The 72,089-nt window shown below is 37.4% G+C and overlaps 2 protein-coding genes and 1 pseudogene across 3 annotated transcripts; all 3 read right to left on the reverse strand.

Annotated features, from left to right (window-relative positions):
• Window positions 1–2,112: 2,112 nt before the first annotated feature.
• Window positions 2,113–29,451, reverse strand: LOC149846798 (B3 domain-containing protein At3g19184-like). Of its 2 annotated transcripts, none has more exons than XM_089996583.1 (7): window positions 29,348–29,451; window positions 29,111–29,212; window positions 26,587–26,615; window positions 26,341–26,503; window positions 25,549–25,755; window positions 3,881–3,966; window positions 2,113–2,397 (listed from the first exon to the last, which is right to left on the reverse strand). In XM_089996583.1, the coding sequence occupies exons 1-6, from the start codon at window positions 29,411–29,413 to the stop codon at window positions 3,886–3,888; spliced, it is 648 nt and encodes a 215-aa protein (XP_089852709.1). In that variant the 5' UTR covers window positions 29,414–29,451; the 3' UTR covers window positions 2,113–2,397; window positions 3,881–3,885. The 2 variants fall into 2 exon arrangements, with proteins under 2 accessions (XP_089852709.1, XP_089852708.1); XM_089996582.1 differs by having other exon boundaries at window positions 2,113–2,402.
• A 2,531-nt stretch (window positions 29,452–31,982) lies between these two features.
• Window positions 31,983–37,862, reverse strand: FLDH (NAD(P)-binding Rossmann-fold superfamily protein). Its single transcript, XM_089996577.1, has 5 exons — window positions 37,509–37,862; window positions 37,155–37,283; window positions 35,938–36,102; window positions 32,416–32,721; window positions 31,983–32,329 (listed from the first exon to the last, which is right to left on the reverse strand). Exons 1-5 carry the CDS (start codon window positions 37,782–37,784, stop codon window positions 32,189–32,191), a joined length of 1,017 nt encoding a protein of 338 aa, XP_089852703.1. The 5' UTR covers window positions 37,785–37,862; the 3' UTR covers window positions 31,983–32,188.
• Window positions 37,863–42,126: 4,264 nt separating this feature from the next.
• Window positions 42,127–43,818, reverse strand: LOC149846800 (pentatricopeptide repeat-containing protein At4g35130, chloroplastic pseudogene; annotated as a pseudogene).
• Window positions 43,819–72,089: the final 28,271 nt, after the last annotated feature.

Consider the following 72,089-nt stretch of genomic DNA (forward strand, 5'->3'; position numbering starts at 1 on the left):
GAAAATCATTTAAGTGTTGCGGAAGTTCATACCTTGTGAAATTTTAAACGAGTATCATAGGGGTATTGCGAAATTTTATTTTATATAAATAAGGCTTCATTTTTTAACCCCGTATTTGCATCTGGATGCCCTATTTTTGCAACCTTAGGGTTTTTTTGGTCTTCAATCCTTTCGGCAATTTTTCAATGACATTCATGAATTGCGAAAATCCCTCATCGGTGGTTCACCGGCAATGATAAAACCCAAAAGATGAGCAGTACAATACATATAAACAAAAATAAAATTTACAACTATAATTCATCCATAAACATAACTGAACAAGTACAAATTCTATCAACCTTACATGCAAAATTATAACGAAGTTTTTAAATACAATCATGATTGAACTTTACATTCAAATGACATTCAAGTTTTTATTTATTCTGTCAAAATTATATTCGCATAGGGCATTCGGATGTAAATAAAGAGGTTGATGACAAAAAAAATTAGAGTTGAGAAACAAAACGTCATTTATATATAATAGAATTTCGCAATACTCATATGATACTCGTTTGAAATTTCGCAATGTATGCACTTTTAAAAGTTTTTCATAATTTCACAAACTTTATGCGATATTCTCTTGAAATTTCTCAAGGTACGGACTTCCACAACACTTAAAGGATTTTCACAACCTGCCTTGCAATACTCGTCACGATTTTAACAAGTATTTTTAGAAATTTTTACTCTTTTGAACATTGCAATATATGCAATTTTGTTGACGATCTAATTTTAGCATTGTGACCTGCGAAAATAAAAAATTTGCAACTACAATGGATAAAAGCATCAAAAAAGTGAAAACTTACAAAATTGTTCATTTAGGGGATTTGGTAAATTGTGAGGCATTTTTTTTAAATGTGACATTTTTATCATACAGTAGTCATTTTCTGGATATTTTAACCGTTTATATCAAGGCCAAACTTCCTTCTTGCTACTGGCTCAAGTTGGGGTCCTAACTTAACAAACCAAGCACAACTTTCTCAGCATGCTTAATAGCCTTAGACAAGATGAACCGATTCTCAATTTTCTGTCCAATTCGTTAGCCGGTACAGCTAAGGATGAATTGGAATCGGGCCGAGTCCAGCCAACTCAACTAGACTTCAAAGATTGGTCAAAAAAAGTTAAAATTGCCATGCCAATAACTCTTATTTGTGTAGCTTTTTAGCTAAGGGTGTCAATGGGTTGGGCCTGATTTTGGCCCAAATCAGACTTTGAGGCATTAGTATCTAGTTCAGATCCAAATCCGATCAGACCCACCATAAGAAAAACCATATTTCAGTCTTATAAGGAAGGCCCTTGCTCTTTTACTGAAAATAGCCATTTTACTATTTACTTGACACATTTGCCCTTTTGCTGCCTGAAAATTCAAGTCCCTGATTTTGCAGAAAACTTATATGACCTGATTTTTTTCAAGCAGCAACTTAGACAAGTGGTTTAACTAAGGCATCTACTTTTTTAGGTGATAAAAAGGTAAAATTGTCAACAAAAACAATCAAGCGGGCATGTTTAACAAATTTTGAATAATGAATTGGCCATGTTTTGACATATTTCTCTAGTCTCAACCAAAACGAGGGATGGTGCCAGAAGTGAGGACCATCTATGTCATTGTCAGTAATATTTTTTATCTTTTTACATTTAAAAATTACGGTTTAATCAGAACTTGAGTCAAACCTGGGACTAATATGAAATTCTACAAACCACACCCTGACCCTATATAGGGTTGGGTTGACACCCCTACTTGGTCAGCTTGGGTCTTAATTGCAAGCCAAGAATTCTTACAGTTTTAGTATTTAGGCTCTGTTTGGGAGACAAAGATGGGAGGAAATATGGGGATTGGATTTGAGTGAATCCCACCTATTCAATCTACCCTGATGTTGTTTGAAATATGGGTATTTTGGGAGATGGGAGCAGAGATGACCTCTCATCTCTCTCCGTTTCAACTACATCTTCAATCAAAATGATGTATCAAGTCTCATAATAAATTCTCTCCATTCCCATCACCTTTCTTATCTTCTCTCCAACTCCATCTCCCAAACAAAGCCTTGATGTCATCCATTGCACAAAATACTTGTCTTACCAACTATCACTTTCAATATAGAATTTCAAATGTTTGACAAATTTGAGCATGTCCAGGGAGACACATCCTAAAATCCTAATTTGGTTAGATGGTGCCCTTTCTTGTGAGTACCATATATGGGTTGGTACCTATTGTGAAGTCTGAATAAGTAGGTGTCTGCATCGTTGGAAGTAAAAGCTGAAAGAGAGAAACCATGGGAGATGCCATCTTTTTGGATGATGAGTGTCCGCAAAGAACAAAACATGCAAACTGCTGCTCGCCGTTTGATGGTGCTCTTGCTGTAACTGCACTGCGCATAAACAAATAGCATAAACAGAAGCTATCCACAGGTTAAAATGATCACCGAAACACCATTAGGCGTGGTCAGGCCAAGTTTTTTTTTCCATGAGAAACAGGGAAACCATCAGAGACCTAGCCGCGTTGGCTATGCCTGCTGTACGTACGGTCACTATCTTGATGGTGTAAACCCATGGCGCACCCCTTGCCCCCCAGGGAGTCCACCTTGCTTCAGTATAAGCAAGGTGATACCTTACTCTTTGACAATGCAAGAGGCTGACGGGAACCCTAACCACCTTCCGTACAGCCAAGGTTCCTTGCCACTACGCCAAACCCCTTGGGAATGGTCAGGCCTAGTTTGAGTGTTAGTTTTTCTCGAGCCTAAGCATGGGTAAACTGGCTCAATGAACCATGCTGCTCATGGCTCACTTGGTCACAGCTTGGTTTGGCTCACATAAAACTCGATCAAGCTCATCAAGCAGGTTATATGCAATTCGAGTCACGAGCAGCTCTTGTAGCATAAATGGAGATGTAAATGGTTCGGATTTGTGTAGGATGTGGCCAATACCAGATCCAACTGATCAGATGTTAGCTAATTGGATTCCAACTTGGATTCAGATGTGGATGGTCAAAAAGCTCATACCATAGTTTGAAAACTCGCCGGGTCAACCTGGTGACTCGGTTGACTCAGCCTGAATTCGTCAAGTACTGGGTCAAAATCCAATATAACTCGATTGTATACAAAACTCGGCCCAATTTTAGCATGATTCAGCGAGTCTTGCATATATATACACATGATATACTTCATATATAATTACATATATTATATAAAATATAATATAAATATTATATATTATATATAAAAAATGGTTATACGTGCATTAATAATATTATATATTAAAATATTATAAAAAAATATCATATAATGCATATTATATATAATATATTGATAACATAGTATAAAATATGCATAGTATATATATATTTTTACATATTTTATATAAAATATAAACTTAACATGACCCGGCCACGAGTCACTCAAGGACGAGCCGGGTGACGAGTCACCGGATTTTAAAACCATGGCTCATACCAAACATATTTCCACATGGAATCAGATTCGGATATCCATTGGTCTGGATATCCATCGGATTCAGCATAAAAAAGTCAAAATCATATCTAAATCTGATTATAATGGACTATAGTTTGGACTTACCAAATCTGACTAAACGGATATTGGATAAAATCCGATCTGTTGGCACCCCTAAACATAAACAAGTCCAAGCATGAGATGGGATAAAGGAAACATGGGGTGGACATTCGGATAAAGGAATGTTGACTGAACTTTTATATAAGAAGCTATTTAAAATGAAATTATAGGACCAATTGCACTATAGCGTAGAAAATGGTCTTTTCACCAATGTGAACCACCAGCTTATCTTGACATTGTTTCCTATGAAAATTCTAATTAATGCCAAAATGGATATTATTTACCTGAGTCATTTAGCTCCAGATTCAGCATGAAGAATATCTGCACAATCAGTGCTACAATTTGGCTCTATTGCCCTCACTATGTAAACCTGTGAAATGAAAAATAAGAATTAGCAAGTTACTAAGATGTTAATGCTTGAGAAACACTTGGGAATTTGAAATTTCCAGGCTATGTTACCTGGACACTCCTAGAGATCCAATGTGTTTATGTTCAACAGTGTCTGACATCAACACTTCTTGACATGGTTTAGACATAGCTATTTTTCAAACTCATGTCAGTTGAACACCGCATGTCAAGTTATCCTACTTGGACACTGACACGGTTCAGGTATCGTACATGACTGGTATTGAAAAAGTACACTTGGACATGATATATATATATATATATATATATATATATATATATATATATATATATATATAATGAATTTGGATTGGATCAAAATCTGTATTCAATAACAAAAAAAGAAAATTTGGAACATTGAGCCCTTCTTTTCTCCGAGCAAGAGAGGATGCTTCTCTTGTCTCTTAGTAACGAGAGAGAAAAAGAAAGGGGTGGTGTAAAGCAGGCTCCTTTCTTCCTTCTCATTTTTCAAAAAAAATAAGAGGCCCTCCCCCTCCTTCTCATGCCCTCATTAACGAGTTATTAATAAAAAAGAAATGGAAAGTGATCTGAACAACTCTTTCCTCTTCACTTTTAAAAATAGGAGAGGGAATCTGATGCAGTGGACAGGAGGATCACTCCTGAACCCTGCACTAATCGGCATCCTAGCATAACTATGAAACTACGAAAAAAAGGAAATTAACATAAAATTGAAAGAAAATCACAAAAAAACACTCATAGTTCATTCATCTTCCCTTCTTTCTATCTCTACAATGAATATATATATAATAAAAGAGGAAAATCCTAGAAACTCTAATTCTAACTACAGATCTGAGATAGATTCAATATGAAACTATGATCCAAACATGACTCAAGAACCAATATGGATCTAAGATAGATCAAATATTAAATAAAATCTACAACAAGATCCAAACTAAATAAATACAAAAAATCAATAATGAAAAATGGATCCAAATGGACCCTTCTAGACCCAGTAGTGACTCTCTCCTGCTCCTGCATCATTCTTTCTGGGTTGGAAAAGACATGCCCTCAAGTCTAGATCTCGCTTGTGCTTTTTTCAATTATGTTCCACCTTGTGGGTTATTGGCCCACAATATAGAATCAGACCTCGATGATGCTCTACCAACTGAACGAACCAAGCAGGATCTACCAAAATATGTACACCAAAACCAGGAGTATTATTTTTAAACCATCCATAGTCACATGATATTCCCTCAAAGTGAAATGGGCCAAACGAATTTGGAGCTGATGATTGTATCAAAATATGGATCCACTCTGAAGGAACCTCAAGCATAGCTAACAGTGAAAACTCGTATTGATCCAATTTAAGCAAGTTGAAGGTTGGGAGTAGGCTTGGGTTAGGCATGATGAATATAAGATGATTTTGGGTTTGGTTACTACAATTTGGATCCAGAATAGCTTTTGGTATAGGTAGGCTATGGGGAAGTTCTGTTTGGATTGGATAAAGTAGCCTAAATTAGTGTTTTATTGGTGTCGGTTTTGGGGCTTACGGCATAAGAAGACTCTCTGTTATTTGGATCTAAGTGGTTTAAGTTCATGTCCAAATTCGGTTCACCTACAACTGGGTTAATGGATTTTATAATGGACTTGGATTCATTAAAAGATTTTGGATCCAAATTTTCTTTAATTGGATCTAGGACTTCGAATAGGTCTTGAATGGATTGTAATGATGACTCATTTGAGGTAGGCTCTAAAGGATATTTATCTGGATTGTAATCTAAATCAGTTTCACCTGATTGGGTTTGGGTAGAAGTTTTAGGAACGAGCCTAGTTTGCATCAAATGCTACATCTCCTCCCATGTCTGAATTTGTCTCAAACATTGGTTTTCATGATTTTTTCACAACTCATCCCACCATACTTGGGTTGATCCTCGAAGTCGTGTTGATGCCAACAAAATAGAACCCTATGATGTTTCGAAGTCGAGGTAGAACTAAACTGCATGGATCCAATAAAAGAATATCTTTACATTCAATTGATCATAAAACTCTAGAAACTCCACTTTGAGTGCGTAGGTGTTGACCTGTTGGTGTTGGATCTTGGAAGAGGTGGATCCTGGGACCTGTTTTGGGTAGTTGGAAGGAGTTTGGGTGTAGCTTAGGTTCAAATTTTGGGTTTCATTCAAGTATGGATCATTGTTTGGGTTAGGGTTCAGGTAGTTTGTTTATTGAGTGTTTTCTATAATTTTAAATTCTGAAATTCTGAAAATTTGGCTAAGTATTTTGTAAAGATGACTGAAAACTTTGATTTTAGGTGGAATTAGCTAAGTCTGGGCATGGCCCATGGCCCATGGCCCATGACCCATTGACAAGACCTAAACTAGGAAAACAAGATTTGGTAAAACTTTTTATTTTTGACCTTTAAAATTTAGCAAAATTCAGAGGCAAAAATCAAGTAATATATCACTAGATGCGTCTCAAAATTCTAAAAACATTGATATTTTGATTTTCTGAATTCGGGCTACAGTTGGCCCGAAAATTGCATTTTAAAAAATGACCTACCTCGATGTGACTAATTATGGATTGATATCGGATCTTATCTGATCCGATCCGTTTGATCCAAGTTGATATAGATCTGGACCCAATCAAAGACCCATATTAATTAGGATCTGGTTCAGGGTGAGACCCATATGGATATTAGATATGGATTTGGATCTTGGATCTTGATCCTAATCCTAATATGAAATTCAAGCCCAACTAATTTAAAGTTTTTATTCAATATAAAAGGTTAAATTAAGTAAATCAAATGTTAAAAAGACTCCCAGAGGGGAAAGATAGCCTCTAAACATTCTTGAAATTTATTATTTAATAAATAAATAATTAATAATTAATAATTAATAAAATAGTAATTATTAATAAATTGTGAATTTTTATTTTCTAGATAAGGGAAAAGTTTCATATTTGTAGGACTCCACCTATTTAGCAAATTCTAGAGGGGCATCACCCTCTAGAAAATCCCAAATGTGGTTGGGGATAATTAAGTGAAAAAAATACATAATAACAAATAGTAAAAAAAAGGAGAAGTGGTAGTAGAACTCTATCTCCTACCCAAATAGGGGACTCTAGAAGGGTGTCACCCTCTAGAGGAGCCCACCAACTATATAACACAAAAAAAAATAGAAGGGAGAATGAAAGAGAGAAAAAGAGAGAAAGAGGGAAACTCGTGGGAGAGGAGAGAGAAAGGAAAAAGAGAAGGAAAGAAGGAGGAGAAAATAGGATCTCCCATTCTGGGCATCCGACGAAGTTTTTTCGCTCTTTTTTCGTCTCTGATAGAAGCTACGGGTTCCTCTCTTAATTCAAACGGGGAAAATAGTCTAAATCAGGTTTATGTGAGATTTTTATTGGAAAAGAAAAAGAAAAAGCAGAGCTTGAATAAATAAATATATATATATATACATATACATATATATATAAATTGTGAATTTTTATTTTCTAGATAAGGGAAAAGTTTCATATTTGTAGGACTCCACCTAATTAGCAGATTCTAGAGGGGCGTCACCCTCTAGAAAATCCCAAATGTGGTTGGGGATAATTAAGTGAAAAAAATACATAATAACAAATAGTAAAAAAAAAGGAGAAGTAGTAGAACTCTATCTCCTACCCAAATGGGGGACTCTAGAAGGGTGTCACCCTCTAGAGGAGCCCACCAATTATATAACACAAAAAAAAATAGAAGGGAGAATGAAAGAGAGAGAAAGAGAGAAAGAGGGAAACTCGTGGCAGAGGAGAGAGAAAGGAAAAAGAGAAGGAAAGGAGGATAAAATAGGATCTCCCATTCTGGGCATCCGCTGAAGTTTTTTCGCTCTTTTTTTGTCTTTGGTAGAAGCTACGGGTTCCTCTCTTGATTCAAGCTACGGTTTATGTGAGATTTTTATTGGAAAAGAAAAAGAAAAAACAGAGCTTGAATAAATATATATATATACATATATATAGGTCAATTTTCTCCTTTTTCAGCCTATATATAAGTACTTGCATATATATATATATATATATATATATATATATATATATATATATATATATATATATGTGTGTGTGTGTGTGTGTGTGTGTGTGTGTGTGTGTGTGTGTGTTGTTGTTAGATCAGCCATTGATTTCTTTGGCATAAGCACGATTTCTGATTTACGTGTTTGCATGTTTTAAGATTGTAAACCAGACCCGTCACAGGTCCCATTATATTGTCAATAAACTCTTTTCTTTAATGAAAATTTGGAATGAAATTACTATGTTCTTAAGACCGTCATTAAGACGTGTTTTATATATGTGCTAAAAATCAATGAATGTCGAAAATATATTGTTTTTGGGTGACTGATCAAACCTGAATACATGTTGTATTGAGTGCTGACCAGATCCAAAAATATATTGTTTTCGTGTGCTGATCATACATGTTATATTGGGTGCTGACCAGACCCGAATACATGATGTGCATGTTGTCGATTTGAAATTGCATGTTTTTGCTCATAACTGCATGCTGTTGATTTTCATAATTGTGCATGTTGTTGATTTGTAACTACATGTTTTTGTTCATAACTGCTATTTTTTTGCACTTGATTTTAGCATTAATGTTGTTTGTTTTTGCACTTGATTTGCTGGTATAAATACGCATCAGCCATGTATTTTCAGCATGCTATTTTTTTGCATTTGATTGTTGGTATAAATATACATTTAGTCGTGCATTTCCAATACGTTGTTTTGTCCAATTGGCTATTGTCAAGGTTATGATTGAGTGACTGACATTCATAACCGTTATGCTAAAATTTTGTTGGTCATGCAAAAACTTTTTTTGAGAGCTGATGCTATATGTGTATATATATACATGGAGTAGTGTCGGCTATGTGCACTTGCGGATCTGGACCAATCTATCGATGCACATAGGGTCAGGCCACTTTAAGTGTGTTGGCCGACTGCTTGGGGGTCGGTCCTCCAAAATCAACTACTCAAATCAAGTTTTTGATTTTTGGCCATTAAGTTGACTTGTGTAAGGGTCTGCCCAGCATTATTATTCATGTGATCTATTAATTTCGGTGGGTTGTTGTAGGGCAGAACAATGTTGCCAATAGCATATTAATGTTGTCATGTGCATTGTGGCAGTATAGTTGTGATTCGGTGGGTATGTTCTGTATCCTGAGCCATGTAGTATGCCCAGATTTATTGCGTATGAATGGCAAAAGTATTCATTGGTTATGATATGCATTAGATTATTTTCTATGTCTTACTCATGGAAACTCATGAAATTTATTACATGCATGAATATGATCATGTACACATTTGAGAGTTTATGCATATGATGGATCATGAAAAATGCCTGTTGCAAGCATCTATTCATATGCAATTTGTTTTATATGTATATTCTTGTTGTATGTGAATGAATGTGCATTGTGAACATGTTTGAATAACTCTCTGTGTGTTCATGTTAACTAAGGATTTTGCTTAAGATACATTAGGTGGTCAGATGTGAACCATTGTAGGCCCATATGGGCTAAGAGCATGTGTTGCTCTAAGATTGTGTATGTATTGCAAAATTCACTGTAAAATTATTGATTTTCTAATTTCATTGCACTATTAAATTGTAACAGGCCAAGGTCCCGTGTTAGGTTTTGCATGTTGATTTGCAAAACGTTCTTATGTAAAGAACTTGACTTTTGTTAAAAAGATAAAAGAGAAACGGTGTAAAGAACTTGACTTTTCTTCCCGAATATCCCTTCCACAATGTGGGAATCCTGGATGGTGGTTTTGGGAAAACCGTGAATATACTAAAACTTTGTGTGTGTTTGTGCCCTAAACTCGATATGGTGGTTCGCCTCTCGGGTTTTAGAGAGTTTTTAGCCACTTTGCCTTGGATGGTGTTGTGACAATTGTTATTATTGGTATACCAAAAAAAAATGTCATCAGTTGTAACGACCCCAACTCATACCCAAGAAAAAAGTGCATACTTTTTTTAAACCATTACGATAATCTTCACAGAGACCTGGGGCCTTTACAGTTCCATCACAACTAGGAAATCCGAAGAAACCATAAGGGATCTTACACCCATCTTCCAAATCACAGCAAGCCAACTTTATTAATTTAAAAATAATAGAGTCATGCGATAAAGCAAAATATCAGAGTGCACAAAAAATAACTAAATGAAAAGAAAAGGGTCACGCTATCCAAGAGAGCATGTCAAACAGTCATGTAGTCCCCTCGTAACTCCTCTCATAAGCAAGTCACTTCACTGGACATCTGAGGCTATGAAAAACACAAAAATAGAAGTGTTAAAAATCCAAAGAAGTGTACAAATCTCTTTAATGAAACAAATAAATATAAAAAATACATATAAGATTCATGCAATAATTTAAAGGAAAACTACTAGAACAATTTTCATAATTTTATTTAAGTAGTAAAAATATTCAACATGCAATAGGATGCAATTGTTAAAATATGTGTATTATCGTCATTTGTAATCTCGTATATATTTATATTCATATATATATAGATACATATACATATATATATATATATATGTATATGTATATCTATATATATATATATGAATATAAATATATATTCTTTATTCACCCAAAAGGGTATTTCTGTAAATTCCTGTTTTGCGCATATTCCACTTTGGAATATTGCTTGTAATTTTCCATTTTTATTTTTTATTTTTCTCCTTTTTTTCCCTTTTTAATTTTCGGCTTTTGTGCCACATAGGGAGGCTCCCCAAAGAGTCGTTGGGGAGCCTCCAACGGTCACATATGTGACCGTTGGGGGCTCCCAACGACTCTCTTGGGAGCCCCCTTTGTGGCTCCTTTTCTTGCTTATAAATAGGGGCTCTCCCCTTTGTATTTTCTTAATTCTTGAGGGAGCTTATGCTCCATTGTAATGGGGTTTCCACCCCTTCTCCATTATTCTTCAATGATATGTAACTTATGACTTTAAGTCATATTTTTTCCTTTTTATGGGTTTTATGTATTGGCACATTATGTGCGTGTGTTGTTTCCCTTTAATGGGTATATTTGCACTTTACGTGCATAAGTATGGGTTCATTATTGAACCCAAGGTATTCCAAGTCACTTTCTAACATGGTATCAGAGCAAGGTCACGATGGGGTTGTCTCTTGGTGCAACGGAAAGCGTGTCGCTCAAGAAATGGTGAAGTATTCATTGCTCTTTCTAAAGTATTATGCTTTTGAAGTTATTCGGTATGTATCCTTTTTCTCAAAAAGTATTATGCATTTGAAAGTATGTTTCTTGCATATAGTTTGTTCGTTTTGATGGTCATGATAGTTGAATTATTTCTTTTCACATTTCGTGTGCTCATATATTTTGAAAATATCTCCTTCTAAATTTGGTGAAATCGTTTGTTGTCCAAATATAAAATTCGTGTCTATTTATCGAACTACTCATAGCATATAATAGTAATTTATTTTTTTAAAAATTACCTTCAATTATGTGAGATTTATAGTTCTTAAATAAGTATTTCATGATTGACCTAAAAGTTAACTTTTAAAATTATATATGATCTCTTGCTAAAATAATGATCTTTGCTTAAAATTTCTTAATTCTCATATGAACCCTAATTTGATTTGAGTTCCTCTCTTGATTATGGATTTTAGTGCATTTTTTGAAAAATTTGATATAATCATTATATGAGAATCTCTCACATCTAAAATCTTTGTTGAATCCTAAAGTAGTTCTTGTTAATGATAACTTATAAGAACTCCTAAAAAAGTTTTTCAATGTTTCTTTTTTTGAAAAATTATTTATGATAAACCATTAGGAAAGATTGTTTTTAAAAAAAAAAAGGAATTTCCCACATAGAATGCATAGTTCATCTATTGCATCCTTTTTTGGTATAAATGATTTCATTTTTTCATCCTTATAAACTTGTTGGTTTGTATTTTTCATAAGGTTTCGAAATCTCTTAATAATATCTTTAAAAATGCCTACATTGGCCATAATATAGTTTTAGTTGTCCTCAATTGCACTTGTCAAGCATGTAATTACATAATTAAAACTTGAGAATTTCAAGCATTGCTCTTTTTATAAAGTGCATACTTGCTCACTTTTGTGTTTTTTTGTATTTTGTGCACATTTGCTTCTCAAAATATTTGCGCTTGTATGCATTCCCTCTTTTTTTATGGTATACATGCCTTAGTGCATGTTTGTTTACACCTTGGTGTGTATTTGTTCAAGTATTGTATGAATGCTTTCGTGCACATCTTTTACAAAGCCTTGTGTGCTTACATGTGTATTGTCTCTTCGTAGACATTCTTGCATTATGGAGCCTTTATGCACATTTCTTATTGTGAAAAACATAATGAATTTAGATATTGAGTCCTTTTTAAATCATTGTAAGTGCTTATAGCACTTTGTACGTTTCCGCATATCTCATCTCAATCAAAGAATATTTAAAACTTGTTGTATGGGATTTAATCCCAAATCTATAAATTTTCAAGTACTTTTTCCTTGAGTATTGTGTTAAAGCCTTCTTTGTGAACCATTACGGTTCTTATGATTTCTTTGATTAAAAGCTTGATTGTCTTGATGAATTCTTTATGTTGTGGTCTTTTTGATACAAGACTTCTTTTAAAGATTAGGCATAATTCGTGTTTATGCGAAATTGTTTTTGATGGATTATATTGGACCTTTGATTCAATTTGTTAATCGGTCCTCTTTGTAAAAACTTTTTGGAAAATGATTCCTTATGTGTTTATTGCCCTTTTGTGGCATTTATATTTGTCCATCACATGTTATGCATCATTTATTTGGCCTTATTATTGTCATATTAGAGATATTTGTCGAGGTGAGTTATGGGCACCTCGTGTTGTATCATTTTAGATTGTCCATCTTCCATATTATAGATGGTTGTTAAGGTGAGTTATGGGCACCTTGGGACTCTAAAATGAGTTGTTATTTGATATCTAATTATGAGTGTGACACTCATTTTTTCTCTTGTGGCCATTGATATTATGGATGCTTCTATGTAAATGTGATGGACATATGGTGTTTGAAACCTTAAATGCTTTAAGGTATATTTAAAATCAAGGTGTTTTGGGATTATAGCCCAATCTTTTATTTATGAATCTTATGAGTGCATTTGCACATTTGTGATTCCGAATGTTGTGCCTATTGTGCACATGTGTTCTTGTATTTTTTCACAAGTGTTCTTGGTGTGTGTATGTTCACACATTTGTTCTAAAGAATATTATTTTATCATCTTGTTGAAGATACTTTTACATGCATTTATTCCAAAATGTTATTGTTATGAGTATTCATGTTTTAAAAGGAATATTGTTTCATTTGAGGTTTATTTTCATTACAAGTTTATTGCCTCAAAAGTCTTTTCCTTTTATGCCCATTATCTAAGTGTCATCATATGTAGACAAGAATTTTATTACACCTTCGTGTGTTTTTAGCCCTTTGTTGGCTTTTGCTCTCTTGGTCTAGTAGCTGAACACACTTGTCTTGAGTGTTTTTATATGTAGACAAGGCACGTTGATTCACACCATGGTGTGTGATTTTTAGCCTATGTTGGCGTTTGTGACCTTGTTCTAGTCGCTTAAGATGTATGCCCATGATTGGCTTATTTCACTCATTTCAAGTGCTATCATATGTAAACAAGAGATGTATTATGTTTTAGCCCATGGTTGACTTATTACTCTTGTTCTAGTAGCTGAACATACTTGGTTTTAAGTGTATTTTTTACGTAGACAAGAGATACTTTTTAGTTCATGTTGGCATGTATTCTCTTGTTCTTGTCGTAGATGCACTTATTTCAAGTATTATTATATGTAGACAAGAGGTTCTTTTACACACCTTTGTGTGTGTCTTTGGCCTTTAATGGCTTTATATTCTTGATCTAGTAGCTTATACACTTGATTTATGGGTTTTGGAGGACTAATGAGGAAGATGTTTGTAATGGATAAACTATTGTTGAAATTTGCAAAATTTCATTCATGACTTGTGTTTTTCAAGCAAATCATATTTTTGATATGCATATCAAGTTGATTTCTTAGCATTTAATCTATATATTAAGTGCTTATGGTTTTTGCCACCCTTATATGCAAAATGAGTATTATGTATGTCTTTCATAAATGATTTTAAAACCTTCTGAACTCTTGGGTTTATTTTGCCTAAAGTATGCTTGGAAACTTCGTTTCTCTTGTTTGGGACTTCATTACATGTTTGAAGCATGATCATTAATGAGTTCTTTGAGTATTAATTCATTTAATGATAAGTATATGCATATGCTCTTTATGGCCTTTTTTGGGCTCTCATTCAATAAAGCATATGTATTTTATGCCTCTTCGTAGGCTTCTTGTGGTATCCCTTTGTGGATCATTTTGTTATTCTCCATTATGGGGTTATATTTGTCCAATGTTGGACCTTATGAATGCATTATGCATTCTTGCAATTTATTTTTGCATAATTTGTTTCCGCTCAGTTTGTTTTAACATGATGTATGTTTTTGAAACTTTAAGTGTCATTTCTGCATAATTTGCATAATTTCTAACATAGGTCATCCATAATTATGCTAGTTAGAAATGGTCCATTTGAGTAAAAGTGCAAAGATATGTTTTACTTGTTTCTTTGTTGATTCTCTACAGGATCGCTAAAGATGTGGAACATTAGATGCATCATGGATTCGATCGATGGGGAATTGGACTTGAAGACCTAGCTCAAACTGTCATGAAGATGGAGTTTTTTCTTAAAGACTTTTGAAGAATTGGACTTCGTCTCAAGACTTCCCTTTGATTTTCCAAACTTTTGGGTTTTTTCCCCGCAAAGTTTGAGGGGGGATGTTAAAATATGTGTATTATCGTCATTTGTAATCTCGTATATATTTATATTCATATATATATATAGATACATATACATATATATATATATATATATATGTATATCTATATATATATATGAATATAAATATGTATTCTTTATTCACCCAAAAGGGTATTTCTGTAAATTCCTATTTTGCGCATATTCCACTTTGGAATATTGCTTGTAATTTTCCATTTTTATTTTTTATTTTTCTTCTTTTTTTCCCTTTTTAATTTTTGGCTTTTGTGCCACATAGGGAGGCTCCCCAAAGAGTCGTTGGGGAGCCTCCAACGGTCACATATGTGACCGTTGGGGGCTCCCAACGACTCTCTTGGGAGCCCCCTTTGTGGCTCATTTTCTTGCTTATAAATAGGGGCTCTCCCCTTTGTATTTTCTTAATTCTTGAGGGAGCTTATGCTCCATTGTAATGGGGTTTCCACCCCTTCTCCATTATTCTTCAATGATATGTAACTTATGACTTTAAGTCATATTTTTCCCTTTTTATGGGTTTTATGTATTGGCACATTATGTGCGTGTGTTGTTTCCCCTTAATGGGTATATTTGCACTTTACGTGCATAAGTATGGGTTCATTATTGAACCCAAGGTATTCCAAGTCACTTTCTAACAGCAATATCATAATGTCAATTATGCATCATACATAAGAAAAACAAGTAAATATGCATGATCTAATGTATAACAGGAAAATGCATGATGTTAGTGCACATGCATGAATAAATTATTATCTTTAATCAAGTTCTCTTATTATGTCAGTGCACATGCATGTTCCTATTAGAATGCACACAACTCAAGTTTCTCTTTTTATTATTGTTGCACGTGGATATACCAAACGGGTAAAAATTCTCGAAGTCAGGTAGGGTTTTCATGATAACTTAGTACACAAGTTGTATTTTATTACTAGGTTTCAAACTTAGCCCTCGACCGAATCAACCTTCGAAACATTAGACCTCTACTACACCTAATGTCAGTACACTAAGGACAGCCACATCCAATAATGTCAATTTCTTGGTATACCAGAACAACAGTTGTGTCTACACACCACCCCCAGGTAAAGTGGTGGATTCTCCTTAAAACCGTGGCCAGGAGAAAGAACCTCAATATTGGGTTCAGGGGTAACAATAATGCATAGCATATTTATCATGTATCATCAAAACATAGTTTCTCAACATTAATGATCCAAGCCATTTTGGTCTTCAAAACTCTTGTTTTTGAATTATGTCCCATTGTCAGTTCTCAAAACCTTAATCCGGGTATCAAACTGCGTGTAAACCATATTGTAAAAATTCTTAAATCTTTCGAAAACTTCATCCTTGGATTTGAACAAGTATATCCATGTCATTTTTGAGTGATCATCAATTAATGTTAAATAATACTTAAAACCAGTATGTGATGTTGTGGGTGCAAGACCCCCAAACATCTGAATGAACAAGATCAAACGATTTACTAGCAACATTGTCAGATATTGGGAATGGAGGTCGAGTCATCTTTGCATATCGACAAACATCACACATATGAGTGTCAAAAGCAACATCAGGAACCAAGGCTGAAAGAGACCTGTTGGAAGGATGTCCCAACCTGAGATGCCATCTCTGACCATTATTCACGTTTCGACTAAAGATCATAGCTGAGTCTTCTTTATTTATCACATAGAGGCCCTGCTCAAGACGCCCCTCACCAATCTTCCTGTGCGTCAGACGATCCTGAAAAATAACATTGTATGGAGAGAATACAACATTGCAATTTAGTTCCTATATCAGTTTAAAGATAGATAATAAATTTGATGAAATCTCCGGCATGTGAAGGACTGAATCTTTTTGTCAAACAAATATGTTTCTCCTCTTCTCCCGACTTGGATGAAGGATCCATTGGCTATGGTTACCGAACCTTTCTCATATACTGGTCGCATGTTTTGGATATTTGTTGCAGATTAAACCATATGATCTGAAGCCCCTGAGTCTATAACCCAAATATTCGGTTTTTGTTTTGAGGAGAAAGAATACATTCTTGTCTCAACAGACGTGACAACTGATGCAGCAACAGTAGGGACGTCCTGGACGTCCTTCTTGCTTCCCTCGATGTTGTTCAGAAAATCTCTTAAAGAGTCCAGAGAGAACATATTATCATCCTTAGCAAGATAGGTCATTTTAGTTCTAGTAGTATCTTTCCTTTCATCCCTATAGTTGTTAGGTTTACCATAAAGAAACCAGCACTTATCTCTATGATACCCTTCCTTTTTGCAATGAGAGCAAACGAGACATTTTTCTTTGTGTTTATTCGATCGATCTTCATTCTTCGTATTTTGAGGTGTGGAGTAAATGTTATAGGCAACTCTCTCACCTGATTCTTCAATGAATGACTTGGTATTATTCATCATTACTTTTCTACGGCTTTCTTCCCTCAAGATGATAGAGCAAACATTACTAAGAGATGGTAATTCCTGCCCTAAGAGAATTTGACTTCGAATAGTTTCATAGTCTGATCCAAGCCCGGATAAAAACTGAAAAAAAAATCCTTGTTCTTTAAGTTTTTGAATAGTGTAAACATTTGAAGAAGAGATGGCCATATAGTCCAATTCATCCCATATACTTTTGAGTTTTCCAAGATACTCACTCATGGATTGAAATGAAATGGGGATCTTCGAAACACGAGCTTAGATTAACAAGGGCAAGTGTCAAGAATGACACTAAAGCATAACCCTTAAAAAAGGGTATAACTGGAAAGAAAATAAAAATAAAAATGTATTCTTTATTGATATGAAAAACCAATTGCTTAAGAAGCATTGGAATGAAATACAAGAGGGGCTGCACCCCTTTATATACACACTTGAAAGAGGACTCAATAGAGCTGTTGGACACATTCCAACAGCTCTATGTCAGTCCAACAACTCTATTGCTAGTCAAGTCTGGACAGGACTTGACTAGCAACAGTCATTCTAGTTCAAACTGAACTAGATGACATAAAGACAAAAAATAAAAATAAAGGAAAAAAATTACAGAAAAGAAAGAAATGAAAAATGTATTTATATATATAATAATATAATATTATTATATATACATATATGTACAGTTTTACATTTTAACACTCCCCCTCAAACTTACGGTACAATGAGCGAAAGTTTGTCTAAGAGAAAGTGAAATCGGGGAGCAGCGAGAGGCATTGTAAAGAAGTCTGCTAACTGACATTCTGAAGTGACATATGGCAGATCAATTATCCCGTGTAGATATTCCTCTCTGACGTAGTGACAATCCATTTTGATGTGTTTGGTGCGTTCGTGGAATGTTCTGTTACTGGCAATGTAGATCGCACTTTTGTTGTCACAACACATTTGTGAAGCCTTTGTTGCTTCAGCTCCCATGTCAGCAAGCAGTCGTCGGAGCCAAACTACTTTCATGGTCGTGGTTGCCATGGCTCTGTATTCAGCTTCGGTGGATGAGAGAGATACCTTCTGCTGCTTTTTACACCTCCACGAGATCAATGATTCCCCTAAAAAGACACAAAAGCCAGTGGTTGAGTGTCTGTTATTGGGATCACCTCCCCAATCAGCATCAGTATATGCAATTAAATCAAGAGAAGAGGAGGAAGATAAGAAAAGTCCTCGTGAAAGAGAGGACTTGATGTATCTGATAATACGGATGACTGCTCCCATATGAACAGAAGTAGGAGCATGTTGAAATTGACTTGCTGTATGAACAACATGTGCTATATCTGGTCGGGTAATGGATAGATAGGAAAGTGCCCCGACAAGCTGTCTGTAAGGAGTAGGGTCTGCAAGAAGTTCTCCATCATCAATCTTCATTTTAACATTAACAACTTCTGGAGTGTCAACTTTCTTATCATCAGTAATACCAGACCTGAAAACAATATCAAAAGCAAATTTAGTCTGAGATAATAAATATCCTCTAGGAGAATAAGCAACTTCAATGCCTAAAAAATATCTCAACAAGCCCAAATCAGTCATTTCAAAATGAGATTTAAGAAGTGTTTTGATTGTTTCAACTCCCTGTTTATCGCTTCCGGTGATGATCATATCATCCACATAGAGAAGAAGCACAATGATCCCTGCATCAGAATTCTTAATAAACAAAGCAGTGTCAGTTAAACAGAATTGAAAACCAATATCAATCAAAACACGACTAAACCTATCATACCAAGCTTTTGGTGCTTGTTTAAGTCCATAAAGAGCTTTTTCTAAGCGAAGGACTTTACCCTTAGGAATACTTAGACCAGGAGGCGGTTCCATATATACTTCTTCAACTAGCTTTCCATTTAAAAAAGCATTTTTGACATCCATTTGAAAAATAGACCATTTTTTTGATAGAAGCTAAGGCAATTAAGGTTCGGACAGTAGTCATACGAGCCACCGAAGCAAAGGTTTCTTCATAATCAATCCCATATTCTTGGGCATAACCTTTGGCTACTAAACGGGCTTTATATCTTTCAAGAGTACCATCACTCTTGGTTTTAATTTTATAAACCCATCGACATCCTATAGTTTTCTTCCCTGGAGGAAGATCTTGAATATTCCATGTAGAAGCCTTTTCAAGTGCATCTAATTCAGCTTTCATGGCTTCTATCCATTTGATATCATTTTTTGCTTGAAAATATGTGGATGGTTCTTCATATGAGTGAATTAATGCAATAACTGCCCTATATGTGGGTGAGAAAGACTCGTATGATACAAACTTTCCTAGAGGCCTCGAGATTCAGGATGATTGTCTAGTTGGAATGTTAGAATATTTCTCAAGTGCACATGGAGGATTAGACTCTTGTCGCCTGGAATATAAAATACTAGTATCTCTATGAACTTCTTCATTTTCAACATTAAGATCAATAATTCTTTGATCATCATCAAAGTTACAGTCAAGGTCATATTCATCAGATGTTGATGTTAGATCTAGCAAAAAGGAGTACTCAGTGACGTCTTTTAATTTTCTAAAATCAAAGAAGCTCTCCTTTTCAAGAAAGGAAACATTTCTAGACACATATAGTTTATTATTTTTGAAGTCAAAACATCTATAATCTTTCTGGTTTTCAGCATATCCTAAAAAGGCACAGGGAATCGCACGAGGGGAAAGTTTATCATTTTTGTCAGTAAATATGAAACATTTTGTAACGAAGAAACATTTTGTAACGAAGAAATCGCACCCAAATATTCTTAGTCTAGAGTAGTCTGGAGAAATGTTCATAGTTTTTCAATGGGAGTGATATTTTGTAACGAAGAAAATGGCATCCTATTAATGAGATAGGTGACAGTTAAGGCAGCTTCTGCCCAAAAGTCTTTCGGGACTTGATTTGCTATTAATAAAGTCCTATGGTTTCTATAATATGGCGATGTTTTCGTTCTGCCAGTCCATTTTGTTGAGGTGTATAATAAGGACAAGATCTTTTATGTGTGATGCCATGCAATTTAAGATAATTTTGAAAATATGTGGATAAAAACTCTCCCCCTGAATCTGTGCGAAAAATAGTAATATCATTTTGAAACTTGTTTTTAACCATATTATGAAAAGTTTGAAAGTATGAAAATACTTCAGACTTATGTTTGAGAAAGTACATCCACGTATGTCGGGAGAAATCATCGACAAAAATAACATAGTAAACAAATCCTCCTTTAGAAATTACTGGTGCAGGACCCCAAACATCCGAGTGTATTAATTCAAGTGGTCTTGAAGAAAAAAAAGGTTCTGTTCTGAAATGATAATCTTTTCATTTTGCCGAGAATACAATCTTTACAATCAAATGATTCAGAGTTACAAAATTTCCCTAGATTTGGAAAATGTTGGATTTTGGCTATATGTGGGTGACCAAGTCTCTTATGCCACAGTTCCAACTCTATTTTTTGAATATTATAACAAAAAGCTTTCTTCGGCATTTCTAAAAAATCCATGTAATAGAGTCCTCCTTCTCTATGGCCTTCCCCAATCAGCTTGCCTGACTGGCGATCCTGTACCCAACAATCATGAGAAGAAAAAGAAATATTACACCTATAATCAGAAATTTGAGATACAGATAAAAGATTTAAATTTAATTTGGGAACATGTCTAATTTCTGGAATAAAAAAAAAATTGTTTTATAAATTTTTTCAAAATTTCTTATTCCTTCTATTTCAAGAGAAGTCCCATCAGCAGTAAAGACCTTTGACACACTTGTTTTATTTTTAACACATTTGAATAGACTTTGATTATTTGGGGTCATATGAAAAGATGCACCATAGTCAAGAAGCCAAGAAATTTTACCTAGATCAGAAAAAGATGAGGCTGCTGCGCCGGTTGAAGCTTCAGATGAGGAAGAGGCACCTTTGATGAGAGGCTGAAGAATCTCCATTAGTTGGGCCAGGGAAACTGGTGCATCCTGATCTTTAGGCTCCGATCCAGCAATTCAGCTCTTTTTTCTCTCAGCTCCTTAAGTTTGGGACATTGTGGCCTGTAGTGTCCCGGTTCATGACAGTGATGACAAATAACTTTCTTCTTATCATAGTCACCATTTTGTCGGTTAAAGTGAGGAGGCCTATATGATCGAACATGATTCCCTGGTCTAGACACGGCTAAAACGGAATCATCTTCAATTTTTAAAGAACCTTTCCGGAGACGTTTTTCTTCCATTGTTAACTCTTCAATAGTTTCAACAATAGAAGGAATTTTTCCCCGGTGAAGTAGGGTCGATTTAGTGGTTTCAAATTCCGGCCTTAATCCAGTGATAAACTGGTAAAAATGTTCAGCATCGAGTTGTTTCTGACGAAGCTCGATGTCTTCGGCACAATGCCACTTTGGTTCTAAAAGGGAAAGTTCTTCCCAAAGTTCGGACAACCCATTGTAATATTCACGAATAGTTTTGTCTCCTTGTGTCATCATTCGAACTTTTTCTTGAAGGTTGCACACGTGTGCAATATCTTTAAGGGAATACATATTCTTAAGGTATTCCCATGCCTTATCAGCATGATCAAATTTGGCAAGACTTGAGCATTTTTTAATGTCAACGTTATTGATAAGCCATGACATTATCTTCGCATGAGATATTCTCCATTCTTTCCATTTCTTCTCGTATGAGGCAATAGCCTTGATTTTCTCTTCTTCCGATAGAGGGACCTCTTTATCTCCCTCCTTTTTAGTAAGAGATAGCTTAGGTTCCGAATCGGAACCATCCACAATCCCCCATAAGCCTTTTCCCCATATATGGTGCTTCATGATTGAAGCCCATGTTACATAGTTCGTATCGCTTAGTTTCATAGGCATGATGGTGACTTTATCATTGTCATCCATCGATTACAAGGAGAGAAAGAATAGGGATAGAAGAGAAACAAGAAGGAAAATGAAAAAGAAAGAAAAAAAAACAATACAACAAGATGTGAAATCTTCTCCAATGAAGTGATAAAACACTTCTATTCAAGTGGCGAACACTTTTGCAAATGGGCACGGAAACCGATGCAGCTTTCCCTCAAGATTTAGTACTTCTGCGGCTCTGATACCATGAAATGAAATGGGAATCTTCGAAACACGAGCTTAGATTAACAAGGGCAAGTGTCAAGAATGACACTAAAGCATAACCCTTAAAAAGGGTATAACTGGAAAGAAAATAAAAATAAAAATGTATTCTTTATTGATATGAAAAACCAATTGCTTAAGAAGCATTGGAATGAAATACAAGAGGGGCTGCACCCCTTTATATACACAGCTGAAAGAGGACTCAATAGAGCTGTTGGACACAGTCCAACAGCTCTATTTAGAGCTGTTGGAATGTGTCAGTCCAACAACTCTATTGCTAGTAAGTCTGGACAGGACTTGACTAGCAACAGTCATTCTAGTTCAAACTGAACTAGATGACATAAAGACAAAAAATAAAAATAAAGGAAAAAAATTACAGAAAAGAAAGAAATGAAAAATGTATTTATATATATATATAATAATATAATATTATTATATATACATATATGTACAGTTTTACATTTTAACATGGATGAGTTGTTTTTTTTGTGTTCGTGTAGGGTCTGGGTGAGTTGATACATGCGAGCTATGTTATTTTGCTAATTGTACAACTCCTTAGTCGTAGTCCAAATTTTCTCAGCGGTATGGAGAAATAAAAAACTCTCAGCGATTTTAGGCTCCATAGAATTAAGAAGCCAAGACATAACCAAGTCATTGGTTGATTGCCATTCATCGATTTGTGTTTCATCTTTATTTGGATTGGGAGTTTTCCCATTGAAGAAACCTAACTTGGATTTAACGCTCAAGAATAGAGTCACTGATTTGGCCCAAAAAATATAGTTTGAACCATTGAGTAAGATAAAGGTGATCTTGAGAGAAGGAGTATCGATACTTGCTCCTGAATAACAATCTTTTCGGATGTGTTGGCCATGACGAAGCAGGCAACGCACTGTGGCGATTAGCACGAAGTGAACGATAGGATCACAACTCCCGCTTTGATACCATGACGATTTATAAGTACACAACGATATACAGGTGCCGCAATATACCGACACATCAATTTATAGGCACTACGAGTTACAGACATCACGATTTACGAGCACTGCGATTTGTAGGCACTACGAGTTACAGGCATCACGATTTGCAGACATATCAATTTACGTGGTTCGGTCTTTAAGACCTACGTCCACGATAGGCAACCACTGCAACTCTTTATTTTTCTTCCAATAAATCATACGAGGTGCATCCTGATATTTATAGCAAAGCTAATTAACCGAAAGAGGATATTTAGGAGAGGAAAGAGGAAACTCAATCTTATCCCAACAGGGAGATAGAGAGATTTAGGAAACTTAACAAACAATGGTTGCTGACTTCCCTTATCTTCATCAAAGAGTTTACCTACGGTCCGACGAGGTGAAGTCGGCATCGGGGCTGCGGTAGTCGGAAACACGGACCAAGAGAGAGAGAGCGACGCGAGGTGTGGTGCGAGGCTGTCGGAGAGGGGGTTTCAACCTAGAGAAACGACGTAGGGGAGGGGGGGCTCACCGGAGCTCCGGTGAGGGTCGTCGATGGTCAGAGAACGGGCGACAGAGAGGGGGAGAAGAAGTGGGTGGTCGCCGACGGGATCATCGGTGCACGGAGGTCGTCGACGGCTTCGATCACCGACGTCAGCAGAGAAGGGGACGGAGACGGGCGGGCGAGAGGGGAGAGAAAGGGACAAGGGTTTTTTTTGCCCCTCGCCTCTTCAGCCTGCATCTTTTAAAAGATGTAGTCGAACATTCCAGAACCCAGGTTGGGTCTGGGTTCGGGTCAGGCCCGGATCCGATCAGAGTCCAACACGGTGGACCGGACTCAGCACGTGTCTGACACATGCTCGACACGTGTCCGACACATTTTTTTTTGGCTTTACAATTATCATCTGAGTTTGTCCACTTATAGGTTCACTCATAATAAAACAATGTGTAGAGATAAATATACCATGAAATATGCCGAAGATTCTATACCCCATATCATTATTATTATCTTATCCAACATACTTAAAATTTTTTGCTCTATGAGATAACTTATCCCTGAGGGATTTAACAATGTGCACATAAACATATGCATTGTGATCATAAAAGTGAGTTTCTTATATAATGCATGATATGGAGTATCACCATCTAAGGACATTTGATGGTAGTCTATTTATCAAATAGATAGTTGTGACACAGGCTAAGCAGTTTAGACACAGTTATCTCTAAGTTTAGACACATTGATCATGCTCAGCAGTTTGTACGATGTGGCAATGTTCATGAGTAAGGAATTTTGACGCCACTGGATTGGACTCATCTAAGCATCCCATTAATCCCAAACTACAAATAAAAGGCGATATCTGTCTGTTAGGAAGTTGCAAGACTTCAGTTTTTCAGTCAAAAGTTGTAGAAGAAAGGAGAAAATAATGGAAGTCATTTTGAAATAGAAGTTTTATGTTTAGGAAGACTAAAAAAAAGAATTGGCAAAAGAAAGAGGACTAGCAGGAAGTTTCACACTTGCATTCAGATGGTTGATAACTTCAACCGTACAATCACCTAACATCAGCACAGTTATGACCTTTTTCCTCTTTTTGAGATCAACAACGGAAATGGATTTATGGCAGCTGATCTGAAGCTAATTTAAGGAAAATCTGAAAGATTTGAGATTTATGAAAAGGGCAGGGCTAGAGAGAGAGAGAGAGAGTAGGCATTTTTGGGTTTCAAAAGGGTTTTTGATGAAAGAATAAGAAGTCTTAAGAAAGTCTGTAAAAGGATTGAGAGATTTGAGAAGAGCTTAAGGAGAGATGACAGATCTTGGGATTGATGGAAGAAGTGAAGGGGAGGAAGTCCTAAGGTATTTTTCTTTTGAGACTTGGACTTCTATTTATATTAGAACAATTACCCTTCTGGGCAGAAAAAAATTGTCCTTATGGTACATCATAAATACAACATTACACAGGCTAAATAAAATGACTACAACACATATGAAGCTCAAATAAATCAACCAAAATACAATAAAAAAAAGTATTAAAATTCCTCTGGTCAATTCCTTGGGTATTTTCTAACATTTTGCACATTTGATGGTAGTAAGCATATTGAAGCAGTAAGAAACAAGAGTCAACCTTCGTATGTAGTTATGGGTCTTAGATTGATATATCATCAAAATACTAATTCCAAATGTGACAATCTGAAATTTTGTATAAGAGCATAAAATAAGGAAAATAACGGCACTAAATTAGTAATGCATGGCCAAAGCAGAGTACTATAGGCTATTACCTTAAATTTGGTTGGTTCAACTAGTTGGAAAACTACAGCATCACCATCAATTAACTCATGGGCAAGAGAAAACCCCATCCACCCAGCACTTAACCCAGTCTTTTGGGCAAGAAATTTTGTCTCATAACATTCCCCATCTTCATCCTCCAAAATCATAATGCTATTGCGTTTTGGAAGGTTCAGTCTACAGTATTCCACAGCAAGCCCCTATAAACAAATTGTACAAGAATAAGTCACTCTCATGTAATACCATTTAAATTCTAAGCTATCTACAATAGATGATAGAGTAACAAAGCGTTAAAAAGGTAAAGAAAAAATGGCATACTATACTTTCTTATGTATAGGCTTCACAATGAGCTGAGCCTCTGGCAAGAAGCTTGTGTCCATTCATCTTTTATAAACAAGCCAAGCCCAAGCCTAGTCCTAGGCTCCTTTGGTTCATGCTTGTTTCATCTCAAAGCTCATCTAGATCACATACATGTGTACATGCACATGCATAAATATAAATATATAAATATAAATATAAATATATATATATATATATATATATATATATTTATATAATGGTTATCCTCTCTTACTTCAAAGGAGAGATCATGGGTTTAAACTCACTCCTCTTGTTTGGTATCAAAGGGAAAAAATGTATTGTTATAAAGCTTCACTTGAGCTTAGACAAGCCAAGCCTGAGCTTAGTAGCAAAGACACTAAGGCAAGCTTCTACATCCCAGACTCAAACTGAGCTTGGGTCATATGCAGTCCTACCTACTACATCAGGATTTAGATGATGCTTACCAGCCAAAACCCAACTGCAACATGTGAGTGAAGCATAGGCTTAACAAAACTAGGAAACTTAGGATCCAGGCCAGCTTGGATGCTTTCTGCTTTCTCAATAGCACATGACCTAGCTTCATCTGAAGCATGCTTACCCATCAAAAGAGGTCGCTTGTAGCTCCTCCTGAAATGGTCACCATTACATAAGCAAATAATAGAAAAAGTAAGAGAAGGCAAAGGCAAGTCAAGGAATACATTGAAAGTTACCTTGGTAGCTTTAGTTCATCATAGTTTGTCTGCCAAAACATCAAGGGGCATATTAAAAACAAGGATGAGGTACTTGATCATATATTAGGGCAAAGTACAAATTGATACATCACATAAAGAGGTCTGGTGAAACTAGGTACAAAGTTACCAAGGAAATGAGCATGATTAAGTTCTACATATAAGAAAACATCCACAGAAAATTTGCATTATTCTGCAACTAAATGTGGTGGTATATTATATTAGATTTTATTATTCCCTCTACTTCAGAATCCAAAAGAGAATAGGCAAAGTCGAAGCTGATGGCCAATCACCAAATAAAGTACAAACAGATAAGTTGTTTTAGGGTAACATCATCTTTAGAAAAATGTTCATGTTCTCCACATGCATATCTTGCATTATACTTGTTTGATAGTGTCAATGAAGGCTTATGGACTATGTTTAATGTTAATGTGCTCCAGAACCAGAATTTCTTCATGAGATTTGTTGATCTGGAAATTAGCAAATAAGTTTTACAGATGAGCAAAACTAACAACTTGAACAATCATATAGATCAACTGAGAAATCAACTTCAATTGAAACTTTGCACTTCATTCTAATATAACATACGATTTACAAAAGATTCTCTTTTTTTTTTTAAAGGCAAGCTGGGGTTAGGCAGACCCCTACCAGTTATACAACTATACCATTGGGTTTTGAACCTACAACATCCCAACACAAGGTGATGTGCACTAGCTGCTCCTACCAGACAAGCAGAGCTCCCGTTGGTTACAAAAGATTATCTCTTGAAACGACTTATGGATGCAAATTTATGCATTCTCCCAAATTAATTCTGATTGTTGGAGGAGAAATTGCACTATCTAAATCACCTTTAAAAAGATGAATTTAAAATAAATGCATACTTTGGAATATGAGTGAGAAAATCGAAAAATCTTGAGCCTCAGAATGTGAAGTTTCAACACAGTACCCTAATCTTAAAGTTTCTAAAAGAATTTTGAAAAAACTTAGCTTTTATGATATTTATTTTAAATTGTACATGAGATTTGAAATTACACGATAGGCTACACTTAAAGCCACATAAGTGGTCCAATAAAGGACCTGATGCACATGAATCATTAAACATCTGCAGACACATTTACCACTTGAGAAGATCTCCAAATTTTATGGAGGCTTATGGGAAATATGACCCACAAGGCCTCCAGAATCAAATATTTAGCAAGATTCTTAAAGTGAATACCATATATGATATTTTCCATTTAGTAATTTTGAAAACCTGATATGAGTGTCCTATGTGTTGAATGGAAACAAATCATAGATATCTATTTGTCAAAACTAAAATTAAATTGTGCCCAAAACTTTGTAAATTTTTTGCTTGACTATTGGATATTAGTGGTAGAAAGGTGTAACTTGAGATGCATTAACAAGATGATTAAACCTATAGAAAAGTGGTTCAAACAAGGAGCTCAATTATGTCCTACCATAAATCACATCATACATCTAAGACAACACAAAGTGCACATCATACATCTGAGACCTACAAACCAGATCATGTTAGCAGTTCTTAAACCCACACCAGAAGCATGTGCATGACAAAAAAATACATCTGATGAATTATCTTGGTGAAATTGATTACCGAATCAATTAAATTTCATCCTATACCTCATAGAAAACTCAGTATATCCCCTTTTTCAAACAGTGTCCAAGTAAAATCTGTTAGTTTTCAGAAAAGAACAAACATGAAAGACATTGAAAGTAATAGGAAAATCAAAGGGTGTTTGGAAACTGGTTGTGTTTGATTACCTTAGATTGAAAATAACAAAGTTTTTAAAATCTCAATGTGAACAAATTTAGACCTCGAACTCTCAGATTTGTAGTCAGATGTGTGGGAACCCAACTCAAAGACAATAGAGTTGAGGCCACTTGAGGATTTGAATTACCATGCTTGCAGAAACTGCAGATATTAGGTGAGCAGACCAAAATCCGTGTACTTAAGATCAGCTGCAACCAAACTCATCCCAAAAGTAGCTTTCAAGGTATTTCGTTGTATATAAAGTTGGAAAAAATGACAAACAGCAATCCATCCCAAAATAACAAACATGGAGAACTGTCATCCTTACATCCAATCACTTCGTGTATATTAAGATTCAAATAACGCATTGGGTGTTTGCAAGATGTTCATATGAAATAGCAAGATAACACCTTTATATACTTTTGTTCAAAAGCTATCATGAACACATCAACATAAGTGGCCATTCTGTTCTGTTTTTCAGAGGGAAACAACTTTTCTTACTCAATAAGCATGCATAGAACATTTCAGGGAATGCCATGAAGCAAATGTCAATTAATAGGCAAGCAAACAATTTTAACACTACGTTGGTAGGTAAATACTGCAAGTTGGGCACAAAATTAATCTGCATCAACTGAAATGTCACATAATATAACCAATAAAAGAAGAAAACCTCTCTTCTCTACACAATCTGAAAGCCAGAGAAGGCTCAAATGCAAATCATAGATAAAAAGCACCAACTTCTTTGTAATTTGGCGCAGGCTTGTTCGCAACTCTAGATGATCTTCTGACTTCAAAGAACGAGTCTATACGCCGATTAATCGTAGTCTTCACCTTCTTGATCTAATGACATGCATAAACATATAGATTCAAGGTAGAGGGAAAAAAAGGGAAAAGAAAAGAAAAGGAAACAATGTGGCTAAGGAAATGATGGTAGGAAAAAACAGACACAACCAAGCAAGTTATGCAGAAACAAACAGGAGAGGGCTTGATAGCGGAATTCCGAAGATTATCAGATAGAGAGGGAAGCTGCAGCTCTTCCATACGCTTTTTGTTCTCTTCCAACCGTCGCTTACGGATGTTCTCATATTTCGTTGCTGCCACCACCATCCTCGAAGACTTAGCTCTATGCATAAAGAAAAGAACCACGGAGATTGCACACACTTGAGAGAGAGAGAGAGCACCAACCTAAGAAAATAGGGCTTTCTAGGGGAACAGGAGAGGAGTACAGAACATGACTACCCTCCCCCTCTCTCTCTCGGAGGTGGGGGAAAAAATGACCGTTTGAAACACACTTTGAAATTTCAGAAAGGACGTCCGTACTGGTTTTTGAATGATGGTGGAAACGGGTCGAACACGGGCCAGATCATTTTTAGTCTGAATCCGAGTCCGACTTTTTAGTAGTAGACCGAGTCCAAAACTAAAATTTGAAAGCGGATCCGAAGTTAACATGAAAAATATCAAGATTAGATCATGGAAAAAGGATGGAAATAAAGGTTTTTACGTCCGAAAGGGTACCATTGAGTATATTTGATTTGGATCCTACACAGGATCCAGTAGAAAACTTTCACTGAATCTAATTTTGAATTGTAATAAATCCAAACCCAATCGTCAATGAATGAGGGGAGGAATTGTTTGGAGTTGGGACCTCTGTGACAAATATGGCCGATATATCGCGAGAATTGCCTGAAAGTTTAAAACGGCAACTTTTCATGAGATTTTCAAACCGTGACAAATATCGTGATATTTAAATGGTGGTTTGGACATATTCGACGAAGGCTTAATGATGCTCCAATTAGAAGGATGGGGAAATGAGAAAATATATTAGTTAAAAAAGGTCGGGGTAGGCCTAGGAAGACATGGATGAAGGTGATAGGAAAGGATATGAATGCTTTGAACCTCACCGAAGACATGACATTGGATAGAAATGAATGGTTCATGTGGAAGACCCAGAATGATTTTCTTTGTTGGTTCATATCATCGCAGATCCCAATTGTTTTGGGATGAAGGCAGTTGTTGTTGTTATCATGAAAACCCCTAAGATTTTTATTTTTTATATGTTTTATTTATATTTTATTATAAATTTATTTTTTTATTTTTAAATTTCCTGAGATTTTGCCGAAAAACGTGCGATTTGTGAAAAATTTCAAATCTCCAGAGTTTTTTTCCTGCCAAGATTTTGTCGTTTTTAATTTCTGTGACTATGGTGCATGTGTTACAAAAATATTAAAAAACTACTATATAACTATTTAAAGCATTTTTTAATGTATTTAAAAAATTCGAATCAGGTTGTTTCTGTAGCTGATAAGATATGTATGGGGCGATTCAGGCCGATACTGACAAAACACTGCTTTAGATGAACAGCATCGAGAGGTTAAAAAAAAATGAATGGCTTAGAACAACCTCAAAACCATAAGGACTGAGATGCCATGACATAGATGACCTGATCTTTACTCATTAGTGGACAAAGAAGAGAACCCAAAAATCAATGTCCAGTCATGTCATGCTGCCAGTAGCGAAAAGTGGAGAATTTGGAGAAAACACATTGACAGCCTTGTAAGTGGCAGCTGGAAATGAGGGGAGCACTTGTGAGTGTGGCTGGCAATTATATTGTAATTTAGGTGGCATTTAAATCTCCCACTTTGGTGGGCTTGTTTACCAGCCCATAGAGGGGTCAACAGGTCATATGTGGTTCGGACCCAGGTAAGCTCGAACCCAGACCTATCTTTGAGGTACTGGTACCAGATTCAACTTGGGTCTAATATAAGAAAAACCATACCTGAATCCTATGAGGATTACATGAACCAAACTCTAGTAATTTTTTTTTTTAACTTTTTTACATTCAAAATTCACAGATCTTAGTCAGAACTCGGGTCGGACCCAGGCCTGACATGAAATTTTATCCAATATGCTAATCGGGCCTCTTTTATTACCAAACCCTAACCTTATAGGGTTTGGTACGAGTTGGATAAGGTCAAACCCAACCCATTGACTTCCCTATCTGGTATCCATGGCAAGAAGGGAAGAGGAAAGATGTAATAATGCACGTAATAAGCTATGTATGGCCCGGCCATTTTTTATATATATTTTTAGGATATCTGGCATTTTTCAGGCATCCACCAGCCAGAAAATGGCCAAACTAAATCCCCCTTGCCGGTTGGCACTCTCTTATCATTCCCCGGCTGGTGGCTGGCCAGAAAATGACTCAAACTTTTTTAACTTTTTTTTTTGTTTTTTATATATCTGACCAGCCACCGGCTGAGAAATGGCCGACCCAGAAGGAAGGCTCCAGTCGGGCCATTTTCTAGCCAGTGACTGGCTGGAAAATGGCCCAAACATTTTTTTTACATTTTTTTACGTGTTCTATTTTTTGGCCAGAAATGACCTAGTCAACTTTTTTTTCATGTTTCTACATTTCTGAACTTTTTTTTGTTCTTTTGTTTGAAAAAAAGGCTAAAAATAGTCTGCAAACATTATTTACTTATTTTTTTAAGTTTTGGAAACTCAAAACCTGTTTTTTGAGGTTTTGAATAATTCAAACACCAACAAACCTGGTTTTTAGCTAACTGAGTTTGTCAAAAACCAGGTTACTGAGAAAATAAGACTCACTGGATACGCACCAAGTTATTCTTTCCATATGCACCAAGTTTTCTTTTAACCGAATCACCAAGAGGGTCTTAGTCCTACCAGGATGGATCCCTTGGCTGATTGCTGTAGCTTTAGTTTTAAAGGATCTTAGTACAAATTTCATACCACTAGACAGATGATTATTCAATCTGGCACAGAGAAATGCACAACTCTGCAAGGCAGCATGCAAGTTCAATATTTTATTTTTCCTAGACTTTTCAACCATATCAATATCTCTGTCAGGCCTTCCTTTAAACTTCTTGGCTTATAATTAAGCTCCTGCTTTGCCTTCTCAGAAGAATAGGCCCACTGGTGTCTCATTACACGCACAGTCTGCAGTGAATGGGATGCACAAATCAGAACTTAATCAGAAAGTCAAATAACGAGGAAAAAGGTTTCCGAGAAAATAAGACACTCACTGGATAACTAATAAGAGGAATTGTTCGTGTAAGTCGGGCCCAAAATACATTAATCCAACCATAGATCTCCACTAACCACAATGGAATGGTAAATAAAGGTCTTTGTGTATCAGTGACCATAGCAATGATGTCAAATACATTAGTAAAAGATGCATTTTCTCCAGTAAGTAGATATCTTTCACCAACTTTCCCTCTCTCCATTGCTGCTATATGCCCATGTACAACATCCTCAATGTGGCTGAAGGAGAATCTTTCATTTCCATTGCCAATATAGCCTGGTAGGCGCCCACTGAAGCGCTCTACAATCTGACAGAACAGACCAACAGTCGGTAAAAAATCAAACCCCACTCCAAATTACGAATTGGAAAATAAACTTGGCCATTCTGCACAGGCAACAAGCAAAGACTACAAAGGACACCCGAGAAGGGACAGTGAGATTTCAGTTACAATTGGATTGTGAAAACAAGCCAAAGATGAGACTTAGATGTCCAAATCTCATATTTTAAGATAATCCTCAGCATGTCCACACAGGGAGATCATCCAGGCCAGGTGAGGCAACAAATCATGCACAAGAAGATAAATCTCAGCGGAATTATTTTTTCACTGTCAAGCAACAACTAAGAAACAAATTCATAGGGAGATATTTCAAAGAATGACAAGCAGAATCATTCTTATAATTGAAGTTCCTTTTATTGAAAGAAGTTCTAAAAAGATAATTCTTAACACAACATTTTCTAATGGTCAGGATTTCTAATCTCTCTTTCTCTCTCTCAAACCATGCCCTTTCAGTCAACCAAAACTCATAGTATTCATAACAAATCATGCTAAATGGTGTTGTGGTATGACATTCAATGAAGAAAATATAAGGCCTCAATAGCTTTGCATATCTTGATTAAGACAGTCCTTTGCATTTGTGAAAGGACACAATTGAGGACTCCACTTGGAGAGAACTAAAGACCATTAGGTTCCAAAACTGAAATGAAGCTGTTGTCCTGATATGGTAATATGTTCCCTCAAATTCATTTCATCCTCCCCATTTGAACCTTTTTGATAGATTGTCTGCCTAGACAATTCACCAATGGAGGACAGCTAAGTCCAGCAGCTCTATTGCTGCCAAACTGGTGTCTTAGCTACTTTGTTAACGGATCTTGCATATATCATCCCTAAGAAATGCAAAGAATTGTTCATATATGATTTATGTGCACTCTTAATTTACCTACTGTCATATGTGCATGTAGTTATGGGAAAGGTTTCCATCCTATTGTGTCTAATTGAAATTATCAATTTCCTCATCAAGGATGAAGGAAAGAAATGAAGAGAAACAGAAACAAAATCTCAAACAATTGTTCCCAAAATAGTCAAATAACAAATAAAGGTCAATGTGAACGATGACAGTTAAAATACAGCATGAAGCCATGGAAGCTCTGGATCAGAAATTGAACTAAGAAGAGGAAGAAGAGAACAGGACATGTGGGAAAGGAAAATGACTTTTCTACTTTATTTAACTATCAAAAGCAGAAGGATCAAATGAGATAGTTGAATGGTTTGATCCATGGTTGTAAGTATTGTATCGTTACCCGTATCGGTCGGGCCCAAAATAAGATATATATTGTATTGTATCGTATTGTAAAAAATCATAATTTTTTAATAAAAAATTCAAAAAAAAAATCAGAAAAAATAGCAAAAATTCTAAAAAATCATAACACACGAAACAAGGATGAATTGTACGAAATATAACGATAAAATCACATATGAAGCATTTATATCTCATCTTCGTTATACACATCCTCCCAAGGTTGCACATCTTCGTCATACAATCCTCTCAGGGTTGCGCACACCCCATTTTTGCCTCACTTATCTCTTTTTCTTGTCTTTTTTCTATCAGACCGGTGAGTAATTGTTGGCATTGCCATTTCATAGTATCCGGCAAAATTTTTTGACATGCAGGCCGCAACACTGAGATGTGTTTCGGCTAAATGATGCTTCAATCGAGAGATACCATCTGAAAAAATATTGTGGCAATAATTGTACTCGATTTTCAATCAGTTGTCACTCATTTCTTAAGTGCCCCATTGTGATGTCAGATCATCTGATGCCATTTACCCCCCAAAAAACTTAATAATAAGCAAAGAATAAGGAATTTTTACGTTAACCCACTTGCTTGAGTGAAAAAATAGTGAAAATGCACTCTTGATAAAATCGCAAAAGCCTTCTCCCTTGTACAGGGATCGGCCCTAAATCGTTTTCACAACTCATAGGTGTATAAATCCCTAATTTTCGCGGGCGTGAGCCTTCGAGGCGAGAATTCTTGGAGGGTATTATAATTTTACCCAAAATAGGTTTCCCTATACTCCTTGTATTTAAAGAGGGCAATTCGTCTTTTGAAAGGTGTGTGTATCTCAATCTTAATAGTGGATCTCAGTGCGGTCGTGGACGTAAGCAACTCTTGCCGAACCGCGTAAAATCCTTGTTTTTTGTGTGGTTGATTTCTTTCACTTTTTTTCATTTTTGTTTCTTCGATCTATCGATAATGCGATCTATCGATAGTGTGTTGAGTCAATCCCCAACACTAGGGTGTGCGGATACCCCTCTAATGGCCTCTACACAAATGATGAAGTTAGCCCTTAATAGGTCTTTAAAACCCAAAAAACAAAAAACAAGTTTCGGCTATTTTTAAAGTGCACTGAAGGTGTATCGTACAATACACCCGATACAGATACGATACACACTCATATCACTGTTGCCCATAGTAATGATACTTACAACATTGGTTTGATCATACTATCACAACTGAGGGTCTGGGTTCAAATCCACAGGGATTATCCTCCAACTTGTCAATAAAAGAAGAAAAATATTTGAAAGCAGCATCCATAATCAGTTTTGATTATTGGGACAATAGCCACTAGATAGCAGACCATCTTAAGCAATTCATGTATCAAGCACAGAAATCATGCTAGCATACATAAGGCAATCAACCCTGAAAAATGATCACCTAGGCTGTGTTCTATAATAGAAGGTCTATTTCAGAAAACAAGAAGGTAAGGTATCAATGGATATGATGTTATCCGATATCCGATCCGTTAAAGAGAATTAGAGAACTAAATCCAATTAACAATTGGATTCAGATTCAATTTCAGATTTTACAATCAAAGATGATGAATACCCAAATCTGAATGCATGTATTAGTCAGATTTGGTAGTACCCTTTCTCCATCTGACTTCAAATCTAACTCTGAATCTGATTAACCAATATCCAGCTAGTCTGTTCTGGTATGATCGACATCCAACCCAAATCTGACTTGTTTACAACCCCTACAAGAAGGAAGAATCTGACAAACACATTTTCCATTGGTTGAAGGATGGAGTTTTCCTCTAACAGGGTCAAAATATTTTCAGATCTATTGAAAGGAAGATGACATCTCGATCAAAAGTTTGAGACTCGGCAAGGCCAAAGAAACATGAAAACAAAAAAAACAACTAAAATAAGGAAGCTATCAAATCCTGTCAGCAACCAAAATATTACCATAGAAGCAACAATATTCCCTGAAGTTAGCTTTCCAGGCCCATAAATAATGCCGGGATAAACAATAATGATTGGCAGACCATCTGCAGCTGCTTGAAGTGCAATTTTATCTGCCATAGCCTTGGACTTCTCATATTCTGAACAGAAAAACTTCTCATGGTGCATCTGCCATTAGGAAAACAGCAATCAACCAGCAACTTGATCAATATACAGAGAATGCGAAGAATGTTTGAACAAATGGAGAATAATAAGTATCAACTGAAATTCTTCCTACGCAACCTGCAGTTGTACGCTAGCATGAGTCACAATCATAAAACACTTGGATATTCATTTAATGGCTGAGCAGATGTAGAAAGCAAGATCAGGGGATAACATACAGCTACAGCCTGCCTTTCCAGGAAATCAATTCATACTGACCTGGAATATCATTCTTAATAAAGAGCAGCACTATTTGTATTCAATGCAAACTAGGATAAATGTTGAACATATAGTCCCCACCTCATACATTCAATCGAACAACATGCAAAGCCTGTACTAGTCTTGGAATTATGTCACGCTGGACTCTTTAAAGGAAAAACCATCAATGATAATTCCTCCCTGATTAGCTCTATTCTGTATAAAAGATAATGATTAAGGTTTAATGGTAGTTACAAGACATTATCTGCATAAATAATAGTAGCATTGGTACTTTATAACTTATCATCTTCTTTTGCCTAGTAACGTATCCATACTGGAATGGAGCCACAAGATTAATCCAACGGATATGGCCCCATAACAGTTTACGGAAATGGAGATGCAAAAAAAAAAGTGATCATTGAATTTAGATAACCTACACACAGGGCCAAGCAACGGAGAGTAAAAATGGTGGATTGATTTGATAAATTTTCATGTTTTCTATTATCGCAATGAAATTCAATGGCCATTACCGGATTTGTAAAATTAAGCAAAAAAAAAAGGCCAGCTGAAAGCCCAATAGTGCCTGTCATTTTGAGAAAGTATTCACATACTAATCTCTGGTCTTTGTAAACCACTAATGATGACATCTAGCTATTATGAACAAGCTGAAAATACCATTCTTATTATTTCGTTCCTTCCCCTCGAAAGAGGTGCAGTTTTAGATTGCAAATGACTCAAAAAGGACCAACAGCAACACACACCACACGTATAATGAATCACTAAGCCCAATCCGATATAACTCAATCACTGCATATTATTACCTGCCTCTCATCACCAATGTACCCATCAGTAGGCCCAAGAGCAAAGAAGGACGACGTGTATATCATCCTCTGCAGAGAACCCGTCTCTCTAAATGCTTGTAACACATTCTTCAGCCCTTCAACATTCACCTTAACAAGAAACAATCCCACGAATTACCAATCATTGAAGCTAAAAAAAAACAACCATCCCAATTTCCAAAAAACCCAAAAGATTCGACTCTGTCGATTCCACCGAGTTTCCCCAATCCAAAATCCCAACTAATTCATAAAACTTCACCCTACTCCACCTCCCCTCCGATTCGTGTGTGTGTGTGTGTGTGTGGAGAGAGAGAGAGAGAGAGAGAGAGAGCTCACGGTGAAGAATGTGGAGGGGTTGGGGAGCCACGGCTCGACGACAGCGGCGGCGTGGAAGAGGGCATCGCAATCGGAGAAGGCTGCGAGGAGGGAAGGGAAGTCGGTGACGTCGCCGAAAGCGAGCTGGAGGTGGTGGGAGTCGGCCGTGGGGAGGGAGGAGAGGTCGCTGGAGCGGCGGACGAGCGCCCTCACGGAGTGGCCCTCCTGCAGCAGAGCCCGGCAGAGGCTGCCCCCGAGGTACCCGGACGCGCCCGTCACCACCACCCTCATTGTCATTGCTAACCGCCAACCCTGGGGATAACCAGCGTTGAAGGCGGTGGTGGTCTTTCGTCTTTCTGCCGATACCCTTCTAACTGACTGACTTAAGGAACAAGCGTTATGGCAAATGAAGTAGGGAGGGATGATGAAATTGATATCATGTTAAGTCAACCAGAATCATGCATCTGCCAGTTGGTACACGTTAATCAATTATGTGAGGAAAAGTGGCAGCTGCTTAGAGGCGAGACGGGCATTTTCATGTTGTTTCTCGCAAATCTGATCGGCACGATCGATTTGCTAGGAAACCATATTTGGATCTTGTTTTTTTTTATAAAAAATATGATTTTTTTAAAATATATATAATTTTTAAGCCTTGAATATTTATAAAAGATTTAAGAAAATATTGAAATATTCCAAACATTTCAGCCTAATTCACGAGCACATTAAACATTTCAGAGTTTGCAAATATCTACGGAAGTCTTTTTACTGTTTAATCAAATTACCTCAATCATAAACCAATGTTGGGTTGTTCTTAAGTTAAGCTAAGTTACTATTTTACCGTTATAATTGACAAGGTTAAATTACCAATTTAGCTTTGTTTTAGAAGCATGAACAAATTAAGTTTGACCCAAGACATTAACCACTGCAAACTAATGTTGGGGTGTTCTTAGGTTAACTTAACTCATGTTTTGAAGTTACTTTACCTTTATAATTGACAATGATAAAATTATTAATTTACCTTTGTTTTAGAAGTATGAACAAATTAAGTTTGACTCAAGACATTAACCACTGCACCATGAAGTTATATAAAGCTTAAATTGCAGTAAGTCAACCAACTCAACAATTATTGGACCCATTAATAGTGCAATTGGGTTCATTTGGTTCCTCAATAGCTGACCCGATAATTATCCAAACACAAACTAAATGCATTTTCATTTGACCCAAATGCCAATATAGTTATAGTTGACAAAAGTTTTACTTATTCAAGATCAATTAGCTATTTTTTTGACAGAGAAGATCAATTATTGCCATCACGGTGACTATGCGAGCACATCTAGCCTGTTACGAGAACCTTTTCTTTTTCGGGTTGTGTCATCAACTATGATATGTGTAATGTAAAAAAATGGTCAGGTACTACAGCCGTTAGCCAGATATTTAGGTTACCTCAGCTGAGAGTTGCTTTGATGTATTTTTTTTCTAGGCAACAACACTATCACGCCTTCTTGATGTTGGACAACATTTTGATAAATACTTGTATTAGGTATTGGATTGCATTAAACAAGACTTAGTTTGCAGGGGCGCATATCATGTCACTCTTTCCATTGTGTTCAACTTAGTTGAATATAGTCCTCAAAACCATGTCAATCAGGATTTTGAAATAACCATCTGGTCTCAGCGATCAATTGCCTTTAAACTCTTTCAAAGTTCATATCATGATTCTATGGTTTGAAAAAACTGCAGAATCTTTTCTTAATCAAGGTAGAGGTAGTATTCCTCGGTGGTAGCAGCCAGTTATCTCAACTCATGTTCATATTTATATCATGTTTTTTCTTCACAGGGATTGACTGAGAAGTTCAAGGAGAAAGATCCACGATAGCAATATCATATGAAGTCTTCATGTTGATGATCATTCCATTCATTGTGCTATAACCATGAATCATAGGTTTCTTTGTCTAATTAATTTTTATCTGATCATAGGTGCCGGAGATCGGTTCCATAGCCAACAGACTCGTTTCAGCATGGTATTCCCGACACCTTGATTTGTTTTGGCTCCATTGGCTCTGAGTTTTTGGGTATAGATTCTATTCATCTTGAGCATAAATTTTAAATTTTATTTTATGCAAATCAGTGTAGTTGGAGTTAAAAGTGCAGACAGAAAGCAAGTTGGAGTTAAAAGTGCGGAGGGAGAGAGCGAGATGGAGCCTAAAGTCTAGAGAGAGAGTGAGTGAGAGAGATACGTCGTCACTCACGACTTGTGATGAGTGAAAAAAAAAGGAAAGTTTCATAAAAACTATGCCTTCTCATATGACAAAACGTATGGGTAGCATGGTTATTTTAAAAAATCTATAACCCAATTAATTAGTGGTAATTAAATTAGAGGTCATTTGATTAACCTAGGCAAAAACTTTGGTGGGTATTTGCAAACTCTGAAGGTGTGTGCATGAATTAGGCCGAAATGTTTGAGCGTATTTGAAAATTTTAAAAAAATTTAAATTATTGATTTTTAAAATTTACAAAAACTTACCTGCTTGTTAGAATCAAATGATCCAAGAATCGATTCATATAAAATCAAGCATGTAAAACACATTTGTATAGCCATATTTAAGAAAAACATAAACATCCTTCAAAAGCCCAACAAACTGATGGCAAGCCAAAAAAGTGGCGCGCAACAACCACCTAGTCATCATATTTGATTATTGAATTTGCCTGATGTTCATCCAAAATTTTGTAGGGTTTTCACAAGGTGGGGATTTGTTCTAATTTGAACAACACGAAGCCCCCTTTAGATTAACGCTCTCAAGATTGAAATGATTTAAAACATCAATAACATATTTGAAAATTTATAGCTCTTTTTAAAGTAGTTTTTTTTCCATTTTACATCAAAAAATAAAAAAAATTTTAAAAAATATGAAGAATAATTTTGTAATTTAATTTGGAAAATGAGTATGGCCCTTTTCAACCACAAAAAGGAGTTACATGTTGCAAAAATATTATTGCTTTCCAAAGTGGTTTATACTCAGTAATGAGAACCCACCAAATGGAACTTTTTAAGATTCTTTTTCCAATTCTGTCAGTATAGTTGTGATCTACCAACTTGATTTAATATAGATGAGCTCTTGGGTAGCCAATTCCAACATGTAGATAGGTTTTCATAAGATTTAAATCTTTTAAAAATCAGTGACTCAAAATCTTTGTAAATTTTACAAGCTCTAAAAATTGTTTTTATCAAAAAAACATAATAAAGTACTGATTCTTATTAAATCAATCACGTCAAGCACATCTATAAGGTCAAAATTGCCAAAACAGCGCTCAAAAACTCATTTCAACATATTTTTAATTTGCACGTTTCATTTTAGACAATTTGCATAAAAACGCCAACATTATGGCAAATTTAAGTTTAGCCTCTTCAGGTTTCAAATATTTAAGATAAGTGTCTAACCTTTTTAAAAATTGCTCACTTGAGCGCCTGTATTGCTTTTTCTCCATAGCCTCAGATCCTCAAGTCTCTAGCGGCCCTACCAAATCAATATAAGCACCTCATCAGTATTTTCTGTTGGGGAGATGCCGTTGGCCACTATAAATGTGTCTATAAGCCCATTCCTGGCTATGGCTAAAGTAACTCTTTATCACCCCTTTCAGGATCGAAGTATAATATGCTGACCAAGAGCATCCAAATGTCAAGTTCTATCACTCGATGCTGCCAGCTGTTTGAAATGAAGGGTATTTTAGATTTAAGATGAAACTAAAAAAGATATCACAGGTGGGAGAAAAAAAGTAACCAAAATGGACCAACAAAAGAAGGGCTAATCCATAAAAACAAAGGTTTAAAGGTGATTCTCTATGCTTGTAATGCATTGGATTCCTTCAATACCAAAAATTTTCTATATGAATAATAGAATGCCAGTATCCACATGTTTTCCTGCACTAACAAATATAAAGTACACCATATCCACAATTTTGGAAAAGCCAACAGTCTATTCGGCAACCAAGAAACTTGACAGAATTTAGCAGCCGAGGACATAAAGTACAACCTATGAGCAATCTTGGAATAGCCTTTGCAGCTTCGCCCAGCAAAGATGCTTGTCTATGCTGGATTTTGTTCCCACGTTTACCATTAGTTCTATGCAGCAGTCTCAGTTGTCCTCATCTGCTTTATTAAGATAGCTAATCTCCAATTCCTACCTCAAGCAGTGGTAGTTAAAATTATCAAGACCATCAGAGTCTTCTTCCCATTTTTCCACCCCATGCAGGAAACAACACTCTTATGGTGCTAAATGTTGCGCAACTAAGAAACGATAAGAAGAGAGGGTGCATTTAGAAGAAATGTGTATTTTAAGATTGATGTGTGAAGTTATGAAAAATGACAAGATTAGAAATAAACATATCAGAACATGTCTAGGAGTTTTACCAATAGAAAAAAGATTAGAGAATGTCGTTTAAGATGGTTTAGATATATTGTATGAAAAACATGTTATGGCACAAGTAAAAAAGATTGACAGGAAGCAATGAGAGAAGATATGGACTGTAAAATGATCGAAGCAATAATTCTGGATAGAAAAGAATGGAGAAATATGACTCATTAAGTTGAATCCATGTTGTGATAAGGCATGATGATGATGATTATGATGATGCAGGAAGCTTAGATCTCAGCCTCAATCAAACTAAACCCGTAAGGCTTCATCAGACCCCTTCCTTCCATCATTTTCCTAACCCTTACTGCATTATCCCATCTGCCAGCTCTAGCATATATGTTCGAAAGAGTCACATAGTTTCCTGGATTCTCTGGTTCCAATAGGAATAGCTGCTCAGCAGCAATCTGTGCAAGTTTGACATTTTGATGCACTCTGCAAGCAGCAAGCAAAGAACCCCAAATGCTTCCATCAGGTTCAAGCGGCATTCTAGTAATCAAATCCATTGCTTCCTCAAAACGTCCTGAACGACTGAGAAGATCAACCATGCAAGCATACTGCTCCATACTTGGCACAAATTTGAACTCATTAGTCATGCTCGTGAAGCACTCTTTCCCTTCATCAACAAGTCCCGAATAACTACAAGCAGAAAGAACTGACGTAAATGTCACATGATTTGGTTCCATTCCCAATTCCTTCATATGCTTAAAGAGGCGGAGTGCTGACCTGCCATGGCCATTCACACCATATCCTCCAATTATAGCATTCCAAGAGATGACATCCTTCATTCTTATACTCAGAAAAACAGCATATGCATATTCCACACATCCAAATTTTGCATACATATGAATCAATGAATTCCAAACTGCAGTAACCAAATCATAATCATTCTTAAGCACATGAGCATGAATTTGTTTGCCTGCTCTCATTGAAGCCTGGCTACAACAGATCTGCAAAAGAGTGGTTATTGTGAATTGGTCAGGCTTAAGTCCCTTCATTTGCATGTCATGCAAAAGCTTCAATGCTGAATCACCAGAGCCAGATTGCACAAGACCCATGATCATAGAATTCCATGAAACTACATCTCTTTCATTCATCTTACTGAAAACATTTCTTGCATCAGCAATCCTGCCACACCCTGAGTAAAGGGTCACAAGAGCGCTGCCAGCAGAGTTGTAGAATTTGAGCCCAAAACAGGTTTTAATCCCATAGCAATGGATCTCTCGCCCACTCAAAAAAACTCGTAAATTCTTGCAAGCTGAGATAACACAAGAAAGAGTATCAGCATCTGGGTGAACATTTGCAACCAACATTTCTTTGAACAACTTCAATGCCCTTTGGTAATGACCGTTTCTTGAGTAACCAACTATCAAAGTTGTCCATGTAACGTGATTAGGCATTACATATCCACACTTCCTAATCTGATTGAAGATACCAAACGCTTCCTCAAGGAGTCCACACTGGCAATAAGCAGCGAGAACAGTATTCCAAGTAATTAAATCTGGTCGCAGATCACCCTTCCGCATCAAATCAAACAGTTCCAATGCCGACTCATACACACCATTATAAACATAACCTGCAATCATGGAGTTCCATGACAATACATCTCTCTGAGGCATTTCAACAAACACTCGACGCGCACCCTCCTCATCCCCACATCTCGAGTACATCTCTATCAGCGCATTCGAACTATGCAAGTTAGGCCTCAGACCCAGCTGCCTCATATCACCGTGAATTCGAACTCCCTCTTCTAAATCCGACAACTGGGCGCAAGCCTTAAGGACCTTGGGGAACACGTAATCATCTGCGTAAACACCCGCGGATCTCATTCTCCAGTACGTCTCAATAACCTCTTCATACATAGCATTCCTCAAATAGAACCCCAACATGGCAGTCCAAGCAAAGATGTTTCTACGAGGCATTTCGTCGAACAGTTGGCGTGCGGCCCCGAAATCGTCGCAAACCGCATAAAACTCCACCAATTTCGTACTTAAATGTGAGCTTCTGTGAAAACCATTCACGATGATCTGTTGGTGGACTTGCTTTCCATAGTTTAATGCTTTTGAGTTGCAACAACTCTGAAGGAGGAGATTGAGTTGGGAAGGGGGAGGAGGAGGAACGAGGCATGGTGGTGAGGAAGAGAACAATGTGGGCCTCTTCTTGAGAGCGTGGAAGGCCAGTTGGGCCGTGAATGCAATCGAAAACGATTGCTGAGAGCCCCATCTTCTCATATGGCTCGGAGAAACGCAGCTTCTCGCAAATTGCCTTGTCCCATGCAAAGGAACGCAGCGGGTGCTGGTTGGTGGTCTTGCTTTCCAGGAGAGATCTAGTCATTTGAAATATCACCATAGTTTGGTGATATATGAATCTGAACCATTGATGGCAGTGATTGTGTGGGACCCACTGAATGGTATCTCACGAGAAATGGAAAGATGAATGGCTGTCAGGGCATGCAGCGCCGCTTCATGAACACTTTTTTTTTACCTAATTACAAAGACCGGCCTCACTTTTGAGACTCTCAAACAACCCACCTGATCTAACCTTTAATGTTTACGTATGGTTAGAGTTGGGTTAGCTTTTACAAAAAGACATTTTAACCTTTTCCTATTAAAAAATTTCTGTGCTGCATTTCTCTGCCGAAGTTGGACTCACCGGAAATGTGCTCAGCCTTCACCAAAATTATGTTGCACTTCATCCCCGTCAGGTTTGCCTCCCTGCTAGAGATTTTGGGTTATGGTGCTCTCTCTCTCTCTCTCTCTCTCTCTCTCTCTCTCTCTCTGTGTGTCCTTTGCAGAAACTTCCAGTCTGTATTTTGGTTTCAATTTTGCCTCTAACCCACAAAAAATTTCAAAAAAAATATCAGCATCTTTAGCGTTCCTCTCTAGCCCACTAACCTGTGTATCTCTCATCATTTTTTTTTTTTAATGATGATGAAGCCACATGATTGTTAAGTGAAGGAGGATCGGGCCTTCTGGTGACCAGAATCCAGCAGAGAGGACCAGTGACCATAATCCAGTGGGGGCACAAATCGATGAGTGGAAGTATGATAATTCAGCGTGAACTTGATTCAATTTTGGTATTGGAGCTAAGTCCAAGTCCAAATCGTGAATCGGTTCCATCTCAAAATTTTGAATTCGAGATAAAAAACAACAATATTTTTATCTCTACTCACACAAGTTGGTTTTCCTTCAAAGTGAAACATGTACGATTGAAGCTTAGGGGCGAAAAATCAACCACATGAAGACATACATCTTTAAGCTTCTCTTCAAACAAAGGCTTTCGAAGAAACTCTGCTACACCAAGCTGAAATGTTTTAGGAACAAAATTTCAGTAACATAATAGACAAATAACAGGCAGCTTCATCATAAACGAGCCAGAGGAAAATAACAGGCAGGCCAATGGGGATGCCTTTGCAAGCTACGGTGGGAGAAGAAGGGAGGTGTAGGGGAAATGCTAGGGGTCGTCGGGTGGGACGTGGAAAGAAGGCAGATAAACAAGATTAGGGACTAGGGGTGACAAGGTTGCTTTGGAGCGGCAGTAAGGGTGCACATTTTTTCTATTATTTATTTATTTTTTACATTTTCAAATGAGCGAGACATTCAAATGGGTTACACCTGAGGCAAAGCAGGTTATATGTTCCCCCCCCACCCGAACAGGGCCGGTACTGAGATCTCATGTTCAAGGGTTCCAAATAGCGCCATGTATAAGATCCAGACCGGCATGGATCCCGATGACTGTCCGCATCATACTGCATCGTAATTTGGTGACACAACAAAGACTTAAGTACCCTTTACCGCCATTCGCTTCATCTTTCTCGAACGGACATAAATGCCCTCCTTCTAGATAACTGAACCGTCGGTTCGTGAAAAGGACAAAACTGTCATCCATCGTTATCGCGCCAAAACGGCTCGCAGAGTTTGCGTATGTAGCAAGCGTTATGTTGTAGGATTCAAATAGTTCAAAACAATCCATTCTCGCTCTAAGCACTCTACCGGAGATTCGTTGCTTTCATCTGGAGTCGTCGGAGCATCCTTTCCCTCTGTTTCAGAGCATCTGTTTCCGTCTTACGCGCAACCGCAACATAATAACCACCTTCTGTTGCGTATTAGTTGTTACCACTGCTTACTCTACAGTTGGAATATCCAAATTCTCATTGTTTCGGCGAGTTTCGTGTAAGGTTTCTTTCTTCAATATGAAGATTGCTTCTTATACAACGATTTGTTTCTTATGAACCCAAATATTCCGACGATTTCTAATCATGATGATCGTGTAATGTGTTGTGCAGGTTAGCAATGTCTGCGCCTCATCAGATTAGAGATACATCGTCGTTCTATGGGTTGTCTATTAGAGAAGTGATCCGCCAGTCTCATCTATCTAAGGTTTTTGAAAGATACCAAAATATACTTAAGATTGAGAACGATGAAGACAGGGAAAAAGCCTTGGAATCGTATTATACGAAGGATTATCCATTAGATATCGAGGCTGCGAACCAAAGGAAGAACTCTGAATTACGAAAGATGCAGAACAATGATTACGAAATGAAGGCAAAGACAAGAAATATTGATGAGAATATAAATAGAAGGCGGAGGATTGATGCACGGGAGAGGGAAAAGAGGAAGAAGAATGCAGAGGAGTTTCAAAGTTATGTTAGCTATTTAGTGGATGAAACTGCGGCACAATGTAAGAGGAGAGACTTAGAGCGCAGTGCAATGTTTAACAAGGCATGGCTACTGAAGAAGAAGGAGGAGAGGCGAAGGCAAATGAATAAGAAGGAAAAGAAGGAACAAAATATTCCTCAGTATGAGGAAGAAAAGGAAAGGCGAATGAGGGAGAAGGAGTTTGAGGAAGCTAAGAAAATGCAAAGACAGGAGAAGGAGAATGAGGAAAAGAAGGAAAGGCAACGGAAGGAGAAGGAGGAAGAAGAAAAAGAAAGAGAAAGGAAGAAGCAGGAGGAAGAATTCCAGGAAAGAAGGAAACAAGAACTGGAAAAGAAAGAAAGGCGGCGGAAGGAGAAGGAGGAGGAAGAAAAGGAAAGGGAAAGGAAGAAGCATAAGGAGGAAGTGCAAGAAAGGTTAAGGAAGAAGCAGGAGGAAGAGGCGAAAAGGGAGAGAGAAATGAAGCAGAAGGATGAAGAGAAAAAGCAGAGAGAAAGGAAGGAGGAGGAGGCGAAAAACGAGAGAGAAAGGATGCAGGAGGAGAAAAGGGAGAGAGAAAGGAAGCAGAGGAAGGAAGAGGAGAAAAGGGAGAGAGAAAGGAAGGAGAAGAAGGAGGAGAATAGGGAGAGAGAAAGAAAGCAGAAGAAGGAGGAGGATAAAAGGGAGAGAGAAAGGAAGCAGAAGAAGGAGGAGGAGAAAAGGGAGAGAGAAAGGAAGCAGAAGAAGGAAGAGGAGAAAAGGGAGAGAGAAAGGAAGGAGAAGAAGGAGGAGGAGAATAGGGAGAGAGAAAGGAAGCAAAAGAAGGAGGAGGAGAAAAGGGAGAGAGAAAGGAAGGAGAAGGAAGATGAGAAAAGGAAGGATAGAGAAAGGATGGAGAAAGAGGGCGAGAAAAGGAAGGCGAGAGAAAGGCATGCGATGGTGGAGCCAGTAAAGATGGAGATTGAAAGGCAATTGGAGGCAGTGGACCCACCAGAAAGTCCCAGGTTGGATGGAAAACAGGAGAAAATAACGAACAAGGTAAATATATTTGTTCTGTCTGTGAAGATTTAATAACATGTTTAGCGATTTTGGTATAGCGATTACTGTGTTAGGTATTAATATGTATAGCGATTACTGTGATAGTCTGTCTGCAACCAATATTATTTATAGTGGTTAGTAGAATAGTATTTATAAGTACAAATGGAACTAAATTACAATTGGTAGGAATAATATGTTATTTTGTGTTACAGGTAGTTCACAGGAGAAGTAGAGCACCAGGTGAAAAGCTCGGAGGTCGGTGTCAATGGCCTGTAGTTCTGTCGTGGTATGGTCAGCTGAGTGCATATCAGAAAGACCGATTACGAAATATGCACTTCGGTGGCCTTTTGGACCAGCAATATTTTGAAACTTGCTGGAATACCATGACCCACCTGGTAAATAAATGGAATGATAAGACGAACACATTCCAGTTTGATTCTTTTGAGATCACCATGACTCTAGAAGATGTGGCGAGGATCACTGGCCTTAAGTGCGATGGCAATGTTGTCCTGTTACGGCATTCAAACTATAACGCAAGGGAGAAATGCACGGCCCTGTTAGGAACGTCGATGGACGAATGGAGTCAATGTATTTCTGGTGGAATAAATTCCACATCAATGAAGGTCTTAATTTTTCGTAATAAATGGGAAGGCCACTCCGCTACTTGTGCATTTGAAATAGCTGACCAAGAGTTGCGCGGCTTCCTTCTATATTTTTTTGGTCTTACATTATTTTCCGATTGTTCTGGTTCGAGAATAAGTTCCATGTGGCTGCAGTACCTGGCAGACTTAGACGAAGTCGACAACTATGCCTGGGGTGCCGCTATGCTCGCACACTTGTACAATCAATTCCACCATGCGAGTAACGGTACGAAAACAGTTGGTGGATTTTGGTCATTTGTTCAGGTATTTGTTGATTACATACTTAGTAATTGTAGAACAATCTCATTGCAATTTGTGGTGTTACTAATAATATTATTTTTGTTAGGCCTGAGCTTTGGAACATATTATCCCATTGTGTCCACGTTGTGGCCCTCCGATTTGTGGTTTTCCAAAGATCGGTCACTGGGCTAGAATAAACGTCGCAGTTTATAATGCTAAGTCCATTTTAGATGGGCTGCAACTAAACGAGGTAAACGTTCTAAAATTGTTTACAATCGCGTCAGCATTTACCATTGAGTATTATAAATCGTTGTAATGTTCAGCATTCTTAAGTATCCATCGCTGCAGGATTGTCTTCCGTAGTACATATCGTTGTTGTCATATCATGCGTAAATAAATTTTAATATATTTGTCATTCGTTATTAAAAAGAATTACCAATGTACAGGTTTTGTGAAGACCTTATGGAGATGGGGAGGACGATAATGAATACGTTGTTGTGGAGGCTGCTAGATTGTCTGACCGCGATTTGTGGCTATTCTGCAATTTTGAAGCCGAGTTGCAGCAAGGTAGTCGAGTTCTCCTACAATCTGGCTTGGGGCAGTCTATCCCAAATAAGCCTTTGGAAGTGAGAAGGAAGATGAATAGTGGTGGGGGCAGGAACGTGAATTGGCCTGATCGCTACAGGGACGAATTATTAAATTGGAACTCAGGTGGTTTCCCTGCCGTATCGTATGATCATGAAAGACGACAATTTGATCCCTTCTATTTCGAAAGGTATTGGGAACCAATGCGGCGAAATCTGAAGATTGAAAAAATTGTGAACCCATGCCTCCCAACTGCCCCTTCTCATGTTGCAGCCCAGCCACTACAACCAAAACGTCGTCTCTCTCCGGTTACTACGACTAGTCCCTCAGTAACAAAGCGCGAGGAAGAGCGAATACTTGCTCTAAAAGAGAACATTGTCTCTGCCGCAAGGTTCGAAGTTATGGAGAGGGAGAATAAGAAATTAAGGGCAGAAGTAAGCACTATGGGGATTCAACTGAACTTAGTGGTAGAGATGATGACCAGTTTTCTTAATAAAGGTCTCGCAACGAAGATGCCACGTAGGATAGATAGTGCACAAATAAAAAGTGAGAGACAAGTCTATGATATTTCATCTGATTCGTCAAGTGCCTCGGAATAAATCCTAGATTTTCATTTTTATCATGGTAGGTTTTTTGTTATAATTGTATAATGAGTTGTAGTAACGTGACATTCTTTTATTGTTTAATTCTTTATTATTACATCTTTTCGTCTGTGGATCTCGGTAATAAATAAACTAAGATCGAAAATAAATGTTTGTTCAAAAATCGTGGCATTGCCTAACCTCTCTGGCATCGCTAAGATATATCATTTATGTTTAGCAATCGCTGTATTTGTCTCCGCCTCGAAAGAATATCGCAAAAAGGATTGGCGATGTAAGCCGTGAACAATAATTTAACGAGTTCTGACGGCGTAAATGATAACAGTCAATAGCGATAAGAAAAGGGTTTGTTGTTAAAAAATCGCTGAGGAAAGTATGTTGCATGAATATATCGATGTATACATATACGATAATCAATAGAATAATCGTGAAAGATTATACATACCTGAAAGCTTGTTATAATGCGACCGACAAACGATGGGTTTTTAATTATTTAAAAGTGAATAATTTAATTTCCGGGGTGTTTTCGAAAAAGTCTGGCATGTGAGACGACGTATTTTTAATTATTTCTATCGAAAAAAGGGCGGTTTGTGGAAAGACATATTTTTAAATACTTCGAACGCAATCATTTAATTTGGCGGCGGCTATCGAAAAAAGGGCAGCATACGAAAAGACGTATTTTTATTTATTTAAAACGCAATCATTTAATTAGCGGGATGTTTTCGGAAAAGGGCGGGACGTTAAAGCACTTTACCTTTGTATTAGACTGAGGATGGCGTTTCCGTATCTGCGTTGCAAAGGTGCCATCGATATCTCCGTCTAGGCATGACGCCGAAGAAGAGGACAGTCGGAGCAGTACGACTAGCCATGGCGTCCAAGGAAAGGACTACGGGGGCAATACGACCCGGCACTGCGCCAAAGACGATGGGAGCACTACGACCGGGCACGGAGGCAACAGAGAGGACGATGGGAGCAAAACGACCAGGCACGGCGGCAACGGAGATGACGATGAGAGCAAAACGACCAGGCACGGCGGCAACAGAGAGGACGATAAGAGCAAAACGACCAGGCACGGCGGCAACGGAGAGGACGATGGGAGCAAAAGGGTCAGGCACGGCGCCGAAGAAGAAGACAACCACATCCACAGTACCAGCATTAGCGCTTAAGACGTATATTTTTTGAAACGCCTGAGCGGTTTAGTCAACATTTGCCTTTTCATGTCGTATTTGGACTATTGTTGTTTATTGTAGACAATAATTTCAATGTCGAATCCTGAATACCACGCTCATGGTGCACTCAGTTCAACATCCACAGGCAAGGTTGGGCGGCAACGCCCTGACGAGTGCGTAGATGACATTGAGCAAATGCAAGATGAATTTGCAGTTGGGAACACTATCAGTAATTTTGTAAGTATTTAACTACTATCAATTTCTAGGTCGTTCCGGTTTGTATGTTTTGAAGTTCGTAAATTTGTGTAACCAGACAATGTGTGATTTTGTCAATTACATCTAGAGCAAGCCAACGAGCAATACAGTACGCATCATCAGCCTTTATATCATGGTATGACTGTTCCGCTGTTGTTTTGTTTGTTTTTATTACGTACTCAAGTTTCTTGGTGGTTAAATCTTACTATTTCGTGCAACAGATGTACGTCCGGCGAAAGCCATACAACATTGGATTCAAAGATGCACTACCTTGTTGGAACAACGATGATGAGTGCCTAGACATTTCAAAATTTGGAAAGGTAAGTGAACAAACCTCTTCTCCAAGGTTTAGTCGTAACATCCCCATCACGATATGTCTCTGGAATGAGAAATTATTTTTTTGATTCGCAGATTTTACTTCCTACACTCTGGCAAAATCCCGACCATTGGGTCCTATACGAGATGAATTTTTTGAAAAAACAACTATGGTGCTACAACTCATTGGACTGCCACAGTGGCGTAGAACGCGACACTATGCATTTGGTAAGATTGTGGCCATAGGTGAATCGTAGCTATTCGAGGTGGACCAGAGTGTAATATATTATCCCTTTATCATAGGCGGGATTCCTTAACGAGGCTATGGGTGTCGACATTGCCGAGTGGATGTTGCTCTGTGCTGACGATGCTCCTTTACAAAGTAATGGGGTCGATTGTGGCATATTCGTAATGAAGCATATTGAAGCAATATACAATGGAATACAAGTTACTTTCCACGCTGTATGAGCTTTGTATCCGATGTTATTGTTTATTCCTGTTATATATTCATTTCACATTACATGTTTTGTTGCAGGATATTATGCTGGAAATACGCGACGAAATATGCGAACAATTGATTGAGTTTAAAAAGAACGACAGACAAAATATGTAAAGTGAAACATATCGATTGTTTTGTCTGTACAACCTAACGAGCTCCGCCATCACCGTTCTCGCCCTCCTCCTCGACAGCAACCCAGTCGGTGCAGTCGCGCTGAGGATGGCCAGCATAAGCTCCACCACGTCGTCTTCCTCTCCCTAGCGAGGAGGTCTCAGTGGAGCCGCCGTTCCGGTGACGGGTGTTCATCTCGTTCCGGTGACGGGTGTTCTACGAAATGTAAATCATAATCAGAAATAGTTTTGTGTCGTATACGCATAACCAATGCTGGTAGAAGTTGTTCTTCAGTAATGAAAAATACTGTACGGAGAAAGATATTTCTAAAAATTGCATTCAGTGAACTTATCAATAAGAAAGGTTTGTTCTCAGAAATTGCTGTATTGCTGAACCTACGGTAAGGTACGCCTAAGGCGATTTCTTGGAACGCGTGTGGACGTACTTTTGGATTTATTTGAGATCGAAAAAAACGGTCCAATCGCATTGATTAATATTTGGAATAGCCCCCACATTGTTCAATTTCATTAATGCGGAGTGCATTTTTACTGAAGATTTGCTTTTGGTTTAATGAAACTGACGTATATACTTGAAAACTGACGGAAGGTGATAGGACATTTCATTAATATTTGAATGACACAACACACACTTCCACTTTGCTTCGCGAATAAGGAACCGACAAATTGATAATTCCTGCATATAGGCGGCTTTGACGCAGTTGTCGTATCCATTTATACTTTTTTCACATGTCTGCAAGATCATAACTGAAGGAAACGTCGCTTTGTACTATTCGTAAAATACGAAAGCTACATTAATGGCCCTTATTCACCACTTTTTTCATATGCCAGCAATAAAACGATGTTTAAGCATACAACATTTCATAGCGATGTTGAATATTATCATTTCGAACATTAGAAGTCTTTGTTCATTAAAATACATCGCAGTCTCACTCAGCGACTGTCAACCACGCTGGTTGAGCGCACATCTTTTATCAATTACAAGCCTTTTAGATGCTCGCGAGGCCTCCTTCACTTTCTCCTCCGCAATTAGAAAGGACGTCAATTTTTTGCAGTGTTCTTCGCGGAATCCGAGTATATCAACCTGCAAAAACAGATTGTAAAGTAGAAGCAATAGACAAGCACTTAATCCCCAATAACAGAGGCGAAGAAATGGCATACAACGTCGAAACAAGGTTCTGCACCATTGTATATTGCTTCAATGTACTTCATTACAAATACCCCGCAATCAACGCCATTATCTTGTAAAGGAGCATTGTATGTCGTGCGATAGATCCACTCGCTAGTATCGACTCCCAAAATGGCTTTAAGGAAACCGATCTGAGAATAATGCGACCGACATTAAATTCATGACCCCAGTACACGACTTGTTCCTCACATACATATTGAAACTTACGAGATGGAAAATGTCTAGCCGTTTCAACTTTCAACGAATTGTAACACCATAGTTGTTTTTCGTGTAAATCCATCACGTATAAGACCCAATGCTTTTCAGATTGCCATAGTGTAGGAATCAATATCTGCAAATAGATCGAAAAAATGATGTTAGCACTTGTTATGCTGTAATATTGCACTCTAGGTTTGTTTGCTTATCTTTTCACTTGACAAAAGGTCTCTGCAGTGATTACCGTTAACTCAATAAGGTATGCTGTCTTGAAATCCACTAGAGTATGGCAAACAACGTAAGATAGTCTGCAAACCCAAACATTGCTAACACTAACGATAACATACAAATCAATTGGACTAAATCAATAACGAAAAACAACATAAAATAAAACCGATATACCATGAAATACGGGCTTACGACGCTTACAGTCTGGCTTGGTGCGCTGCTTTTAATATAACTGACGAAATTGAATATAGTCTGTTTGCAGCAAATATGTTATTGTTAACGGACGTACACATGGCTTACGTATATAGACAACTGCTACTAGTTTCATACTAACAAAATTACTGATCATGTTGTATTGTGCGAATTCACTCTGCATTCGGTTGATGTCCTCTAGGAGCGATTGACTAAGTTTTCACCCAACTTCGTCGGTGGATGTTCGACTGAAATGAATGCGGACATTGCAAAACACAAATCGCAAAAAACGGCATGAAACAAACGGATTTTGATGAAAATGTAGACGATGTGTAGACAATATACCCATGATTCGCCATTGTTGGTCGTGTAGCTGTCTTCGTCTGCATCACCGACCACAACTTTGTATGTTGGAGGACGAATCTCTAAGTTTATGAAGGAACCGTCGGTTTGATTGTTGCTGGTTCACGAAGTAAAAGACAAACACAGCTTTTAGTACTCGTGCGACTATTTATGACCTAAAAGATGTACTGCTCAACCAACATGATCAATGAATACTGTACGACAAATCAAACATTTATTGTTATCCGTTGTAACTGAGTAATTCGACTTCATATTCGCTGCATAGCGATTTGTGGTTATCGTTGAATAGCGATTTGTGCAGCAATACTCGACCTTTGTAAAGGGTGTTAGTCAACGCCGATTTGCGGTGTTAAACGATACTAGTATAAATTGATAATGAACGTTTGTTGATAATAACCCCACGGATCTAAAAAAAACCCACGGGTTGAACTACATAGCGATTGTGAGAAATTGTGGAGTACCACTCACACTTGCACTTCCACTGTTAAAGCGAACAAAGTTCCCCCTGTACCGGATGAAGAGGTTGACTTACCTCTTAAGAAATGAAGTGAGGAAGAGAAAAGACACATTGAGTAGCCTTTTATTTATAATATATGGATACAACTTTTCACAGGATAACAATAATGATTTGAAAAGGCAATTGGAGGTGACATAGGAATCTCGTGTGGGCCATTAATTTAGTTGTCATGCCTCTTTGCATGCCCCGATCTCCACAATGCCGGATTTGTTTTTGAGTTTATAGTCATTTGTCACTGACCACTTGCGATCCGTGGTTGGATTTGCTTAAATCGATAGATAGGGATTTTTTGCTTATGCAGGAAGTCGATTGATGACGTCATTGTATGGCGATTTGTGGTTATCGTTGATTAGCGATATGTGGCATCACAGCATAGCGATTTGAGGGTATTGTTCGACTGTCGATCTAAGCGCGATGACAAAGGTTGTTCAAGTAAGCTTTTTTGGGGCATTGACCAAGGTTGCGCTTCATTTTATGATCCAAGTAGGCTTTCAACCACGCAGGTGATAGCATACTTAGATCATAAAATGAAGTGCAACCTTGCTCATTGGCCGAAAAAAGCTTACTTGAACAACCTTTGTCATCGCGCTTAGATCGACAGTCGAACAATACCCTCAAATCGCTATGCTGCGATGCCACATATCGCTAATCAACGATAACCACAAATCGCCATACAGTGATGTCATCAATCGACTTCCTGCAGAAGCAAAAAATTGCTATCTATCGATTTAAGCAAATCCAACCACGGACCGCAAGTGGTCAGTGACAAATGACTATAAACTCAAAAACAAATCCGGCATTGTGGAGATCGGGGCATGCAAAGAGGCATGACAACTAAATTAATGGCCCACATGAGATTCCTGTGTCTCATACCTATCTGTCGAATGCATCAGAGCCTGTCATGAAAGAGAAAATATTAGACACTGAATTAAGTTTCACAAGAAATGCATACCTCCTCGCAACATTGATTACATACCAAAAGACTTGTAAAACTATAGCGATCGTTGCCGGAAATCTGGTAGGGATGAATGTAGGTTTGAACGTTTGGTGGTACTTCTGCATGGTATTGCTGCATGATGGACATTACGCGAGTTAGCTATTTGACAAGCTTCACGCAATGGGAAGCAATATAATGTTTTACATACCTGTTCATTGCAAGGCCCTTGTTGTTTTTTATTACAGGTAGGTTGTTTCTTAATCCTCTTCTTGCCAACCAATTCTACTGCACCCTTTGCCCTCCGACGACTGCGATCAGAGGCAGATTTTCTTTTGATACCCTTCGCTTCATGAATATGTCCATCATAATCAACAACGTTCACTACTGACTTGTTGAAGATAATGTTTACGCTTCGGTGCAACTTCTCAGAAGTGTCAAGCGAAACATGATTTTGACGTACGCTTTTCGATCCCATTATCTTCGACTGGTATTCATTCGCTGCAACAGACTTAATGTGAATTAACTCCACGTTTTCAAGTAACTCCGTTGCAGCTTTTCTCACACATGCATAGCCTTCTTCACTTCTCGATGCCAAATCAGCAACATGCATGAATGACCTACACAGTTGTTGGTAACGTGAGGCTATGTGGCACTTCTCATCAACACCAGATTTACTCGCATTGTCCATAACGAGCATTTCAATCTTTGCGCGTCTGGTCCATCTTTGCATTACGTAAGACTCAGGTATTTCTTGTATCTTCTCTTGATTGAGTGCCTTTAATGCATGACAGCATAGAATGCCTTTGAATTCATACATTTTGCACGAACATTCTACCCTTCCGTTGTCAACATTGTACGTGACATGTGCTTGTTGCCTTTCCTGATGCTTTTCGCCCTGACAAAAAATATGGTATTTGTGCATATTCTCGGTTTGCACGAGTCCTTCTATTTTGCAATTCATGACATGCAACACCTCTTTCTTGATCCATTCAAATACAGTTAGTGTATACAGAGCTGCAGGTCACATTAATATTTTCATGCCAAAAGTTTGAGGTCGTGTATTGAAGCATTTCACGTCTTGTTCAAGCTCATTCTGTCTTAGACCGTCTACAAATAATTCATATTGTTCCATGAAACGAAACATTGTTAAACATGAATACAGAGTTTTCTTCAGGGTGGCATGCATAGATTCGGCTCTTTGTGTGCTTATCATACCTGCACAAAAGTATTGTCTTTCATATGCCAATGCCCACTTCTCTTTTTCTGCATATAAATTTTGTAACCACAGACAGTCAGTAAGGTCGTATGTCTTAATCATTTTGTCCCAATCTGACTTAAAAGTGACCCCCTCTACGCTATGAAGTACACACCTTGTAAACGTTTTGTCAAACCCTGTATTCTGATTAAATATGTGTCATATGTTCTTTGCTGCATTTTGAAAGATATGCCACAAACATAGGCGATGATGTGTATCTGGCCACACATGAAGCACTGCAGCTGCAATTGTGTGATCACCATCTGTAAGTACAGTTTCTGGATGCTTCCCGTTCATTGCCTGTGTAAATACTCTGAACAACCACTCAAAGCTTTCCTTGGTCTGGTCATACACAAAAGCACCGCCTAATATACAACTCTGTGCGTGATGGTTCACTCCCACAAACTGCGCAAATGGCCACTGTTCGGTATTAATCTTTACTGTAGTATCAAACACAAGCACATCATTGAAGCATTCATAATCTACTCTAGACTTTGAATCTGCCCAAAACATATTCACAGCATATCCATCTTCGTCCACTTGCATTGCACTAAAGAAACCATGATCATTGCTTGATTTATTCTGTAAGTAGCGAACCAAACAACATATTTCTCTGTTCTTCATGTTATCTGTCCTCTTCCTTCTCAAGTGGTTTCTTAAATCCAAAGGTGTGAATGGCACATTTTCGCGACCACCATCTATGCGGGTAAACAAATTGTATGTCTTCCTTGGTGCAATGCCGGCGCTATCGGCTATTTCAGCCATTGCAGCATGCGCTACAATTACTTTACGATGTGACCTTAGCATAGCAGTCATAAATGATGCAGATAAATTATGATTATGATCACTAATTAAAGTACGCACGACAAATTTCCCATTCAGATGTCTTCTCAAAACCAATCTCGCCTGACATCCACATCTTGATTCTGGCATGCTCCTTGTTGGATTTCCCATTGATTTCTTCCAACCTTGCTTGGAACAGACATATGTCTTTCTAACCAAGACACCCTGTGCATTTTTTGACCAAGAAAACCTTCTCACACTGAAGCTAACTTTTAAGGCATAATCATTGTAAAATTTATATGCATCTTCCTTGTTATTAAACTGTATTCCTTCTACAGAAACATAGTCACGTGTAATTCCATGTACATTCTCAGTTCCTACGGTATTATTAAATGTACTGACATCAAAATCTACCTCATTATTGAATTGCATTTCTTCTCCTGGAACATTCAAGTCAAGTGTACTTCCGTGTACATTCCTGGGGCCTACACTTTTATTATGTGCACTGTCATCAAAATCTACCTCATTATTGAATTGCATTTCTCCTAGAACATTCAAGTCAAGTGTACTTCCGTGTACATTCCCGGGGCCTACACTTTTATTATGTGCACTGTCATGATAGTCTACCTCATCATTGAATTGCATTTCTTCCACTGGAACATTCAAGTCAAGAGTGGGTCTAATGCCTGCACCCTTCTTTTCATGTGCATTGTTAGTGCAGATGTTCAATTCTTCAGTTGCGTCATAAGTATAGATATTCAATTCTCTAGATCTTTCGATTGATTCAGCTACATCGTCTTTATTATAACCTGATGATAAGCTCAACAATGTTTTAAGCAATATATCAATTTGTGTTTGCAGCAAAATAGCAAACAAATCGATATTAACTAACAAAACGTCAGTCTGTTACTAATACAGCGGTTTGAGATACAATGCATACGATGAATGAATGTAGGATACCTGATGGGGTAGAGGCCCTTCCTAGCATCTGCAAACAAGCATTCTTGTCAATAGGTCCCAGCGTCTTACAAATATCGATAAGTTTCCAACATTCGTAAGAACAAGATCTACCTGCAATAACCAAAAAATGCCTTAATGGCACACAAGACGACATGCCTTCTTCATCGATCGCATGATGAGATGAAAAGCTACTCACGCTGCCTTAATGGCACTGGTTGGAATGTTTGTGCATCATTGCTTTCTTTGATAATGCCTAACAACAACGACAAATACAATAAGACAGTGGAATGTTTTGTAAGCAATATATCAATTTGCGTTAGCAAGCGGCATAGGTTTACTACGATTTAATCAGGATGCATATAACAACGGATACCACTAGGGTTAAGCAAGTCAAAGCAACGATTTAATGCATGACAGTATCAAAGCAAGTGTAGTTTGATGTTTGCTTATACTGAGCATCGACTTATCGCTTACCATGCCAATAAAATACACATGTTGTACATGTGTGTTGATGATAACGCTCTCATAATATCCACGAGGCTCTAAAGCGAGTTCAGTAGAAGTCGCTGAGAGAGCAGCGATATGCATGCAAAAATCGCCCCGCCATGCGTGTAACGATGTGTTTCTGCATCCACATGTTTTCAAAGTCTGTGTACAAATATCTTACAAATACATATTACATGAAATATAATATCTTACAAAACGATATGTATGTATAGCGATTTATAAGATATTGAAAATCGATACGGCAGTTCAGCATAATAACTTACAACACGACGATACAAAACCATACTATCTAAAAGGTCGATAAATATATCGCACAATAAATTACAAATCGATAAGGAAGAACTTGAGCATAATAGCAAACAAATCGATATTTACTAACAAAAATGTATCTCACAAAAACGGGAGTCTGTTACTAATTACAAATCGATAAGGATGAATGAATGTAGGATACCTGATGGGGTAGAGGCCCTTCCTAGCATATGCAAACAAGCATTCTTGTCAATAGGTCCCAGCGTCTTACAAATATCGATAAGTTTCCAACTTTCGTAAGAACAATTTCTACCTGTAATAACCAAACAATGCCTTAATGGCACGCAAGACGACATGCCTTCTTCATCGATCGCATGATGAGATGAAAAGCTACTCACGCTGCCTTAATGGCACTGGAAGGAATGTTTGTGAATCATTGCTTTCTACCATGATGTCTAACGACAACAAAAATGAAGAGAAGACACTGGAAGGAATGTTTTGTAACGCAAGGCAGGCACGAGAATGCGACAATGTGTTGTACAACAGGATAAAAAACAAGGCGGAAAGCTCGAATGGAGACGAAGGAAAAGTTTTGGTTGATAATGGGAGCAACTGTTACAGCAAATGGCGCAGGAGTTTAATGAATAGGGAACGTCTCCACTTTAAATGGTTAACATCGAACTTTCTGGATGGAGGACTTTTTTGTCTTTTTATCGACCCGTCGTTTCACAACTTTTGAATGGAGGATATTTTTGTCATTTCCTCAAACCGTCATTTCAGGGCAAGAAAAGCAAGTAAGGGTGATTAAGTCTTTGCAACAGCACCAGAGTCCGATGCAAAGTTATGTCAACATACACGGGAATACGAGCCCCATGTGCATGAATACGTGGCGCTCATTCGACCCCCCGAACACAGACGTGGGATTCAGTGAATCATCGGGGGCGAACATACACCACCCTCTGCACCTGAGTTCGCTGATCCGACGACTTGCATGGAGCCGACCCAAACCGAATGAAATGTTGTCAGGAGGAGCGCATTAGGACTGTCCAAAATCATAAGACGGCCCACCTTCTTCAACGCTTTAGCATCTCATCATATATTTGTTTTTTATAATTTATCTAATAAGAAATATGTTTTACATGAAGACTTTACGACATATAAATATGTATTATGAAATGTGAAAAATTGACAGGCTGCATTTAAAACTTTATAATACAAAGTATTATAGACCGTTGATCTTTAGCACTTTAAAAAATGCACCTAAACATCAAAAATTCATAATCTATCATTAAATGAATGATAAAAATCCAATATGTAAAGTTTGATAGATAAAAAAAACTCAATGGAAGAAACACAATCAATTATCTTAAACCTTTGGGTTGGACTGTCCTCCTTTCCCATATATATATATATATATATATATATATATATATATATATATATATCCTAAAGAAAAGTTCATTACCGGCTATTAGGGATGCAAACAGATCGGATCTCAATCAGCTAAATGCATAGAAAAGCCGAACATAGATCAAGTCAAAACAACCAAAAATCACAAAAATGGCATACTGGATTTGATCCATTTGGCATCCATATATCAGTTGTACATTGGCTTGCCTCTGGTTGATAAAACACTTGAGGTTCCTTTGCTCACCGGAGAGTATACTCAGTGTCGACCTTATGGCAAGGGAGGCTTCTGTGGGTTTCAAACTTCTAATGTCCGGTCAACTTGGGAAAATTTACAAATTGCCCCTACTAGATGAGATTAGTCTTTGTGGGTGAATGCACTTTCTTTTTGTTAGGAAAAGAGAGTTTTTTTTTTAAGTTAAATATTATGTTTAAAGAATTAAGTGGGACGAAATGTTACCCCATCCCTCTTACCCAGGGGAGTAGCTAGGATTCATGTGAGGGGGGCGCAAACAGGGGTGTAGCAAAAAAAAAAAATTTTGGTGTGATAGTCTGAGGTTTGGGGGCAGCGCCCCCGATTTTTTTTTTTGAGATAAAATAAAAAATGGCTACAATTATTAATAAAAATCTATTTCATATGGACAAATCAAACTATTTGCTGCAGTAAGAGCTGGGCTGGGCTAGGACTAGGCTACAAAAATGGATAAAAATTTATTTCATATGGAATCAGGGCTGGGCTTTTAAATTTTATTTATTTATTTTTAACTGGGCCAGGAGGCAGGACTGGGCTACCCCCAGTTCCGCCTATGCTCTTACCCATAATTGGAAACCGATCAAATACAGGGTGGATATTGTTTAAGAAATTGGACGGCTACCCTCACATACTGCTTGAGAAGTTGGCAGCATAGTGACAAACGTTAAAAAATGACAAAATCTTGTTTTTAAAAAACTCGTGAGAATTTGAATTTTTTTCATAAATCTTGTGTTTTTTTGCAATAAAAAATAAATTAAAAAATATAAAAGTAAATTTTATAAGAAAATATTTAAAAATAAAAATACAAGGTTTTTTCATGTTAAATAGCCATTTAAAACATAAATATTGCATTTAAATCATGGTATTTATGTTTTTTCATAAATCTCACGATATTTTGAAAATACCTCAAGAAATTATCGTTTTAAACTTTCAGGCAATTTCTCGTGATATTATCACGAGATTTTCATAAATCTCACGATATTTGTCACTATGGTTGGCAGATATTAAGCAAGTCAGAAGATAAAGTGGTAAAGACTTCAGAAATGATAAACACCAAGATGAGGAGTGACGATGAGAAACCACTGGATGGAGCCCTCACATTATCACATACTGATAATCACCAGATCAAATAAGGGCTGAATAATCCAAAGAGTGGTCTGATTGTTTTTCATCCCTTGTTGAGACCAGCTGACATGGACTCACCCAGAGTTCATATAAATAAGTCAAGCTTGAGTAAAGGGCCCAAGCTCTTTATATTCAATTGAGCTGAGTGTGGGCAAGGGCCTAAGCTCAATTAACATGAATAAGCTGGTTTATTATAGTTATGTAATCCATATAGGTATTATTGATCTTAGACTTAATTTCCTCGGCCAACATTCCATTTTTCAGAGTTTCGACCTTCCCATTTAGTTCAATCCAAGGCACTCCATGGAGGGAACCCTGCAATCTCAATAAGCCTGCTTTCCCTGCAACAATTCATTGAACTCAAACTCTCTTATTTCAGGCAGTCCTCCCGAATCGGATCTCTTTTTGACTGTCAAGCCAATAGGTGAAATTCCACACTTGTTGGCTCCAAAGTGGAGAAGAGTCATCACTCATAGCTTATTCCTACAACTTTACTCTCAGACAACAGTCCAGCTTATCCACCAAGCCTACGCTTGTCTGGTAGGAGCAGCTAGTGCATGTCACCTTGTGTTGGGAGGTTGCAGGTTCAAAACCCAATGGTATAGCTGTATAACTGATAGGGGTCTGCCTAACCCCAGCTTGCCTTTCAAAAAAACAGTCCAGCTTATCCAACCGACTGATTCAAGTAAGCTTAACCAGGTGCCTCAAACTAATGATTGACACAATGCCACAATAGGTTCCAAGTGAACCCATCCAGTTAATCAAGTACCTATTAGATAGGGTTGGCAAGCAAACTAAATAGAGGGCATTCTAGCTCAGCTCATTTTTGTGGTGAGTTTAGCCAAACTCAATCTAATGGTGAGCTCAAGTTAAATGATCCGAGCTTGAGCGGTTTCAATAAAAAAACTTTTTCTGAAATTGAAAATATTAAAACTTGAACACTAAGTCTATTGGGTCAAGCTCAATCTGGCTCATTTACAAATAAATACATTATTTTAAAGTGGTAAGTAATAGGCTTTGAACTCTAAACTTATTACTTGCAAGCTAATTAATCAAGCCAACCATGTATGCTCTATAACATAAAATACATAAAAAATATATGTATTACTAGTTAACGAGCCAATTCAGCTGAACACTCATTGTTTATGTTCGGTTTATTGAGCCTATTTCACAAGTTCGAACAAACTCTTTATGAGCAGATGCCAGTCGAGCCGGCCCATTTTCCAACCTTACCTGTAGAAAGTTTTGTGAGCATAGTCGCTTGATGCTTCTATATGGAAATGGAATACATTGGCGCTATCAAATGTTATTTATTCGGTACCAAATGGGGGCTCCGATTGTCTGGTAGGAGCAGCTAGTGCACGTCACCTTATGTTGGGACGTTGCAGGTTCAAAACCCAATGATATAGTTGTATAATTGGTAGGGGCTCTGCCTAACCCCAGCTTGCCTTTAAAAAAATTGTTATTTATTCGGTACTTCTCCACAGGATAGATTCTTTTCTTTTTTCTTCAAATTGAATTTATATGATAAATTATAACATAGAGTGTGATTATTAGTTTTTCATTGAATGTTATTTAGTGACTTCTGTTTGTTACTTCCAACCATAGTTACCGGAAAACGAATTGGATACACGAAGCCAAAGAGGAGAAGCGAGTGTTAAAAAATTAGTATGAAGCGAGAAGATATAGTTACGAAAAGTTAAAAAAAAAAACAGAAAGAAATATTAAGTGTGCCACATGAACACAAATATAAAACCATATAAACCAACATGCAAGCTTGTTATACAAAATTATAATTTTTTAATATGAAAACATAGGAAGTGAGGGAAAAATGAGTATGAAGTGACAAAAAGCAAGAGGAAAACATTAAGGGTACGTTCGGTTCTATCCCACAGAATTGCTTTCTCAGGAAAACTTGAGAAAGCGGTTCTAAAGGCCTGAAATCTCATGTTCTTCCGTATACGAGATTTCAGTCAGCCTGCGATTTTGATTATGATTCGAAATCAAATCGATTCGAAATCATGACAACCCTTGAGATTTCAAATCTCACGGGTTGCCCTGGGGAATGGAATCAAAATGATTTGAAATCATGATCTGATTCCAAATCCCATGCGAGTTGAGGCACCACCCTAAGAAAGTGAAAGGAATCAATTTGGGAAACGAAGAGGAAACTGGCTTCCCACTAAAAGAAATTGAGTTTCTCATATTTCAAAAGCGACTTTTCCAAGGTGTCCTCTCCTTTCGAAGAAGCAAGGAGTTTTTCGCTTCCAAAATTAGCTTCCAAGGAAGCAAGTTTCCCTATGTAGCAAGAAGCTTATGATAATTGTTCAAAGCCACATAATTCCTTATTTTTGGAACCCAAATGCATTGTATGGATCCAAAGCTGTCGAGATTACATATAAGCAAAGGCTGAAGGAGTGAATTGGTGATTGATTCTACCTTCGAGAGCATTTGGAAGTATCTTGACAACGTATATTCTAGAAGATTCAATTATAACAACATGCATGAGACTGCAGGAATATCCTCAATAATATCGAGCCACAAATCCCATTCATGAGAGGCATATTCTGCTTTGGCGTAGAAAAACAACCAGCCATGATATAGGAGCCTGTAGGATCCCTAATAGCAAACCCAACACTCATGATGCATGAAGGAAAGTATAGAGAGAAACTTTAAGATAGATAGGTGGTGGCATGGGCAAAGCTAGGAATCTAAACTAGGGTGACACAGATAGGGTGTCAACTGGTCGGACCTCCGCCAAAATGGTTGAGTCCAAAACCGATGAACGGTTTATGAAGTGTCAGTGTCACGTCTGGATCTGGATTTTATTGAATCTTTAATAAAAAAAAAATAGCATACCTGAATAGGATAAAAGTTACACAAATGAAACCCATTCCACACCCGGTTAAGTTTTTACATTAAAAATTTGTGAATCTTAATTGAAACTCAAGTTAGAAACATGTTTGGTATAAAATTTTAAAAACCATATCCAACCCATTAAAGAGGCAGAAAAAAGAGAAATTGTGCCTTACAAGGATGGTTTGTTGAAACACATAAACATAAAAGCATAAGAGACTTCGTATCAGAGAAGGCGAGAGCGACAACGGTATGTATTTATTGTATTAATAAATATTATAATATACAAGTTACCATGAACATTGTAATTCTTAATTATTAATCTATACTTTAATCATTACTTTGTAAGAGTCATACGAGCAGCAGATAATAGAGCGATATGGCGATGACTCCACTCAACATCCGCTTTTTTATTCTGCAGCATGAGTGACTGCAACCGGTGAACCCAAAAAGAATCGTGTGTTCGGAATTGAGAGTAATATGAACACCACACCAGTCATTGCCTCCTCCATCTAGGGCTCTCAGAGTTCTCCTGCCAACATCAACTCCAAGCATCCGATTGACCAGGCTAATTCTTGGGATGGTGTCCGCCATCTTGTTAAGGACACAATGCGTGACTATTTACATGAAGCAATTTTTGGCATTGTCTGTAATGAGTTGTGTAGCTTTTTTCGGGACAGAAGAACTTCATTTGCAGTGCCTATCAGGTATGAAAGTTTCATGTTGTTAGATTTTAAGCTAGTATATGCATGATTTCATCACATATGAGCATGATTTCATCACTATAAAAGTTTTTTACCGCATTATAACACATATAAACATGATTTCATCACTATGAAAGTTTTTTGACTACCTTAGAACATATATATGCATGATTGAATCACTATGAAAGTTTTTTGATAACCTTTGAATACATATATGCATGATTGAATCACTATGAAAGTTTTTTGACAACATTAGAATACATACAAGCATGATTTCATCACTATGAAAGTTTTTGACAACCCTAAAACACATATATGCATGCTTGAATCACTATATATGAGAGTTTTTTGACAACCTTAGAACACATATATATGAATGATTGAATCACTATAAAAGTTTTTTGACAACCTTAGAACACATATATAAGCATGATTTTATCACTATGAAATTGTTTGACTGCCTTAGAACACATATATGCATGCTTGAATCACTATGAAAGTTTTTTGACAACCTTAGAACATATATATGCATAATTGAATCACTATGAGAGTTTTTTAACAAGATTAGAACACATATAAGCATGATTGTGATACATAAGACATTTATTTGAGAACCTTATAACACATGTATGCATGCTTGAATCACTATGATATTTTTTTGATAATTTTAGAACACATATCTGCATGATTGAATCACTATGAATTATTTTTTGTCAGCATTAGAACACATATCTGAATTCTGTTAATGTCCTTCACTTTATTGCTAGCTAGTTTATGCATAATTCATTCATGTTACTTTTATTGTCTTACATTAGGTGCATTGCGTATAATTTATTTCATTATATTTTGTTTATCAATACTAACCTTTCTTTTCTCTTGTAGGATGTTGGAGATAATCAGTGTAAAGGAGCTGATGGAGGCATGGATGAAGGGGAAGATCGAGACAATGAAGAAGATGATGCTCAAAATCTTGGAGATGATTAGATTTATATGTTGAATTTGTTGTACCTTCTTGTTGTTTCAAAAAAAACTTTGTAAATGTTCACTTGCAAATAATTAGAACTTGGCGAGGATTATAGTGGATCAATAAATTTTTTCACCTTATATCTTGTGTTAAATTTGCTTCAGCTGATTTGTATATGTATTTTTTATGTGTATTTTATTTTTTATACACAAGATATATAAATTGTATAACGAAAAAAAAATCTCGATATTTATATTTCAAACAAATTTTTTAAATTTTTTTTACGGATATTATCCGTCGTTAATTAGTATTGGCCTCCAATTTAGCGAAGAATTAGGGACAAATATTTATCCGTCAGAAAACTGAATCGATCGATGTTTTGCGATGGATTGTAATCCGTCACTAATGTAGCGACAAAATTAACGACGGATGTGTATCTGTCGCAAAACTAAATCTCTGCGGATTAACGACAATCTTACGACGAATCATGGCATTTGCTAATTCATCGCAAATCAGCCACGGAAGTAGCGATAGATATTTTTCATCGATAATTAGCGACTAGGAAATTGCGATAAAAGTTATCCGTCACTAAACTCTTAAGGGACAGATTTGCGATGAATTAGCGACGGATTACGACCATCGCTAATCCACAGATTTCTTGTAGTGATTTAATTGAACCTTACAGAGCCGACCAAAATAGTTAATCGGACCCCCTTCCTTTGTTACCAAACAGTGATCCTACCAAATCTGATACGGGTCAGGATAGTTAATAGGCCTTGGATTCCCCACATTTGTAAAGATTGAGAAATGTGAACGCTAGTTGTGAAGATTTTGGAAATGAGAAGACATGCCTAACCCCACACTGAAACTGCCCAACTACATTGAAGAAAGAGATGGCTACTAGGAGCAGCTAATGCACGTCACCTTGTGTTGGGATGGTGTTGGGATGGTGCAGGTTCAAAACCCAATGGTATAGTTGTATAACTAGGGGTCTGCCTAACCCCAGCTTGCCTTTAAAAAAAGAAGAGATAGGGTGCTAGATTCTTTATGCCCAAGACATAAGAAGCAACGGTTGGGCAAGAAGAAACCTAGCCTTTTCAGTTTGTCCAAGGTTAGAAGCCTGCCCGCAATGGCAAATTTGCGAACTTGGGACCATATAAGATTGTGAAGAGGCAGACCCAAGGGGTTTGGCATAGTGGGATGAGGCCTAGACTGTTAGACGGGCAGTCTAGGTTCAAATTTCATGGGTGTCATCCCCCTGTGTAAGCTGAAGCGTGGCAACTCCCTTGGGTGGAGGGGTAAGTCCTCGGAGCTTTACGCCGACATGGACAGAGGCCGTAGTATGGCAGGCTGAGCCAGCGACTAGGTATCTGCGTCTGAGGCAGTTTCTCCAAGTAAAACACACACACAAAAAAAAACTTGTTATGGTGATTTCTAATAATGTCCCAAGCTGATTTAGGAGAGAAAGAATGAGACTGGGTCCACACAAGCTGGTCTTGTTTAAAGAGGTCTCTTGGGATATCACCAAGTAATTCCTTCAATCGAGAAGTAATTGCAAATGGGGTGTTCTTAATGATGCATAGATGAGAGCAAGGGTCATCCAACATTTCTGCTTATTTAAAATTGTTCCAACTTGCTAAAACAAAACCCTGCTAAAGATTTCATCCTCACAATGCTCAAGTTTCATTTTTAAGCAAAACAAACTTCAACTTGTGTTGGGACGTTGCAAGTTCAAAACCCAATGGTACGGTCGTATAACTTGTGGGGGTCTGCCTAACACCAGCTTGGCTATCAAAAAGAAAAAAGAAATCAGGCCAAAAAGAGATATAGCATTTATTTATTTTGTAACATATACTCACCAACAACTTGGATGCTATTTTTTGCATAGTCACGAATAGCTATCATGATTTTATAGTGATATTTCTACGGTAATAAAGATACTTTCAGAGGGTCATATTATAATGAAGAACACGGTATTTTCGAAATATAACTTATTTTGGAAATATCATGCTTTAAACTTGATATGAATGCCATAAAACATTTTTACTTAGTCTTCTAAATTATTTATATTTTCATTTTTATTTTTATACAACTGATATTTTCCTGAGATTTTCTTAAGAAAACTCATTTTTTTTCAAAATATCCCAAGATTTTTCCTAGCCCGTATTTTTCCAAAAAACGAGATTTGTGACTGGTTTTTTGTGTGATATTTAAAACGCAACTTAGGTACCCTCAACTCCTAAAGGGTTATTAATCAGGGCACTCAGTTCTGTTATGATGTCTTTTCACTGTGTTGGTTGGCAGTTTTAGTAATGATGAACAGAATCCATGGTTTGGATAATTGGATGGTTCCCCAAACCCGATCTGCAGTTTTGAAGTGTGATAATGTCCTCACAAGTTTATAAAAGTGCACTAACCCTATGGGAGTACAAATACTTACCTGGATCTTACCCAAGTAACATGTGAGTTTGGCTTGCACTATGACTTTTGCCTGATATCCAACCACACCTTGCTGACCTGAGTGTTATTTATGTATTTTAAGTTATTGGGTTATAAATAAAAAAAAAAGTTGAGATACATGTTTCATTTTTTCAACCTGACATAACCCATACCCAGTCCAGAATCCAACTGCTGGTTATTTGGGCGGATCTGGGTGTACCCTGAATGGGTCGGATACCCGACCAGTTGATTGACAGCCTTATTAGTGCAGAGCTCAATTAGCTTTATCTTTAACTAAAATTACAGTTAACTATTGTTTGGGTGTAAGTGCTCTCTGTCACTCACTCACATCATCAAATAGTCATTAACCTATTTTTTTTTTACATTTACACAGAGAAACCAGGATCAGATACCTACCCGCACTGGCTCTGCCTGCCATACTTACAGTTGCTGTCCTGGCAGCCTAAAACTCTGTGGGCTTACCAAGTAAGTTAGTTTCATTTGCACATCTGTTCATTTTAGTTTGACTTGAATCATTTGAAAGATGAGGCTTGGCCTCTTAACTCTGAGTGGCTCATGTTGGATTAGGTGCCAGCTTGAGTTGGGGGCTTGTGTTGATCAACTATGTTGATATTACTACTGAAGTAGGTTGGATCTCTTGGAGTTCGATTCAGTTTCAGTCATCCTCTGTCATTTCTATCGTCATACCCCTTTTGAGATCTCATAGTTGCAAGTTTTGATCAAATCTGATCCTGTACATGGATTCAACACATAATCAATTCGATAGGAATCGACTCTTGATTTTTTAAATAGAAAATTTGACATTTTTACTGCTGTTGATTTTTGAATGATCAGAAAATCCTGCACACAGGTCAGATTTGTTAGGTGTAAGAAGGACGGTAGAGAGAATTCAAAGGAGAAACTGGGCTGTTTTGAAAGAGGTGGTCTTGATGAGGTGGAATAGTCCCACATTGCTTGTGCTTGAGATTTCTGAGGGCTTTATAAGCCATTTGAGAACTCATACACTTGTTCCTGAGAACAAGGGAGTGGGATGATCACCACACACACGCGCCCGCCCGCCATGCCGGTTCGGGTTCGGGTTCGGGTAATTGGCCCTTTAGGGCCATATCCAATCAAGACAAGTATCTTTTTACCCAAAGTTTCTTTGGATTTGGATTCGGTAACGGGTTATGGGAATGGATAACTGTGCCCGTTATGACGCTTCGGATTCCGTAACGGGTCTCGATCTTAGACGAATTCTGAAGAAGTTTCCCATCTCTCCTGTTACTCTCTCTCTTTCCTGTGAGTTATCCCGAAAGGGGTTGTTCTGCAACCTTGGTTCGAAGAGGCTGTTTTCGAAGGACGATCCGTCGGAGTGCACCGTTCGGTTCGTCGTGGCTATTGTATCCTGGGGGAAGGACGCCGGACCCTGATCTGCACAGTATGTGGGGGCGAATCTTCTCTAAGGGAAGTACTTTCGTACGCCTTAGCCTGATACATAAACTAAACATGTTCCTGTTGTTTGCTTTATGTTCTGTGCATATGTTTGTTATGCTGCCGTCTGGATTTTGGTCTGATGCGGTAAATGCCATGCTTGCTCCCTGTTACTGTTTCGGTCGTCTGTTAATCATGTTCTTTACACTGTTGTATTTCTTGATTTATTTCGTGTTTTATATCATGATGACGATTGTGAAACTGTGTGATCTGAAATATGATCCAACAAGATTCTGGTGAGACAAAAACCAGTCTTCATTAAACAGACAATGTAGATTATATTTATGAGGGACTTGATCAAAACAACTTGCAATAATAAGATTTCAAGGGCGGTAAGATTAGGGGTGTCAACTGGTTTATCCTGACCCGATCCATACCAAACCCTATAGGGTCTGGGTATGGTGATAAATAAGAAGACCCAATTAAGATTCGGATTCAGACCTGAAGGTCCAATTAACACATGGATCCAAGTATAGTTTGTGAAATTGTATACCAGACCCGAGCCCGACCCAAGTTTTGATTAAGACCCACAATTTTTCAATGTAAAAATGCTAAAAAATATTATTTTACCAGGTTTGGTTCATGTAGTTATTATCAGGTTTGAGTATGGCTTCTCTTTTGATGGGTCTGATTAGACCCAGATCCAGACTTGATACCATACCCAAAAATCGGGGCCAGGTCTGGTTTCACTTGGATCCGAACCAAACCCGCGTTGACACCCCTAGGTACGATAATAAAGATGACATAGGTGAGGGGTGACAATCATAGTGACAAATGTTAAAAATGGCAAAATCTCGTTTTTCAAAAACTAGCGAGAATTTGAAATTTTTTCATAAATCTTGTTTTTTTGGCAAAATCTTGGCAGTAAAAAACTTAATAAAAAAATATAAAAAATATTTTTATAAGAAAATATTAATAAAAATGATTTAAAAATAAAAATACATGGATTTTTTCACTAAAAGTAGCTGTTTAAAACATAAATATCACATTTAAATCACGGTATTTATGTTTTTTCATAAATCTCATGATATTTTGAAAATCTCACAAAAAATTTCCATTTTAAAGTTTCAGGCAATTTCTCGTGATATTATTGCGAGTTTTTCATAAATCTCGCAATATTTGTCACTATGGTGACAATCTTGGTTGGTATGTCACTTTGGTTGCTATGTCATAGGGACATGCCCTTCTTGGCCCTCTGTCCAGTGACACGGAACATCATGGGACACGGCAAGTGACGCGCCGTGATTGATGGGACCGAAACAATTTTTTTTTTTTTTATAAAATCTTGAATCTTGTTTCTAGTGAATCTAAACCAGGTTGACTCATTTATGCTAAATTACTCGTGGCTCCTTCTGCTAAGCCTAGAACACAAGGCCAAGCAAACTTGATTTGAGCCTAAACAAAGACCGGTTTAATTACCTGCCAAAAAGATATTACATGAAGTATGTCAGGGTATGATCCTATACAGTATGA

This window comes from Nuphar pumila, chromosome 2 (genome assembly GCF_984573655.1).
Source record: "Nuphar pumila chromosome 2, dmNupPumi1.hap1.1, whole genome shotgun sequence".
NCBI lineage: Eukaryota > Viridiplantae > Streptophyta > Magnoliopsida > Nymphaeales > Nymphaeaceae > Nuphar > Nuphar pumila.

Bases quoted from the DNA above. Each gene is read 5' to 3' on its own strand.
- LOC149846798 (XM_089996583.1), bottom strand. From the start codon at position 29,413: ATGGAAGAGCTGCAGCTTCCCTCTCTATCTGATAATCTTCGGAATTCC. The intron at 29,213-29,347 runs GTTTGTTTCTGC...GCATGTCATTAG, and splicing joins CCGCTATCAAGCCCTCTCCT to ATCAAGAAGGTGAAGACTAC. The intron at 26,504-26,586 runs GTAACTTTCAAT...TGACCATTTCAG, and splicing joins GATGAACTAAAGCTACCAAG to GAGGAGCTACAAGCGACCTC.
- FLDH (XM_089996577.1), bottom strand. From the start codon at position 37,784: ATGACAATGAGGGTGGTGGTGACGGGCGCGTCCGGGTACCTCGGGGGC. The intron at 37,284-37,508 runs GTGAGCTCTCTC...TTTCTTGTTAAG, and splicing joins ACCCCTCCACATTCTTCACC to GTGAATGTTGAAGGGCTGAA. The intron at 36,103-37,154 runs GTAATAATATGC...TCCTAATGGCAG, and splicing joins ACATTGGTGATGAGAGGCAG to ATGCACCATGAGAAGTTTTT.